Below are 72,089 nucleotides of genomic sequence, written 5' to 3'. Positions count from 1 at the left end.
TCGTTTTTACGGATTATCTTATGATTAAATAGATTAGAAACTGGCTTTTATGACGATATTATCAAAAGAAACGCAAGATCTTGTTGAAGGATAATTATCTTTGCCAAACCTCACCACAATGGGACGAAAACAAAGTCGGAAAAATAAAGAATACAGAATCAAACGAGGAAATAGTTCTGATTTTAGATTTGTCCGTCAAATGTATTTTTGTTACTGAATTCACTTAAGTTTAACATTTAGATAACAATATAATATATAAATGTGTCAGGATTTTTCATGACATCAAAGGCTTGGTATTTTAATGAGTGTTAAAATTCAACCTGCTTTCCGTGATAGAAACCGAATACTGACGGACAAATTGACAGCTCTGGATTCAAGATACATGCCGATGAAAACTAGGGGTTAGTTTTAAGGTCACTATCATGGTATCATTGGAAAATCATATATCCCTGCGAGGTGAAATAACGACGCTTTTCATTATGCTAATTTGCGTTCCTTGTAGTGTCATTGTTTCTTCCCTAGCTCTCGCTAGGTCTTTCTTTCTTTCTTTCTAATTTATGGTTTATTATCCCGAATACAATAGGGAATACAAGGATGGGGCCTGGCCTAATCCCTGACCATAGTACATGTAGCATCTCCATTCTCTGACTCTCTCTATTTCGTACGCTCATCTTCTTCACTCTGTCCATTTTTTTCTCCTATTCATTTTCTTTCTTTCTACTCAATTTATCTTACATTGATTTCAACTTCAATTACAAAAATACGCTTGTAACTTATTCCCCAATTGTCGATATCTTTTATTGCTTTCAATTGCATTGATTGTAAACCTTAGTTCTTGTTTTATCACACTTCAAAATATGTTGTGTGAAGTCAGCAGCTTCATATTCATCATCAAATTTTATCTTATTTTTTTCTTTCCATATGTGCCATTTTGTATGTAGTAAAGACAAACAAGTTGATAATTGCATTATATTATTGGTTTAAATTACAGCTTCCTATCATTACAACTTTCTCAGTTATTTGGTAAATTTGATTTGAATTTGATATTTCCTGTAAGGCTTTGTTTATCAATGAGTCAACTCTCTCCCAAATTTATGTTATTTTATTACATCTGAAGAATAAATGAATTTGATTTACCTGAACTAAATGACAAAGTGTAGATAAACCGTTTGACAGGTCTCATTTTAAATAATTTTGCCTCCGTAGAAATAATATTATGTAAGCATTTCCATTGGAAGTCGTTACATTTCCTGTTTGCTATAGATTATTTTTAAAAGGTCCAAATGTTAACCTCTCGCTAGGTCTTAATGCCATTTGTCATCGATAAAATACAGGACGCTTGTTCTTCCGGAACACATGGTCTCATTCTCCTTGTACTTTCAGACGGGTCACCGTGTAATCTTGCTTTTGTTTTTATTATGCTCTAGCGTCATCGATTTGGGTTTAATTGTTTCGTTTTTATTAATTCAGTATTCTCTTAATTTGTTATTCATTTTAAAAAGCCCATTCTTACATCCAACTTCGATGAAGACATTTAAATTCCATCTTCATTTAATGTGAACGGTACATTAATCGAAAAATAAACTGATGAGTCCTAGATGTGCAATTCATTTTTAGCATGATGTATATATAGGCAAATTTAACGACTGGAATATGAAAAAGAAATCTTATCTAACTAGAGGCAAAACAATCTTATAGATTCCGAAACAAAATGACACTTTGAAATTATTTTGATTATACATTTTCTTAGGATTATCCAAATTACTTGACAGTTCTTCGTTTTATTTTTACATTACAAATTAAATATCGATAAAATGGGGAAAAAATGAAAATAAAAATGTTATTTGTTATTCTTAATATCCTGAAAAAACGGAACGAACTTCTTCATTTTTAACAAACGAAATATAAAAACACATGCAAGTCGTAAAGAGCGTTTGTGATTTTCAAAGAATTATGGTATAGCTCACGGATATACAAGTATGTGAAAATCGAAGTTGTCGTTTTATTTCATATATCTATATCCTAAATACGCGCACATTTTCTAAGTAACTAGCCATCTATTCATAAATTGAACTAGCATGATACAGCTATTGAGACAAGTAATCAAAAGGTATTTAAATCCGGAACAATGCTTACCTATAAATAAACATGAAAACAGTACAGCAGTGTTCCATATTTTGACCCAAGACATGTGTAAACAAACGTGGATATTTCTATAGCGAGAACTAAGCTTATGTCGAGAATATGTATTGAATAAATACCCGGAAGTTAACAATCAATTAGCAGAAGAAACGGTACAAATACGTTACAGGTAGCACAAATAAAAATGTCTAGTATAATATAATACATTGGATTTGATTTTAGCTGAAACAAGTACAGAAGGAGGTAACAATTCATCAAAAGTGAGATGCAAAAACAAACAAAAAAATCCTCAAAAAGCGATTCAAAGGTTATATTCAGTTAAATATTTTTGAATCAATCACAATATAAATTTGGAAGAAATCTAATCAAAATATCTAGGCGAAACAACAAAAGTATTTCACATTGAAACACAGGTGAAAACAAGATACTGCAAAAGTGAGGATATGTTCCCACGTTAGAGATGTTACATTTCGGAATTTTTGTCATAAGATTGTTTTTGGGATTTAGGTAGTTAGAAGAAACACGAAGAAACATACCGCTCTAGATCAATATCATTATCAACGAAATCGATTTAATAAAAGAAATATCTATTACATTTTGTTGAAATGTTTGAAATAGTTATGATTGCAGACATTTATATATCAATAAAATGATGAAAAAGTTCATACATTCTGATTCGCCTATGTTATTTTTACTTTTTCATTTGCCTACAAATGTATTTGCACATATGTTTCCCGCCATCCTATTACATAATTGATAACACTTTGTATATAACCACGCGAAAGAGTATTATTAACAAATTGACTATTTTGACCCTCTTTTACGACTAGTTTACATATGTGTAACCCACTTACCTTGCCGGCCGATACAGTGACATTTTGAAGAACCGCGGCGATACACATGCGATCTAGGGAATGTTTATATATGTGATAGTGATCCGGCTCTGAGCACTCCAGTATACTATTGTTCACGATTTGATTCGACGATAGAACAAGGCGCACACCCTGTACACTGTTACACAAAAGAAAAGTTCCATGCTTCCTACAGTCCATAACGAGTGTATAGGCCCGACCCAGTGCAAAACAAATAATACTACTATAAGTATACGACATTAGTACATTGATACACCAGACAATTTACTTAGACGTCATTAACCCTATGGGCTGATACAGGGCGATAAGCTCCTGAAATCACGCGGGAGTTTATATCAGGTGATTGTTGGTACATGTACTAAATGAAATACAGGTGTATTGTGTTCTTGTTGAGTGGTTCGACTTACCATCACAGCTAATGTGGTGTTCTCGTTTTTGGATACGGCTACACCATTGCTTGGTTTTTAACATTTTGCAGGCGGTATTAGATATATCATAGAGAAATAACATTTCGAAGTTAGGTCAAAATTATGCCAGTCAATGTACAAAAGGATCTGCTTGTACGAGTGGAGTAGAGGATATGTTGGATAAACAATCGGGATGGAGAATTTTCGTTGTATTTTCTGAGTTAGTTTATTACAGGTTATGATAGATTATTTTCATAGATTATATAATCAATTTTAACATAATTAATGTATTATTATTTACTTTCCAGTTACTTGATCTATGCCAAATTAATATCGTATCATATTTCAATTGTTTTGAACTATATCACAATATATTAAAATAATTATCAAAGTTGAATCCAGATGACAATTGTTATATTTGTTCGAATGAGCAGAAAAAGCATATATATATTAAATTTATCATAGTAACATATGCACAAACGTTAGCATTGACACATACGGTGGTTTGAATCCAGATTTTATACTTTTCCGTTAAGCATAACATTTACTGAAATATGTTATAAGGTTTAGTTTTGTTTCATGTCCTATTAACAGCTAAGGTCATTTAAGGACGTGCCTCCATGTGTGTAGTCTATGCGTGCTTTTGTGTGGGTGTGTGTGTGTGTGTGTGTGTGTGTGTGTATGTGTGTGTGTGTGTGTGCAGGAGACAGGATATGTTGTTATATATGCGTGCTTCCTTTCCAGTCAATACAATTAGCATATATATTAATCAATACAATATTGAGGAATTCGCAGGAGCTGCCTTATCAGGCGCTAACTACTGGTCCTATGACACCTGGCTAATATCTCCCTATGTGTGTATGCCTGTGTGTGTGCTGGAGATGTATTGTGTTCAACAAGTTCAACGTTTAAATATAGTTAGCTTGCTTCCATAAAATACTCACATTAAGTAACTAAATGACATAACATGAAAATGAACATGACTGTGATGACTTTTAGTTGATGTTAACGGCAACTACAGTGTACCTCATTGTTGCCAGTGATTACTCGTATGTGTACGCCCATATCTGTAACGACAATACGTATCATTGAACATCATCACTGTGAGTGTATTACCTCAACTAGGATGTCCGGTTTGTAAGCAGTAGTGTCTACACCTTTATAAACTGTATCATGCATACACGTGAAATAAGTGTGTACAATCTATTAATAAACGGGTGATGATAATTGTCATGATTCACAATTTCCGATGTTGTCTAAAAAGTCATCTCTGAAACCACCTATCCCCAAATATGGGTAGCATGAATATATTATAACCACTCAAAATTATCATTAACAGGTGAATTGGAGAAACGCTAACCGTTTTTGACAAAAAAGATCTTATATGAATGGTGTTTTGTGCTATATAGTTTTTATTTTTATATTCATGTAGTATGATAAATTACAACAAACAAGGTGACATAAACACGAATGCGATTCAAAATAAAATGAATGCCAGGTGTGATCAGTCAGCATGTTTTGACAGCTGTCCTCCAAATATGTATATAACATTTCCAAAAATAACGTGTTTTAGAGTCACGTGGTGATTAGTGGAATCTGATATAGGAACACGTGACGAATCTCATCATGACAAGACACTTTTTCATGGGTGGAGATTCAGAGTGATGTAAATGCACGTGGTTAACTGTTGTCCTTCGAGATTAATCAGACGGTATACATCATATCACAATTCCTACATCTGATTCATTTTCGTGTTATGACGGTTTGTTTGCATAACTAAGTCATAATAGACTTAATGTGTGAAAATGTTTCATACGATTAACACATAACTGCTTTTTACAGGTTTGCAAACAAAGATGATCTGTAATAAAAAGGTTTACAAACTACATTGATTATTAGTTTATACTGTATAAAACCACTATGATATTTTTGCGGCTGTAACTGAAACCAACATATTTTTTTCCCGTAACTGTCATTATAAAGCGCTTGTTTTTCATAACATACGTGAACACGAGTGTTAGATTCTATTTATTATATAATTCGAGAAACACTCTTTTTCTTGACACGTCTCCTCTATATAAATTGTACCGATGGCTGACGAAAGAACGCATTACATGCTTTTCGTTTGGAGCCCGCTGCGCCACAAAACATAATTTCAGAAACCTCTTCCCGAGAACCTTTTTAATGAACAAACAATCATTTAGGTTTTCTGCATCAACTAATGTTTAAATAATTATCATAACAACATTATTAATCATTTTGTTATACGAAAACCATTCAACGAATTGGCGTTTACGAAAATAGCAGTGACGTCACATGTTTGGTACAACGGCGTATGCACTGTCAAGTTAAAGGTCATCACCATACAAATCGAAGTCTGCAATTTTTAAAAGTTTACAGGGACTGGAGTGGTTGTCACTCTCTATAACACAAACGCATTTCTTTGGAGAGGGTTGTTGATGAATGTGAACCTCGATGTTATACTGTGGAATCCGCCATTAAACTGGAACGCTGATGAAGTTGACCGGTTACACGTGTTCGCCATTTATTGTGTGTATGTCGGAGAAGTTCAAGTGGAATTTGAACATGCAGGTGTTGAATTTGTGTGAAGCTAATACTCTTGTTTATATAAAATTGAATGTATTTTTACTCGTTTGTTAATTTTATTCTCCCAGTGCCCCTGCCTCTGCTGTCAATGCAAACAGTAATTCGGTCAGGCATTTTGTCTACAAACGTAGAAGTTGTAGTGCGTAGGAATATGACCTGTTTCTCACGGTGACAAGACTCATTTGCATTGTTATTGTACGTGTGCTATATCGTTTTTATTGAACGGCAATATTGCATGAAAATAGCCTGCAGTATATAATGAGTAATAATATGGCTAATTAAGACCCATCGGTGTATTCATGAGGCGGCCTTTTTAGTATCTAGTAATAGATATATTTTTGTCGCTTTTGTTTCCCAATGGAGAAGGCATGACAGCATATCCCCAATTCAAATTTCTAATATTGTTCATCTTCTGATTTTGACAGGGTTCTCCCCAGGTCATTTAGCCGATACGGCTCCGTATCAGCTTCAGTTTAAAATCCTCCGTGCCGTATCACCTTAGACTATGAACCGTATCACCTTGTTATTTGTACTGAAAGGGGCCTTTTTACACAAGAAATTTACACTGATTAAATCACAAGGCTTACCATACTGTATGATTACTTTCGTTAACGAAAAGAGGTTAAGAAAACAACATGTTCTTTTCGTGATCAAGAAAACACTTTACAGAGAAAGAAAACAATAATATGTGTATACACACCGTGATTCGAACCTACAAACGATGAAGCTAAGGGCGATGTTAACGACAGTACGTTATAAAGCTGTTCTTGGGCGAATCGTCGAGTTCTATGAGTTTTGATGTGTTAATGATGTTTCTTCTTTTGTTTTTATGCTAATAAATCTCATTTTCAGTATTTAAAAAAAAAAATCTGATGTTGTTATCTAATCAACTCTAAACAGATCTGTTTCGTTAATTCGCTGATTTATAGTAACCCGACCCAAGTGTTGTTTTATTTTGATAATACGACATCTTACCGTATAGAATTAACGGCATTCATATTTAAAAACTAGCGGAATAATACCGTCATTATAAGGTAGCGTTGACATATTTAGGACGTGACCATGACTGGGAACACGAACAAGTCGTATGCTCCTCTCGTGGCCACCGCGCCTGGGAACTAGGTCACCTTACAAAAATGATATTCTCCTATGAATCGAGTTTCACAATATATTTGTCGAATGTCTATAGTTCCAACAGATTACTAAACCAATGATATATATCCAATTCAAAAATAATTTATTTACCATGTCATCAAAGATTGAAAGAATGAATGAAGCTCCCCGGAGATATTTACTATGCACGTGACGATAGGAATTCAAAGCTATTCACATTGCTATGTGAAGCGGACTGACAAGTGTCATATTTACTAATACAAATAAGATCTATGTCAAATGACACCATATGCGTTCATAGTACTTTGAACGCTACTTCAATGTTATTGGTTTATGCAGTAAGTATGTAGCATCAGGACATACATGCTGTGGTCTCTCAGAGTCAAAAAATGCTTTACAATTTTGATGAAGTGTACGTCTGATAAGAGATGAAAGGTCGAGTTTTATGTTTGCAGTTTACAATACAGAAAAGTATGTTCGGAAGCTCCCGTGTTACAAAGGATCTAAGTGAAATTCAACCTTCTGTAACTTACTAAAAACTTGTTCACCCCTTGTTGACATAAACCAAGACCTCATCTCAAAAGTTGTCGAATGAACCAAACATGAATGTGATTTGATAACACCCTGGCACTGGGACGAACCATGCACGCATACGTTTGGCGCATGTAAAGTGTTTTGGAATAACACCCTGGCACTGGAACGAACCGTGCACGCATACGTTTGGCGCATGTGATATTTTTTGGAATGTCACCCTGTCTTCTTTATCTTTGTAAAACGAGCAAGTAACATTGAAAATGTTCACATCTTTCTCAACCAATCAGATTACGATATTTTAACAGAAGGTATAATAATAGTATATAGTCATAATAATTGTTGATAGTAACTTCTGATGATTGACCAATCAAGTTACTCGAATGAAGATTTTTAGATTGATTTTATTTTGTTTAACGTCCTGTTACCAGCTAAGGTCATTTTATGACGTGCCTCCATGAGTGTAATGTTTGTGTGCTTGTGTGTATGTGTGTATGTGTGTATGTGTATATGTGTGTATGTGTATATGTGTGTATGTGTGTATGTGTGTATGTGTATATGTGTGTATGTGTATATGTGTGTATGTGTATATGGGTGTATGTGTATATGTGTATATGTGTGTATGTGTATATGGGTGTATGTGTATATGTGTATATGTGTGTATGTGTGTATGTGTATATGTGTGTATGTGTATATGCGTATATTTGTATATGTGTGTATGTGTATATGTGTGTATGTGTATATGTGTGTATGGGTGTGTGTATATGTGTATATGTGTGTATGTGTGTATGTGTGTATGTGTATATGTGTGTATGTGTGAATGTGTGCTGGAGGATGTAAGAATGTCCACAAATTAATCAGATCAGCAAGGCGTAAACATACCTAGTTGTGTTATCATACAATAAGTATCGTATCACATTTAATCACGAACGGTTTTGTTGAACGGTATATAATACGAGGGGTTTAATGGTTAATACGTTCTGTGAGCTAAATGTAGCCATGCTACATGTACATACATCGATTTACGGTAGGTGAATCACTTCCATAGGGTTACGCATCCAATGACAATTTCTACGTGAAACGTGACACTCATGTGAGCTCCTGTTCCGTATATGGATTATTCTATGTATGGTTAAGAGTTAGGTCATGAACAGTTGGCGTTATGTGAAGAATAGAAATCACGTGTCCGGTTATCGAAAGTTCATTTACGATTTGTTTCTGATTTATTAAAAACTATTTTGCGGGAAGTTTTACCATGATGAAAATTAAACGCAACAACTTTGTCGGGCATAACATAAACAGAATGCGGTGATAAAATTGCTAGTAATTAAATATTTAATAACGACACATTTGTTTATTTCGGTTAAGCTATGTCAATTTTTTTTTATCTGTAAGTTATAGCGAAAAAACAGCGGACAATTATGTTTTGATACTATTTAAACGATAAAAAGGCGACCTTTCATTCTTTTGAAGCCTTATCTCTGTACCATTTTTTTTCTTTTTTCTTAAATGTGAAAATTGTCAACGTAAGTGTCGCGCGTTCACTTTTAAAATACATAAAGGCTTGGGAAAGACAATTTAGAAGCTGCAGGAATTTTAATGATATCTTATATTCAATATGTTGAAAAGTAAGGCATGAAGTACAACGAAAATATAATGTAACACCTAACCTTGATTGGTTTTGGTATATTTCGTTTCGTTTAACGTCCTATTAATATTTATTAAGTTACCATGTCTGTATTTTCTATACAAAAGTTTGTCCGAGAATTAGACCATTGATAATATTTCAGTGCTGAGCTCCTTCGACCACATTAGTTTTTGACACTGACCAAAGTTAACCCTTATACGAAACTGAGGCATAGTCCACCGATTTAATCCGCTTATTTTGGATTAAATGGACTTGAACCATTTTTTGCTAATCACCACCGCGCATAAAACAAATCGTTCCACTTTTTGTTTATCTTTGTTCAGGGCCTGGTTTACGTTCCACGCTATTGCCGTTGTCGTTAAGCATCATATCAAGATGTGTTGCATGCTCCATTTCTTGAACGATCCTGTCGTAGACATGATATACATCCGCATACAAAAAATACATTTTAGACTTAACGGTTAGGAAGCAAGTATCCAATTTTTTTATTATTATTATTAAGTTCCACATACGTTCAACCTTCGATGTTTCGAACTTTATAGGATTATCGGAAAATTCGAAAAATTGGGATTTGGACTCATGAATCTATAAACGTGGCCTTAAATAAAATTAGAGAAATATGTTTCATATATTTATAATATGCTACTACTTGCACTCAATTGGTCTGTATACTAAGCACAAACACACATGCAGGCATTCATAATACACATGAATGAACGTCCTTAAAAGACCTTAGTTGTTGATAGTGTTTTACAGCCAATTTGTTTGCTGTTGATTTTTGTCTAAATCCTTCGTATTTCCATCTATTTAGTTTCAGTTTCATGTATACATTTTTGTGAATATCTATTTTTACAAGTGCTGTTCGGCCCTAAATGACCCGCATTGTCGATGGGCCGTTCAGCGTTACAAAACAAACAAACAAATTGACCCCGGTATATTTTAATTATCTCCTACAGGAAATTGTTTTACCTCCTTTTATTAGTTGTAATTTTCAATGTTTCCCTACTGATGCAGTTAAAAAACACCCAGGAAATTCGACTCAAAACCTGAATAATTAGTGGAACATCAGTAGAGTAATATAAGGAAAAGAATTCCGGGATGGAATCGACAAATCAAGTATAGAAGTTGGTATTTTGATCATTGGTTTGGTTTGATCAGCATGTGTAATTTAAGGATGTGCCTTCACGTTTGTCATGTGTAATGTAGGTACGCATGACTGTGTACATGTGTGCTGGAGGCGGTATCTTGGTGTATTTGCCATCTTGCAACAGTTTGTATATAATACCAACAACGTTCGAACTATATATAGTGACGAGGTTTATGGAGTGTATAGACAACTTGATGTAAATTGACGAGGCACATCGTTGCGGTTTAATAATAGCTTAGTACCATATCAGTAAAAAATAAAAAGCAATTATACACAGACACAATACTTCTCTCCAATGGTAAAGCGAGATATTGTGTCAAAGATACCGCGTCATATATTGTATAATATTTCCAGTGAATTTTCTCGGTCACTATATACAATGTGTGATGTCATTAAATAGGGGTATTGAGCGATTTAAAATGAAATTTATGTTTACCTTCCCAATAAACATTTTGCGGTTTATTACGATATTTCATTAACGATTAATTTTATTGTAGGCAAAATTAAAACAGTCAATGCCAATGCACATTTTTGTATATAAACGTCCGAGAGGAGCACCACTGCAGTTGGAGGATCGGAGGCGACCTGCTGGCAGATTCTGTTTGTGGAACAAGGTTTTAATATCTGGTACATCATAATACTTGGCGCGAATCTGTCTAAATACGGCATATTTGTTCAACATATGAAGCACAGTAATATGTTTGTCATACGAATGACAGAAGGGATGATCCCATCGCCGAAGCATGTACGCATGAGTATAATTTGTTTGGCCAGTGCGAAGTCATGAGAGGACGACCTCCTGTCTACGGTCCTCTCGGATAGAGATTTTGGAATTCTCAGTGGTAATTGTTGGGACCCCCACCCAATAACCTTATATACTGTTGATTAGTTTGGGTTTATTAGATTTAACATCCTATTAACAGCTAAGGACATTTGAGGACGTTCCCCCATGTGTATCATGGACGAGTGTATGTGTGATGGAGTCAGGGTATGTTGGAGTTATTGTCTCCTTGTGAAAGCGCAGATCTGATGCCGACTTTATAGTGCTAACGTATTGAAACACCAAGCCGAAGGCACCAAGCATAGCATACCGCCCGGTCACTTTATACTGACAACGAGTGAACCAGGTTTTACCCCATGTAGGCATGGTCATAGATCGACTAATAGGTAGATAAGTTGGATAAACATGGTTTATTATTACTAAGAAAACAGAAAATGCTGCTCATATTTTCTACATTTCTTAAAGGTGTCCAATTCAAAATCATTAAAGAGGAATTCATCACTAGTACCTTTTCGGAGACCAGTAACTACTCTAGCAGCATCAAGTTGGATAGATTCAAGGATATAAGATTCAGTCCGGTTGCAATTACTCCATAAGAGCAATTAAGGACATGTCTCCATGTGTATAGTGTAAGCGTGCTTTTGAGTCGCTATGTTGGTGTATTTGCCTCCATGCGATAGCGGGAATCTAATGAAAATTAGTGCTAGCTCACTGAAATACTAAGCCAATGGCACCACGCACAATATCTCCGACCGGCAAAGATGATTATCGACTACAAATGTCCATTTAAGACTTTGTCAATGACCGGACGGGTATATAAATCTAATGTTTGTAGTAAACAAAGCGCATACAGTCACAATATTTACCGTCGCTACACTCGACTAAATAGTAGTACATTTCAGATATACATGTACTATAATTTCAATTTGACAGGTTAAAATAATACATTATCTGCTTCAAACGAATGGCATCCAGATAAGATCAATACACTTATATAAAATATACCTGAACACACATTCCATCGACGAAGTAGTGAAGTTATAAAAGAAACACATGATGTGATTGTCTTGGTCTATATAGTTAATCGGTTTTCATAGATAGAAATAGTGTAAACAAAAACTCAATAAAATAAAGAAAGCTGCTTAGTAGTCAAAATGGAAATTTTCTGCAGGATCTGAAATATTTTAAATGAAGACTGACATAGACACACTGTGCTGTCATTGTGTGATATAACAAACAATGCCAACACGCTCACAAACAATTTCAGATGCACATGGCAGCATGACTTTCAAAATGACCTAGCTTATAACCAGCGTCTGATTTCTCAGTTGGACGCTACCAAAAGAGTTTTAATAGTTTAACGAACAGTTCTTAACTGTAATTCGAGTCCAATTTCCGGCCACTGGTTCGGCCAGATACTCCTCAACATGAAAGATGTAACTAAATCAGTTTATCGACTTGCTAATCAGTACTAACTACAAGGTGACGAAGTATGTTAGAAGCGATACGCGTCTCACGATCCTCTATTGCTGTTTACGGTACGTTCCCATAACATTCAAGAGCCTTTAACATAAACTCTCGTCCTACACCCCAAAACGGATATGCGACAAATGAAACAAAACAGTGACGAAAAACCTTTTTACCTTCAGAACTTTTTTTAACCAATACAATTATTTAATAGTTAACTATGCAAGTATCTATTGGTCACAAATACAGGAACTCTTTATTTGAATATTTATTTTCTTGAAACATCAAGCTAAAATATATTCGATTTTCAAAATGCAAACTTCTCTGTAAACTTATTTGGGAAAGTGGTTCGGCTTGCCTTAAAGATCAAGAGTGCTGGATGTGTCACCCAAATTTATGCTGAGCTAGGGATTTTTCAACGTTTCGTTGATAAAATTGCCTTGGCCGATATCTGAATCTTGTAAATGTTGAAAAAAAGAAACAGAATAAAGACCGCCGTTTAAATTGTCATAATATCTGCTATTTACCCACGGCGGTTATTGTAAGAGGCGACTATGTGGAAACCTGCAGAACTGGGGATTTGCATTTATGCCCTCTTTTTGGAGACACAAAAGCGACCAATTAAATATGCAGCACTCATTGCATTATTTGGGAACTTTACATTTCTCTCTACTTCTAACTACCTTTTATTTCCTAGCACCTTGCTTCGGCAAAATCTCACTTTTGGCTTAAATGTTGAATGTTCACCCAAGTGATGAAGTCTATTATTGGTTTCGTCCCATGGCCGGAACATATTAAAGTCCTTGTTATTCCCTGCTTAACGTTGAGGGTAATGACAACAACTGGTTCACCCGTTGTCAGTATAATGTGATTGGGCCGAATGGTGTGTTTGATGCCTTCGGCATAGCCTTTGAGTGAGATAGCACGATACAGTTGGCATAAGATCCGCGTTTTCACAATTACGTAAATACCCTGCCTCCATTACACGCTTACACAACACACATGGAGACGCGTCTTTAAATGACCTCAGTTGTTAATAGGACGTTAAACAAAATAAAACCAAACCAAACCAAAAGAAGAGAATAATCAAGTATCAACAAAAACCACAACTCGAGCTCAACGTCGACAAAATTAAGGCAAAATATAGACGAGGGAAAAATAACATGGAGACACTGGAAAGGTACAAAGATAGATAGACCAGGTGTTCCGGAAGGGTAAGCATTTGTTTGCTTCATCGACGACATCTATCATATAAATCTAGGCCATAATCATATCTATGAAAAGAAGAGATTCTAGTTTAAACAATATTTTATTCAATATAATCAACAATATTACAAATACAACTGTAAATATGGGATGGGAAAACAAGCTTGGAGCTTATATTAATTCCTTTCCCAAACAAATCAAAAGGCAAATGAATCTTTGGTACTGGAGTACACCTTATTTCAATATGGAATAAGTTTAACAGATAACATATATACATGTACATGTCGTGATTAGAATTGAAAATAAACATGATTTATGACGCCATAAATTGCTAGTCTGTAAGTACAGGTCACCTTATTGTACAGAGTACCGTTAAATGATACAGCACACTAAGTTTCCATATTTAAAACAATTGGTACAACAATATTAGCTAAAACGTTTACTAAGTTTAATATAATTTTGGACTGTCAAAAAAATTCCTCATTTTTCTGTTTGGAGTAAATATCATTACCCCATAGAAGTGATTTTTCAGTAAGAATAATATCTAACTGATGTAGTGTATTTTGTTTCAAGTTTCAAGTTTACAAATATCTTCTCAAAACATATGCGAACAGGTAACAATACATTGTTTCCAGATGTAAGAACTTATGGTTCAACATTATTCAGGGATATTAGACAATTGACGAGCCCGAACTCATGGTTACTTTACGATATGTTATATCCTGGACTCAAAAGCATGGCACTCCACCGGAAACATTATCTTGACAACGGGACAAGTTAATCGTTAGTTATTATTTACTTCAAGGATTGTATTAGGTTACGGTCAGGGGAGAAACTCCAAAAATTTTGTTTGGGCAAACGCTCAAACAAGCCTGGGCAAAAGCTCAACATCACGGCCAAAAGAGAGCTATTGCCAAGTAAGATGTTAAAGGGGAAAATGGGTGCAGCAGATATATTTTGATCGCTTTTTTTTGTCTCCAGAAAGACGGCACAAAAGCCGCAAATTCCCAATTCTGCAGAGGGTTGTCGCATTAGTCGTCACTTAAGAATCAAGCAGAGGATAACATTAGTTATAATTTTGTCTTAATCCACGACGTTTAGAGAATATTTAGACTTAAAAACATACTTAATCGTAGCGAGAAGGCGGATGTTATGTAAACAAATTCTATAAAAATCAAATAGGTCGATATTGTATAAATTATAAATGGATCTCTGTAAAGGTAATACGGAAACTGGTACATCATAAATTGCAACACTTCTGTTTTTCATAATGTGTCACTTGAAGTTGAAAATGCATGTATACTTATGAGTTTTTTCTGATATTATTCAATTATTTCAGCATGTCGCTTTTTTATTCCCGACCAGGTGATACTGCTGCCCTCCCTGGTCGATGGGTAATGCCAACAATATTAATACATTTAACAGATCATTTCTTATTCATCGACTTGATTACAATAATGTTAAAGTATTGTTGTATGCAAGTAGTTGTGGAAAAACATGTTTGTTTTCTGCACGTGTAAAACCGGTACACGTATACCGTTGTTCTCGGGTATTGTCATTTGTGTTTCATCCGGAATGCATGTTAAAATTGGGGATGTGAACAATTATATTCATGTTTATATAAAAAATGAAAAATTGAATATACATTTCATCGGCATAGTTTAGTTATACTAGGATTGGTATGGTTTTATTTTGTTTAACGTCCTATTAACAGCTAAGGTAATTTAAGGACATGTGTGTAGTGTATGCGTGCTTGCGTGTGTGTATGCAGTAGACACGGTAGTTATACTAGGAAATCGTGATGTTCTTGTCACGGTCTAGATAGTTAACCGGCTTAAATATTTCATTTTTCAATGAAGCAAAAATAGATGAGGTGAGTCATTGTGGTTCGACGTTTATCTGGAGGTTCTGAATCGTTCTAAATAATGAGACAATTTCTGGTCACTGTCCTGATGTTAATCAGATACCTGTTAACAGAAACGAGTCTATATACATGTTGTAACACAGCATTCAGAACATTCTAAAATATTTTAAAATATAACCGAGGTCGTTTGATTCGGCAAGACACTCTACAACATTAAATATATAATTCTAATTAATTCATTTATAATTTCAAAGAACGTGATTAACACTATTTGCTCATGTATAAACCAATGCTGTATTTTTTTGTTTATTAATATTTAGGGGTATCACACATTTTCCTTTGATTTCAGTTGAATCAGTTCACAAATTTCGTTGATAAAATTGCGAACACTGATATCCGAATTTTGTAGACATTGAAACTAAAGAAACATAAAAAAGCTGCAATCAAAATTGTCGAAGACGGCACAATATCTGCTATATCTACGAAATAAGAGTGTGGGCGTTTAGTATTGTTTACCGTCCTATGAACAGCTATGGTCATTTAAGGACGGCTTCCCCTGTGTACAAGATGCATGCGCGCAGTGTATGCGTGTGTGTTTTGGGAGGCTGCGATATGTTCGGGTTTGTCTCCTTGTGATTGCGCGGAACTGATGCCGACTTTATAGTGCTACCTCACTGAAGCATACTGCCCAAGACACCCAGCTGGACACCCCACCCGGTCACATTATAAATTCAAACTGCATAATACATTAATGCTGAAATGCGGTTTGACTTACCTTAATGGCAACGGAAACGCAACCCAGTTAATCCTTCAATTGTGTATGACAGATGTTTACTGATATTTTCCATAACAGGCAATTGTGAAAACTGAAAAAAAATCCATGCATTAGTTTGTTTCCGTGTAGCTTTATATTGTGAATGTTGTGAGAAAAGACGTCAAATTATACAAGACTTCAAAGTGTATGGTTTGTCTATGCAAATCATGTACCTCTGCGATTATAATTGTATTGAAACAAAGAAACGCAGAGCCGTGTCGGATGAACATCGGTTAGGACCTGACCTATTACAATTGTCAGTAATGATAAAAACCTAACAGGAAGAGTACTTGCTGACTCAGTGGTTTTTTTAGAGTGTGTTGTCAAGTGTTTCTTGAACGTTTTGTTTTTGTCGTCGCTGTTGTTCCGAGCTCCAGATCATTCCATAACGTTTTCGTCGACCCGAAATGTCATACCGTGTACGGCCAACCCATTCCTCCATATTTACAGCACCTGCGACAAGTCAGAGAGTTGTTGATGTACAGGTTACCATTGAAACGAATATTGGTGGTCATGCACTTATGTAGTTATTGAACATGCTTATAAGCTTTGTCGTGTGAGGTCACTTGTTTTGTTTTCCATTCAGACAATTTGGTTTAAAAATAGATTATGTAGAAAATATCTGTATGGTTTTATTAAAATAAAAAATACATGAACAAGCATTTGTTGCATGCCATGAACATGCTTAATAACTGTACAAGTATTTAGTTCGAAAATAGAGTATTTGGTCACTATCTGTATGATTTTAATGAAACATACATTTTATCGACGTAGTGTACCTATGAAACGTAAAACGTCGTTATGTTAACCTGGTTATATTAGCCTCTCGTCATCGATACAATTAGTCGTGATGTTTTTGACGGTCTAGATAGTGTCCCAGATTATGTATCTGAGCAATGACTACGTTTTAAGCATCCAGTAACCGTTTTCAACTTTGCGAAATCTCTGTAAATAGTTAATGATGGAAAGAGAACAATTGTCATACCAATTCCTATTCATACATATTACTTGGTAACAAACTTGCACATTGTATATGTTAAATTAGAAATATTTCTTCTGATGTGAATATGGTTGACATTGAACATATTGACTGAAACTCTATTCGTCAATGACATGCTGGGTAATAGCAGGCCAATACCAAAAGTAAGTTTTAGATACGTTTTACTGTCTAAAGAATCAAAACATTTCATCATTTCCTGCTTTCAGGCTGAGCCATTTTTGATAAAAAAAAAAATGATTGGAAACATGTCTTCTCAGTACATTTAACTAAGTCAAAAGTGAAACAATGTAAGCAATTAGTTATTTTACTTGTAATTAAGTCATTTTATCAGTACCACATCTGTTTGTGAACGTAAATTAGACGGAAAGGTAGGGATCAGAGTACGTCTGGAGTGTATCGACACATATATGTATCTCGATTTGTCGACGTAGGAGAAAGGTGCTCAATTACAAAAAAAACCACACATACTGAATCATATATGATTGATCACACATATTTTTTCGATTTTCGTTAAAACCTAACATCGGTTATGACATTTTACTGATTCCTACTACAACTAAAACCATATTAGCAAATCTGTTCGGTTAGGAGATGTTGTGATTTGCGACTTAAAATACAGAGTATACAAGCATAAAAATGAGCTTTTGAAAAATATTATAATATTTCAATTCTCTATCGGGATACGACACAGTATGCCTGTGCTTTACGATAAACTGATATACCAAACTATTTTGACGATCATACAAACTTAGCCTGTACTGAATATGATTTTGCTTGTTAAAGTGAGTATGCACTCCTGTACCCATTTTTCCTCGTTCGTCAATTAGCCCACCATAAGGTTTTTTGGTATGTAAAAAATAAAGTAAGTTTTAACAGCTCCAAAAACAAGATACGTTTATAAGGACTAAGGACACGACTTTGTGTTCGTAATAATCAGTTAATTGGAAAATTCGTATGGGTGCCTTGGAGTTTGGTTGTGACTGCCCTGGTTCTTGGGAACGTGATATTATTTAGATTGATCTAGAATTCCATGTCGGTAAAGTCATCGATGAAGTAGAAGACGTTCGCTACCCTCTAGGAATAACTGATATCTTACTTTCTTTTACTTTTTCAAATGCTTCCCGGTATTTTTTCTTTTTATCGTTTTTCCTCTAGCTTTTAGAATTTTAGCAAATATCATCACAATGAAAAAAGAAAATTCTTAATATGTTTGCCCACAAATAAAAAAAAAAAAAAGAAAACTGAATCAAAAAAATAATTATATTTTTTTAAAAATATTTTGCTTGTTTTGTTTTGTTATTCGAGGTCAATCTGTTGAGAACGAATCAGAAATTCACGTAGAATTGTGCTGTTTTTATTTGCTCTTTTTTTTGTCTGCTATTGAGGAACTAACTAACACAAACTCAGGAATTTATCACAGTTGATCTAATTTTGTATATTCTCCATGTTTACATGTTGGCATAATAAAGCATGCATTAATGCTGTCTTCTGATGTGTTTTGTCGTATATTATTTTCTTACATATACTAGTAATTAGTCTTTCATTAATCAATTCCTAGCTTTCTAAATTTTAATGTGTGAAGTTAACAGGCATCTCGAAATATTCATATATAATCAGATGTGTGAATCACTTTAATAGAAGGAATACTTCAATGCTACTTTACGTGGTAGCAGCTGTACCTGATCACATGACTTGCGGCGAAGATAACAAGATAACGCAGATAAACAAACTCAAACTCCCAAACTAGCCAGTGTAACTTGAGTAATTGGGATTCGTATTCCGTTTCACAACTGGCTTCCGAATGAAGTAGTCTAGTGACCCCTTCGTACTCTGACTGCCCGCACTCCCCCTCGGAACGTCTGTCAGCACATGCTTGCGACAGACTACACATCGTACATCCCCTCCTGTGATGACATCTTTACCTAAGGTAAGACTTGCATGTTGTGTACGACACATCCTGCAGCTTTAAGTGAAGATAACGTAACACGTGTATGGATAACTCGCGTATTTTTTTGGCATGAAATACATTATTACTTTCCCGGAAGAGTGTTAATTATGCTGCTCTAGTTAACAAGCAGGCCTCTTCATAAGATCACGTGATGCAGAAGTGTATTGTTCATTATTATACATGTTAATGAATTACTTGAAAAACAGATTAATGTCATCTTTGAAACATTTTATGTATGTATGTGCTGCTCTAATAATCAACCACGCCTCCATTCTGAAACGAATCACGTGATATCGTATTGTTTTACTATACAAATGTTGATTAATTTCATTGTTTACCAGTGTGTTTGTGTGTGAATGCGTCGCTGTGTGATAACGAATTGGCCTATGTTACGGAGTAATTGCGATGTCTTGGTGAGATATGTACGTAAGCCTCATGCTCTGTGATGTTATATAGTGGATGTATATATTTACGGACAATGCGTTTCTTTTGTTGTTCAGTATATATCAGCCGATAAAGTGATTTGAATTTTCATATCTTTCTGTACCGTTGTACACTTTTGCCCGGTACAAAAAGATATGAAAGCTTCTCTCCTTTTAGTAACGCGTTACACTTTTTTCATTTCTTTTTGTACCACCTACGGTACAAATAGATATGAAAAAAGTGTACCATGAAATCACGCGTTACCCTTTTTTCATATCTTTCTGTATCGTGGTACACTTTTGCCCGGTACAAAAAGATATGAAAGCTTCTATCCTTTTAGTACCACGTTACACTTGTTTCATTTCTTTTTGTACCACCTACGGTACAAATAGATATGAAAGAAGTGTACCACCAGAGCATCGGAATGTTGTTATCGGACACTATGACCAAAACTGACCCCGAATAGTGAAGCCCTAATTACAACGTCGAAACAAGTCGTGAAGTTCATTAATCACTGCTGATGAAAAACAGAGTTAGTTGCAATTGTGTGAGTATTGTGGCCTTGACAGGGTCTCCAAAAGGGAAAAAGAATATCTGTATATTTTTGTCATTTCCCTTGTTTTGATAGATGTCCAGATTATAAAAGAATCGTACAACTAGCTCATCGTATTTCCCCCGGAAAATATAGAAGTGTAGACTATGTATCCTTCGAAGTAATTAAATTGATTGTCCCCTTTTGTCCCCTTGTCCCATACGGACCCCGTCGGCGTTTTCATCTGATTTGGAGTTTCTTTCATTCGAATAGTTGAAGCGGATAGAATACATTCGAAATGAAAGTATTAGAAAAATAATCCATAATGACTTCCTTTTTAACGTTAAACTTTTTATAAAATTCGGTAAAGGATGATATATATGTGTTCATTATTTTGATATTTAAATATTTTAAATTTTATACAGTCGTTAGTAAAGGATTAATTTTCTAATAAGTTTAGGTTATCGGGTGATAACTACAATGGAACTCGTGTAAATTGAATAATCGGCGAAGCCGTTTATGATCGGTAATGATTTAAGATAAAATCAAAATTATAAAATTACTTCCTGTGTTTGTGAATTTTGTTGACACTATGCCTAGTTACTGTTGCCGTGGAGTCTACAAAAACACAGGAGAGTTCCAAAATTGCGAGCCGTTGGTGCCATATTATAACGTTCCTGAATTAAACGAGACATCTTTGGGTATTAAATGTAACTGATGTGATAAACTTGTTATGGAATGACAAGTTTCGCTGATTATTCAATTTACCCGAGTTCCATTGTAGTTATCACAAGATAACCTAGACTAAACAGAAAACTTTTTCTTTAATATTAAACAAAACGCAATCTTTTAACCGGAATATATCCTGCGGGAGGATTACAAGCATTCCATTCAAGCCCGATGTGTGATACGGTTACGCTATGCGCCACGCTTCGAAGGCCTGCGTGACATGCTACGACCAAACTAGGACCTATACGAACAAAATCGGCTGCATATCTTCAACATAAACATCACATTGGTTTGTATGTTCGCTCTTAAACATGATCATGATCATGTAATCATGACTCATTAGCGATAATTCTAATTCAAAGTTGCTCTATGCGGCTATTTTAAGAACACTTGCAAAGTTGCGTAATTTGATGCACTCGTATCATATTTCACTCGCACTCGTAAACTGTTATAATAAAATCATATCGTTGTCATTCCATAACAAGTTTATCTCAACAGTTATATTTAATACCCAAAGATGTTTAATTCCGGAACGCTATAATATGCCACCAACGGCTCGCAGTTTGGGAACTCTCCTGTGTTTTATAGACTCCACGGCAACAGTAACCAGGCATAGTGTCTACAAAAATCACAAACACACGAAGTAATTTTATAATTTTGATTTTAACTTCAATCATTACAAAACCCAGTTTGTGTGCTGTTATCTTACTATCCGTATTTAGGCAGGCATATGATATGTAGTTCATGTAAATTTATCGAACCCGTCCTGTGATTACCATTATCTACCAGCCTTATCGAGTGCAGTTGAAATTTTACAGCAAATTTGATATATATCGAACGTACGATGGCCGACAAGAGTCTGACAAAAATATATGAATTTTCATATCTTTTTGTACCATGGTACAGTATAACATGGTACACAAAGATATTAAAATTCAAATATTTGTGTACCATGTAAAAGTGTACCATGGTACTCAAAGATATGAAAGCAGAAATAAAATAAACCCGTTGCTTTTGGATCTTTCTGTACCAAAATAACGGCCGAAAACAGCCATGGTACAGAAACATGTGAAACCATCAGACGTAAAGGTTACCACGTATGACAAATTACACCCTGATAAGGCGGTCATCACATACAATGAAATGTTATCGCGCGGAATGTCTGTTATTTTGATTACACCAAATGAGCTACCAACTATTACTCACTCATTTAAATTGAAATCAACTTTTCATCATAACATAACTATATATCAAACTAATGAATATATATCGTAAAGAACATTTAGATATCAAACAATAAATAAAACGTATGTACGTATTTAAATATCAAAATAATGAACAAATGTTATTTAACATAATTGAATTGTATATCAAATTAATGACAATTATATATTGTATAACGTATTTGAATATCGTATAATGATTATATGTCGTGCACTAATTGTAAAAAGCAACCCTTGGCTTACAACTTGAAATATTAAACTGACCTACTCAATTTTAAAGCTCCAATTACATTAAAACGACAATAAACTGAATAAGTTAATAAATTATTCTCAATAGTGTGGCTTCGTGTGAAACAAAAAAGGCAGACCGCAGAGAGGAAGATGTCCTCTCGCGACTACGCATAAGTCGTACCTACATAGCAAAGGCTTTTATTTCACGGAATTAAGAACAGCTTTAATTGTTATGCAATTGATGAGCCATTTACAGTTAAATTTTATGACTGACTGCTCCGATTTTAAACAAATTCGCGAAAAAGATAATGTAACAAGAATGATTTTTTGGTACTTTTTCTGTGTCATTACCATCTGATTATTTACATTCAATTAATTAATACGGTTTCATCTTTTAGAACCTTATAGTTTGCTATTGATGGTTTCCATCTTTTTGAACATTTAAAACTCTTTCAGTTTAGTATATTCCTTTTGCGAACATCCATTTTTCGATCTGTATGGCCCAAAATGACTTACAATGTCGAGCGGAAATCAATCAAATCCGGAATACATCGTATAGAATATTGAAATATGAAAAAATATAACACATTCGAACCTAGTATTAAAAATGACCTGATATCGAATAATACATCTTCCATAATATTTTAGGTGGAATTGGTTGTAGAAATGTCATACAGGAACACCATTTATTATTGGTGTAACGGAACTAGACTTGGGCGATCGTCGGCGACCAGGTAACTCAATTGGTATAGCATCCGTCTTGAATTCGGAGGGTCCAGGGTTCTTATTCTTGTCTGGTCGTGCATTTCTTTCTCCTGTTCCACGGTTATAATGGCACAGAAACTTAACATTAGATTTCTCCTCTTAATTCCCGACCCGCAGGTTTGTTTTTCGTAGTTTTGAGTGACCGGCATATTTCAATTGGTCTTTCTGTCTAGACATGTTTGGCACCAAGGGTAACCGGTACCGCCTTGTGTTGATCCGCATTAAATGTGAGCGCATGGTGTTTTTTTTTAGAAAACGAAAAATTCGGAAAGCATCCCGGAACGGAATCTGTCCCGTAATTTTGGCCAAATCGTAAGCATATCAGCTCATTATTATTGTGATCTCGTATTTGCGAAGACCATCTTTTTTCAGTTTTGCTGACGGTAAATTTGTTTGCACTTTGGTCAAAAATAAATGCTTACCCTAGGTTTTTGTGCCTACCCAAACCTTCATTGGTACAATTTAAAAGAAGCACTGTTGAAGTCACGATTACTTTAATTTATAAACCTTATATAAATGAAAAATATACTTTTTTTGTACCTACCTTCTCTTACATGTTACAGGACAGATTTGTTTGATGGCCTTACCCAGACCACCTGTAAGACCATGTTATCACTGTATGAATAATATTGTTAGATATATATGCAGCTGAACTATACAAATATCCATACCCTTCAAAGATTTTTTTTCTAACTGATCTCTGTTGAGGTAACCATTTTTCCAAAACAGCGTTATCCCGCTGATCATATTAGGAAATGAAGGAATATTCAAAGTGACCAATAGTACAGTGTTTATGTGGCCGTAGTGAAAACAAAATAAAGAAATAACGTGAGGCAATTCATATTGAAGCCTACAATTCGTCTTGAATAAATAATATGAATATTCATATTAAAAGGTGAGTAATGTCACTCACACATCTGACCTGTACGGATCACAAGTTACTATAATGTGAAGAAATACGTTCTGTCGTTGACTGATTATGCTATTTATCACATTAATTTAATTTTGTAGAACGCTTCTCGGTCTCTGTGGCCATGTTGCAGGCTACGACAGGGCAGACTTGTATAAGTACTGCAGTATATGCAGCGGGTTTGTTGGCCAGACTCTAGTGACACATAAAGATGCGCTACCCAATTCAGTATGTATAAAGGTTATTGGTAGAAACAAAATGATATTATTTAGCGAAGTTCAAAATTTAGATTAGCTATGCGGAACAAACATCATTATATGTAATACATAAATATATAAGATTTCATTTGTTTTGATTTATTTGCTCATTCAACTGAATACTTGCTTATAAAAATGGTATGGTTATAATCATAATTATTTATGTTAGTTCCTCTTTATGTGAAGTGATATGACGCTTGTCGTACTGTATGCTATACACTACTGAATACGACCGTAGTATGATGGAACGTTTGCAAGTCTTGTTAAGTGTTGGGGCATTTCTCTCACATCATTTGTTATACACGCACTGCTTGACCTTCTTTTGTTTACAGGCTGTCCTGCTGGTTACGACCTCGACAACGACAATTTGGCTGGACCAGGAATACTTCTGTAGTTACGGATGGGACGAAACCAAAACCATTGGCAGCTATTCCTGGCCCATCGGGACTCTCCGCCCTGCCATACATCGGCCTCATGTTTGAATTGAAACCATTTAGTAAGTAATACCACTTCCAGTTTCATACAGGTAGATATGTTAAGAGTACAAATTCAGAAAAACCAGTTGATGCCATTTAGGCAATGCAGTTTAAAAAAGGACTTCGAAAGACATTAACGTCATGTCAGGCAAACGAATACGACATAAAACCCACTTAAAAAGCACAAGAGTAGTCCGCAAGATTTGGGTCGTGATATTGACATCACATGCGACAGATTTTCCTATTGGCTAACGATATGCTTTATCCTTAGCTATTGATTAGCCCGACCTACATCGAATAAATCAGTCATAAATAATTTGGAGATGAACAATATTAGCAGTTGGAATTGGGGATATGCTTTTATGCCTTCCCCATTGGGAAACAAAAGCAACAACTTCTACCTACGTTTTATTTCCCATTGCCTTGCGTGGCAGCATCTCACGTTGGCTTCGATATTGAACGTACGCCCTGTCGAGGAAAGCAATGGGTTCTGTCTCAAGTAATATATTTAAACATAAACTTGATTTATTTTACAACAATTATGAAACAAGTGATTTCAACTTATATTAACCACTGTTGTTGACCCGGATGTTAGTGCGCGGGGGATCTTAGTGTGGGAGGAAACCGGAGTACCCGGAGAAAGCCCACGGGGTCGGGCAGATGACCCCGTACCTTTTCACGTCCGAACAGGGAATCGAACCCTGGCCACCTTGATGAAAGGCAAGTGCGCTATCCACTGCACACCCGACCACCCTGGGCTCTTAAAAAGAATATAATTTTAGAGTTCTTAAAAATGGTAGTCGTTATTCAATAATTTACGTTCAGCTTTTAAGGTAATGGCAACAACTGGTTCACCTGTTGTCCGTATAATGTGACCGGGCGGAATGGTATTGAAGTGAGACTGCATTAACGAAGTAAGCATCCGATTCGCATTATCAGAAGGAGGCAAATACACCAACATACCCTGTCTCCGGCTCGCATACACAACACACATGGGAACACGTCTCTTTACTTTAAATGACATTAGGCGTTAAATACTGCACACCATTGTGCACTCAATCCAGTTCTACTCAGGTTTAGTACGACAGAGATATCCATTTTGTGTTGTATGGATTATAATTTGATAACCAGCGATCTTTAAGTCTCCTCATTAAAAGAAAAAATATTCATCAAACATGTATTTGCAGCAAATTACGATGTGAAGAAATTGTCGGAACTTTTCGAAAAGTACCGCGAGCAATACGGCCCCCTAGTGAAAATCCGCGCAGGCAAGGATTGGCTGGTGTGTGTATATGACCCTGACGACATCGCTGCTGTGTTCCGAACAGAGTCCAGGCATCCATACCGGGGAGTAACTCCATTGGCGAAAACCTACGACCGGCGAAAGGGCGTCAGACCGGGACTTGTTACTCTGTAAGTCATAGGAATATATATGCCTAGCTTGATTTATTTTCTCCGAACTTTCAATATTTTCATAAAAAGTTCTGTAAGGAAAATAATTGTTAAATATCAATAAAGTAAATTATTATAAAAAAGGTTTTCTATCTACTTTATGTTTTAATAATTTAATCTTGCTTGTAACAGGCAGTTTCATTGGCTTAAAACGTTATGTTATCAGCCCATAACGTAAAAAAATGATGTCGCTTTTTGTAACGTCGCTTTTGATTGGCTGATACAGCAGCACAATAATTTCTAAAAGAAAAGAGTCCATCAATAAAAGTTGATTTCCACAGGGATTGTGTAAAGTAGATTAAATTATAAGGATTAACTTGAATATTTTTCATGTTATGGAGCTATAACACAAAATAACTGAGTGTACTCTTATCATAAACCGCTTCGCGGTTTATTTAGAGTACACTCCGTCTTTTTGTGTTCCATAACATGAAAAATTTATTCAAGTTAATCCTTAAATAACCATAAAAAATGTGAGAGATATAAAGATTCCATTCAGCATCTTCACTGAAAGGTTGAGCTAGATATGTATGTGTTTTATTTTCTGTAATTGGTTCCTCATGAAAGATACTTTATTACTTGTTGATGTTTTATAAAATTTCCCTGAATAAATCACAGACTCAGTTTTAGAAGGATTACTTTTTAGATCCCATTTCCTTGCCCATCACTAAATATTGCTCATATCATTTAAAGGATTCTGTGCCAAATCGATAGTGTGTACCAGGAAACGTTCGCCGCAGTTTAACTTTCGCCCTCCGATCTGAGGGCGAATTTAACAGGACGGCGAATGTTTAAAAGAAATTACGTATACGACGGCACATGTTCTGTCACTATTTCATCTACACTGAGGCTTAACTCAGGTACCGTATGTGATGCAATTGGGGTCCAGTGTGTGTAATGCAACTATATGTTTTTCATTTCCGCGTATTGTGTTTTGGTTGACGGGAGACCCTCATGTATTGGTGAATTATCTGGCCGCATTGTCTTCGCCATTTCAACGCCCTTTTTTAGCCCAAACTTCCGAACTATAATTATTATAGTTCCCTCGTTTTCTTTTTTCACCGCCGCACCCACACAGTGTTCATACTTATATGTATACTTTTGTGTTACATTGTCATATGTGCCGAGTAGTGATGCTATTTTTAGTAACGGGGAATTTCCACTGTTTGTGGTGTAGGGCGAATTTAACACTGGGCGAATAAAGACTCTCGAAAGTTTCTCGGAATACAGTATGAATTTTAGTGATATATAGTGATGTGTCATCTGCGTATAATTTAATTCTACTGGAAATGCAATGTACAATACCATTGATTTAAATTAAAAGCATTAATGGTCCGATGATCGAAACTTGAGACATTCTTGCTTGTACAAGGCAAAATGTTGATGATTTCTGTTAAAACTCTCCGTTTCCTTGAAGTTAATTCAACCAGTTTAGAAGATTGTTAAGCACCCTACTTGACAATACCTCACTCTTGGCTGAAGTGTTAATGTTGAATGTTCGCCAAAATAAATGGAGATAAATGGTTCTGTCCAGAGGCGGGAATACCTTAAACCTCAAAAATGGTTGCTTGACGTTAAAATTTTAGGGTGATTTCAGTAACTGGTACTCGTTATCAGTATAATTAGACCGGGGGTTGTGGGAGGGACAATGCTGATGGCCTCGCCGTGGTATTTCAATGAGGTAGCCCTTAGAATCAGACCTGCGCAATTGCAAGGAGGCAAATACTCCAATATACCTTGCCTCCAGCATACATATATACATGCACTCTTACGTTATTCACGTTGAGGCACGTCCTTGCATGCCATTAGCTGTTTATAGAACGTTAAACTCTATAAAACCGAACCATATTGAAATATGTGGGAAAATTAAGGGGGTAATTACTAACCCTTTGGTGGTACACTTCCCATGGTTTCGTAGATACTTTTATCATTTATTAAAGGAAGGGCGATGAGTGGTATGCCCTGCGAAGCCCAACACAAAAGGCGATGATGAGACCAAAGGCCATGACTAAATACGCCTACCGCATCAGCCAAATTGCTGATGAATTTGTTGCAAAGTTTGAACGCAGGGACCGATTGGATAACCTGCCTGATCAGCTAATGGAGTACACTGCCGAGGGTAAGCTGACATATGCATTTGAAAGTTAATGTTCCTCTCAAATAAAGTGGAGAAGTTAATTATTTGTAATTGATCACGTTTATGTCTTTAGACACTACCTCATTTTCCTTGTTTAAAAAAATGTTCATGAATGTGCATTGGTGTGATTTTTTTTCTTATTGTGTTACACTGATTGAACTTTGCGTACACAATGCCATGCTTGTCTTGACCATGTACACTATTTTTAAGGCGTTCCCAGGTTCTATTCGTGAAGTTACCGACGTTCCCCGATTCTCTTTGTGACTTGCAGGCATGCCCTCAACATATTCACGACGTTTATGTCGTTTCTTGGCCCGTTATTCGACGTTGATGTTGCGTCTTCATTGTGTACATGTTATTTACACGGCGGTCTGTGTAACGACGTTATGTTCATGCCTTAATTATGTTCGAGATGTTGTGTCCATGTCCTTATCCTGTTCATGGTATTGTATGCGTAACTTGGTCATGTTCCCAACGTTGTATGCATGCCCTTATTAGGCACATGATTTGGTGTTCAACCCATGTTCCTGTGTATGACGTGTTATGCATACACTGACCGTATACTCCCCTTTATAGGTGTGGGTATGCTTTGTTTCAACACCCGACTTGGCTGTATCACGGAAACTAACAACTCTTCGGAATTGATGGAACAGACTAAAACATACCTTGAGTTGTTTGGGGAATCAACGTATCGGCTTCCTCTGTACACTGTATTCCGGACTCCAATGTACCGACGATTTGAGCGTGCTGCAGACTTTCTATCTCAGTTTGTTTAATTTTATTAATGTTAAGACTTTAATACAAGACATACAAGTATAAATAATATACATTTAACTTAAGCAATAATGTCAATGAGTCTAATAAAAATGGACTGCATCTTTGAAAATGAATAGAAATAGGTATAAAACCTAATGTGTTGTGTTTATGAATAGTAAATGTGTATGTCTGATTGAGGTGGTTTGTTGGTAGAATTGCCCCCTGATGAGATCCCAGGTTAGATGCTGAGTTAGAGTGTTACCTTGCAGAAATATCGTCAAATCATGCTGACTACGGGTAAACGATTGTCTATAAAGCACTATAAGGTCGCCATCTGATCCGCGCTATCAAAAGGAGGCAAATACACTAACGTTCCCTGCCTCCGGCACACATACACGCATGCATGCTTACGCATCACACATGGAGACACGTCCTTAAATGATTTATCTAATCAACACTAAATCCAAAATTGAGGCATTGCCAAGCAAAGCGTTAGTAATCAAAAGGTTGTAAAGATATGTAGAGAGAAAATAGAATCATTCCAAATGTTGCAATGGGTGCAGCAGAATTTCTTTTGGTCGTTGTTGTGTCCTCTGGTAAAGGGCACAAATGCAAATCCCAAAGGAGGCAAATACGCCCCCATACCGCTTATAGCACACGTACACGCATACATTACACACATGCATGGAAGCACGTCCTGAAATTTCCTTAACAGGACGTTCAACAAAATAACACAAACTAAACCCTTATCAGAATTACAAAAATTATGTTTTGGTGCTTTTAACTGTTTTTTCTTTGTTAACGTCCAGCATTTGCTTGTATTTTACAGGGTATGTGAAAACTACATCGATGACGCCCTGACCAAAGTTAACAATACTACGAACTTCCATGATGCAACAGTACAGAACCCTGAAATCCAGTCATGGAACACTAAGCAATCGTTCGACGCCGACGTACAGAACACCCAACACCCAACTAACGTCAACACTACTGACATGGAGGACAGTCTATTGTTCGACTTGTTGTCTACTCCCGGTATGACCCCCGACATGACCAGGCGGATACTAGTAGACGTGTTTGTTGCTGGTATCGATTCCGTATGTTTCACTTTTATATATCATTTTACTAGATGTTGCGTCACTTCAGCACTTTAATTCGGTTTTAAATATAGTTGTCGTTAGATTTTACCAGAACTTAATTACGGTGGCTATAAAGTAAGATTTATTCATTATTGCCTTTTCCCTCTATAACTAATTCTGACGATATCGATTGCTAATAACTTAGGTTGGTTCAAGAGTAATACGGTAACAATAACAAAATATACTTTTAATTTGCAATGCATTTGGGATAATACTCATCACGCCTTTTCCTTTTGTTACTTCCACGTAGACTGCCAATGCGATGACGTTTCTATTTTACTTCCTGGCCAAACATCAAGACAAACAACGTAAGCTTTATCAGGAGTTACTTGACGTGATTCCTAAGGACGGAAAGATAACCGAGGACGTTATTAAGAAACTTTCATACCTCAAAGCGTGCGTCAAGGAGTCGCTAAGGTGTGGAATTTACTTATATGTGTAAAATGTTCTTCAGCCAGTTTCCTCGATATTTACGTGCAACATGATCAACAGGCACGGCTTACTACTAAGCTGTACGATAAGCGGGACCATCTTTATTTTCCTATTGCGAAATTTCCTGTTCATAATAGATGAACACAACACACATAGTTGATTACACCTTTATAATTTAGTAATAGATACGAAACTGGAGAATTTCAAATTAATTAGTAAAGCGTGCATGTTGTAAACAATAACGCTACTCAAAAGAGTCAACCGTGGCCTGCAAGGTAATGACAAACATCGGAGAATAAAAACTCCACCAGCAGAGTCGACTGCCTTGTATCTTGAAAGATGATCGTAATACACAGAGGTTTTATTGCACCTTTAAAATTTAGTAAAAGATACAGTATGTCAAACTGAGTTACACTGCATCATACACCTGATCGTCTTTATGGGACCCTTCAGTGATGTAAGGGACCAAAAGGTAGGTGATGACTACTGTTGATAAAAAATGGGTGTTGTATGCAAATACCCTTGAAGCTGACAATGCAGGTCAAAAAGCTTTCAACTGACACTATTTTTTCTTTTTTTCCGGTTTGGAGAACTAGCAATCTCTTACGGTTGTCGTATCTCAGGAAACGCCGACATTTTAGAATGTCCTTGCTTGGTAACGAATAGGGGTCTCCGTAAAAAACCCGCATTACCTGCCAAACCGGCAATCATTCTACCACTGACCGTTTTGCAATTCAATACATCGCGCACCCTGATCAGCAACCGTTATCAGAAATCAAACTCACTCACCGGAATACGTTTGTGTTATGATGATGGTTTTGTGGGACACTTTATTATTCCCATGCATTTTGTTATATATTCCTTTCCTCAAATATTCCTTTCATCTTTTGGAATTAAATTGTAAAGAATTCTTTGTACCACATGACGCGATTTGATACGCTAATATATAATTACATCGCTCTCGAGATGGTATAAATTGTATGTCATTTTCTGTATGTACCAAAAATAAGTTTCCCTCTAGAAACTGACTTTCTATTTCAAAACCTTTCAGTAAAAGGTGTACAAAGTCAGCACTGTTTTCTGGAAAGAACATTTTATTATAACATGAAAAACAGCGTATTCATCTAAATACATCGCATTCATTTGAACTGAGAAGGCTTGATTTACAGGTAAAAATATCAATTCTATTTATTTCGACAGACTGGTATTTCCAATCTGCGCAGGAACAGCGCGAATACTTGATCTGGACATCGTTCTTAAGGGCTACAAGGTGCCTAAAGGGGTAGGTTACCTCTCTCTTGATCTTTTCCCTTTAATTTCTGGTGTTATTGCAATGCAATGAATCGGAAGGGTAAGTATGGAGTAATTTTCAGGATATATTTTATTTTCGCAGAAAACGTGAACAGTTTCCGCGAAAAAAAGACTGTAACAGTGACATTTTCTTTGTCTTTAGTCAGTTTCGTAACAGCCCAAGAACGGTAAAGTCATATCTTAAGAATGCACATTTAAACACTAAACTGAATGTTAAAAGGCAAAAACATGCTTACAAAATTACACAGCAAAATCGTGAGGTATCATAATAACATGTTATTCTATTATTATGATTTTATGGTGTAGATAATTTCACGTAGATATTCGAAAATCTTTTAATATTTGTTTCTTACTTGTCTAAAATGGTGAAGCTCAATATCTTGTCGAAGCAGTTACATATATATCTTATTTGTATGAGAAGTCGTGAGAGGACGACCTACTCTCAACGGGTCCCTGCAGGTAGGGCGTAAGAATTGTACCTGCTGCCCCCATTGCATGATCGTATGAGGCGACTAAATTTGGGATCTTATCCTTTCTCTTCTTTCTAAACAATACCAAACCAAACCAAACCAAGCCAAACCACTCAACGATTTTCACTGATTGGGATTTTTGAACCCAGAATGGGGTGTTTTTCAAGAAGCGTATTGATATAACCAGCCATCTTCATTGCAGGTAACGTTTGATGAAACTGGTAACACCAGGTTTTAAATCGGAGTAAGGTATTCTTTGGTTGCGGATGGAGTGCTGCTTCTGTAACTTTGTTGACCAGTTTGTTTTCACAAATTCTGACATGACTAAGGACCCAATTGTGAAACGGATTGATATGAAGTATAAGCTGTTGTATGTAACTATTAAAATGCCTTTTCGATTTTCTGATGACTTTCCTTTAAGACGAGGATTAGTATCATCTGTCAATTATCATCCAGAAAAGGTCGCATGGGATTGCAGAGTGACAAAAATAGCCAATTCACAACGAAACTGACTTTTACCTGCAGTAGGACAGCAGTTGTCTATTGCCTACCAATAATATTACAAACATGAGGACATTAATTAACTTACCTTTCCTTAGTAGTTATATGGTTCTCTGCTTATAACGGATTATATAATGTTTATTTATATCAGGTATAACAACTGTATCAGAATGTATCGTTGATAATAAATTGACGACCTACAGAGTATAACAGACTAAAACACTATACTAATCATAGTGAAACACTTATGACGAAATAGTTGCTATCGTTAGGTAAATAAGTTTTCTATTTGATTTAGTTTCAAAAAATTGCCTTTGTATTGAAACTCCAAATGATGTATACAACGAGCAAAATAACACCAAAACGCCAATGACATAACATTGAATAAATAAAATGAGAAGTACCATTTGATATATTCGAGAAAGCACCTTGTTACAAATTGGTATAACCATGAATTATACTTCGTTTCAGACCACACTAGTCCTCTGTAACGGGATTATCTGTCGGGAAGAGCGCTACTTTCCACAACAGGATCAGTTCCTCCCGGAGCGATGGATTCGTGGGGATATCAGGACGGATGTGAACCCATTTGCCCATCTACCGTTTGGATTCGGGCCCCGTAAATGTATCGGCCAGAGAGTTGCTGAGCTGGAAATCTACATCTGTACTGCCAAGGCGAGTTGATATTTGTTGTTAGCGAACAAAAAGTTAAGATTTGAATAGCTGCGTGAATTTTGTATATGTTGTTACTTGTTTTGCCTATGATGCTATTGAGGCTACATAGGCTAAATTTTCTGTGTCGCTCTCGGTTCTGATAGATAATTGATAACATCGTTATAGGCAAATGAAGTAATAAATTCGTCATTTTTACAAAAACATAAGGAAGTTGCACCTATGTTGATGTAAAAAGACACACAAAGGACAAAGGGCGTTTAGGGTCATTTCCGGACTCATCGGGGATTTAGAATTAGTTATACTCGTAACCTTGAATGAATGAATAATTCAAATTCATTCAACAACTGGTTTAGGAGATATGGCATTACAAAGAGAGACAGAAACCCTTAATTAAGCCCTTAATTAACCAATATGATGTTTATAATAGAAATTTGTAAATACATTTAAGATGAATATTTTACTTTTTATGAAGCCACAAATGACCGATAACACCAAAAACTCCATTAGAACCCATATATATCCCTGCCTTCGCGAACGCTCTAAACAGCACCATTGCTCAAACGAACAAGAAAACGTAGTTAGAAAGATATAAAATAAGAAGATCCCAAATCTTGTTATACGTGCAGTACTTTTACGTTAGTTACTTTTGTATCCCTTTTTAGAAGGCACAAAATAAAAATATCGATTATTCGAAGGGTTCCCAATATTAGTGGCCCTATTTTAATCATGCATCGGGTTACAGCAGGTATCTTTTCCGATATTGCTATTGGTGCATCCTTAATTATAATGTGGACTTAATACATATATGGATTTATGAACCAGACATTTTAGTTAACAACTGTTTTTTTGTGGTGGTCAGACAATATTGTTGATGATTAACTTTACTTTACAGATGTTTATGACATATCGATTCAAACTGCCTCCGGGAGTAGACGAAATACCTTACAAGTATTGTACGTTTGCCACGCCTCGAGAGAAGACCACATTCATGCTAGAGAGACGGGTTACCACTTGGCATTCATGAACGCCATACTTTGGCTATACCCATGGCAAAAACTCATATGGTGGTCTTTAATGTAAAATAGAATCATTACACGCTTAGTCATTGACTCTGCGCACCTGCTGTTGACAAAGATTGATCAGTATATACCATGCTCCGTTGTTGAGTTGTTAATCTCATTGTCAAAGTCGGAGAAGGGAGTCAGCGTCAATATCACTGTACAATATATGACATTTTCAAAAACCTGTTAGAAGTGCCTCTTTATAAAATTAACTTTGATTCTGTACTTATCCACGTCGTCTATTTGATACAGATTCTAGACAAGTATTGTTCCATATAGTTTATTTGTCAGAGATTTTCAAATATCTATGTGAAACTGGTAGGAAACATTTGCTATAATGAATAAAAATACCTGTTCATTAAAGTGTCCGTTATTATTGTTATCAAGCCTGATGCGACTTTACTTTTCTGGGCCGTAAAGCAATTAACTCCTCGCCTATGTTTGGAATATTCGAGTTTTTTTCGTCAAGCTCGATGTATATTATATTGTTGCTATTTGGAGAAGCATCCATCTGGTATTTTTTGTGAAGAATATATATGTTTGCTCTATATCTTTAGATGCAAAAATATACATGAATGTTTGTTTTCTGGTATTGGCTCGACTAATACATAAAATAATGGTTGTGGGTTTATTTTGACATAGGGTGTACTTCGATATATACAAAATGCAATCCTTTTTAATACATTTGTTGGTGTAGATGTACGTAGCGTGATACTCAAAAGAGCAATTACTCCGATTGGTTTTGGTTTGTGAAATAGATATATTCTAGTATACGCATGAGTGCGTTAGTATGTTCCGTTGTGAGTTGACTTTAATTCCTCATTTATTAGTATCTACGGAGAAATTGACTTTTCAGTAAAAAAAATGGTGGTAATCTGAAATCGTGTATATAAATGCGTTAAAGTTCTGATCGAGTTGCATTTCTTTTGTAATCTAGTTGTTCTGACTACGCGTGTTTCGGCGGAGTTCTTTTGTAATCTAGTTGTTCTGACTCCGCGTGTTTCGGCGGAGTTCTTTTGTAATCTAGTTGTTCTGACTACGCGTGTTTCGGCGGAGTTCTTTTGTAATCTAGTTGTTCTGACTCCGCGTGTTTCGGCGGAGTTCTTTTGTAATCTAGTTGTTCTGACCACGCGTGTTTCGGCGGAGTTCTTTTGTAATCTAGTTGTTCTGACTACGCGGCTGCATCACGGACTTTAATCAAAATGCGAAGTGTGTTTGTGTTATTGTTTGGCAAAACAAAAGAAAATTATATGTTTTATACAATGTATATTCGGACTTGCTTCAGGCCTAAATCATATCAACAATATTAACACTAATTCAGACAACCACCTGCCAAAACCTTAAGATCATTTTGTAGTTGTTTATTAATATTAATTACATTGAGCTTTTTGTTCCTTGTTATTAAACTATGAAATTGATTACGTGTTTGTATGTAATTGAATTTCCATGTGTAATATTAAAGAATTCTCGTTATGGTGGTAAACGATATGATGATTTGTTTACCCTCGGAAGTCATATTCCTCTAAGGTTTTTCCCACAGGAAATAAGGCTTAGTCGGATAAACAAACTACCATATCGCCCTACCCTAATGACTGGATAGTTTGTGTTATATAGATCTCTTCACAAATTACATGTACGTAAACATCGTTTTTTTTGTAAGTATGTAAAACATAAAAATATTTATTGGAATAAAATTATTAGAACAAATATACACAAAAAGTGTTATCTAATAATATTGAATATAATGTTATCAATGCTGTTTGAGGGCCAGGACATACCAAAGTCCTTATAAATGGTAGTTGTTAATCCCTGCTTAATGTTCAGAATTAAGGGAATGTATGGCAACAACAGTATGATGTGACCGAGAGGAATGCTGTGCTGGGTGCCTTCGGCCTGGTATTTCATTGAGATAGCACTATAAAGTCAGCATCAGATCCGCGCTATCACAAGGAGGCAAGCACACCAACATACCATGTCTCCTTCCGGCATACACACACGCACGCACGCATAAAACACGCATGGAGGCAAGTCCTTAAATGACATTAGCTGTTCATAGGACGTTAAACAAAATTAAACCAAACCAAACCTTATTGTTCTGCATGTGATCAGCCATTAACAGTCAAACCTTTTATGATTGAATGCGCTGATTTCAAACAAAAAGTGATCGATTATGTTATGTATCGTGTATGAAAAGTTTAATTGATACTGTATCAATTAAACTTTTCATACACGATACATAACATAATCGATCACTTTTTGTTTGAAATCAGCGCATTCAATCATAAAAGGTTTGACTGTTAATGGCTGATCACATGCAGAACAATAAGGTTTGGTTTGGTTTAATTCTGTTCTAATATGATTTATAACCAATTCGTTCCCAGTCGATAATTTGTTAAACCTTTTAAACTCTTTTATTTCTAGTTTGATGTAATCATTTTTGTGATTGCCTATTTTAACGTGTTGTTTGGCCCTAAATGACTCGCATTGTCGATGGGCCTTGAAACAATGCAAAAACAAAACGAAACAAAATCGCTGACTTGATTTCAACGTCATCTTCACCTAAATTAGTAAGCAGATTTCTACCCAATTGAGTTGGTAGACTTTTTTATTTTTTATTTTATCTCAATAGGATCATACTTTATACAAATACCTGAATGAACTTCCCGGGGCCAGAGGGGCGGGTTAGAGGGAGTCCGTTTGACCAATTTGACTTGAACGACATGTCCTTCAAACAATTCAAACAACTGATTAATTACAGCTTTACTTCTTCCACTTGGGTGGTCGGGTGGTGCAGTGGATAGCGCACTTGCCTTTCACCAAGGCGGCCGGGGATTCGATTCCCTGATCGGACGTGAAAAGGTTGGGGGTCACCTTGCCCGACCACGTGGGTTTTCTCCGGGCACTCCGGTTTCCTCCCACACTAAGACCCCCCCCCCCCCCCCCCCCCCCATGCGCTAACATTAAAAGTTGAAATCACTTGTTTCATAATTGTTGTAAAATAAATAAAGTTGATATTGATACTTCTCAAACAGCAGGGTGAGCGATGCAAGGCCCTAGAGCCTTTTCTATCTTTCTTGTTTCGAAAGTTTGAGATATTTCAGAGGTGTATCAACCTTACGTGTATATGTAGCTTACACATACCGTACTCGTGAAGTGGCTAAACCTCTCTATTAAGGTCCTTTACTACTTTAACTTTTCTTTGGACAAGAATGAACATTTAAGTTGATAATGACATTTCTCGTCGATCTGTAGTTTGTTTTTACAAAAAGTACATACAGTGTACTCTGTTTTATATTCTCAACAATCAATTTGTAATAAATTGTTTTAAATCTTCAAAATACATTTCTTTCGGTTACATAAAAAAAAAACACCCAGAAAGATTCTTAAGCATATTTCTTTAGTCATTAACAGGCAGATTTTGAAGAGTTGTACATATTTCTTTGTCGGCATTAAAAGGGATTGATCATTGGGAAGTGTTTTATAGAAAGCTTCACCTTAGGGTTTAAAATCTACATAAATTGATCATTTTAGCAATAACTCAATCCTTAACATAGAAAAAACCTCCATCAATATAAACGTGAAAAATCACCTACACGACTCGATTTTTTTTACTCCCTTTAGGATTTATCATTGTTGACCAAGCATTTTACAGTAACGATCAATGAAAAAGAACAAAATTTTCCGTAAACGATGTCATATGGAATACTTTTACCAACCCACGTAAGATTTTAGCAAAATTCTAAATGTACAACTTCTTCAACAGTTCAGACGTTTGTTTTAACATTTTAGATTCATATCTAAAGCCATTACTAAATGATGAAATGTTAAAACGTTTATGTTTAACGCTGAAAAAGTTACCAGGCGACCGTTGAAAACTGACAGTAACCACAGGTAAATGGGAGGGGGGGGGGATATTTAACATAAAATGTCAAAATCTGATTAATATCACAATGCTCCATTTTCCCCCTGATTATGGAGTTGTTTTGGAAGTATGGGTAGACGGTACATAGGGTATTGGTTGGGAGGGAGTATTTTTTCTTCATATAGTTCTGGGTATGGGTTGACATTCTAGAACATTATCATAAAATCAAATGTGCCCTAGATATTAATTCTTCAATGTGATACCCTCAAGCTTCAGCAAGTCTGTTAGTTTTTACGTATATCACATGATAAGAAATTAGATTCGAATGCGTATCCTCACGGATATACAAAAACAATAGCGCTTGCTTTGGTGTTCTGATATACCATATTGGAAACAAATCACGGTTTGGTTTTAGTCTTATGTTCAATGTATGCCTCCTCGCGATAGCAAGGATCTGATTCAGACTTTATAATTTATGTTCCCTTTGATAAATTGTGTGATGCATTAAATTAATAAGTGCCTGCTGTTGATGACAATATACAGTCGCCCTAATGATGTCTCTGTAAGAAATATCACCCTCACCGGAGATGGTTGGGCTATGATGTGCTGAAGTTGGGAAGGAGATACACAGCTATTAGCACTGTACAAGTAACTATTTTAGCTAAACTAAGATGCATTTGGTTTTTTTCATATACATTACACTTGTTTCGACGAAGAAGCGTGTTTGTATTTAAGAAGGCTTTTACGTTGAAAGACTTCGTTTAGGGGTAGGACTGTTAAAAAGAAAGACCAATAGCAGTTTTTAGGGTGTTTTTATTCCGAGTGTAATAGTCGATTACTGTTGAATTCAGTCTGTAATTTTTAAGATTTATGCACATGAAGTTTTGTTGTATTGACATGACGCATTTTAAATAAATATATACATGTAGCCCATAATCAGTGTGATATGGTCATTTAAGTTATCTCTTTGCGTGTTGTTACTTTCTTAAAACCTGACGGTCTTTTTTTTCAAACCAGCGCCACATGATTTCTTTATATGGTAAAGGCAAGGATCGTTTAAAAAAAAAAGCATTCTCATGTTTAACTTTGCTTTGTAAAGTAATATAGAAGCAGCAAAAAATACAGAAGGTGATTATAGTTGGACATTCGTTCTACAGCTCATTAGTATTGGCCAACACAAAGTCTTGCCTTTCACCAAGGCGGCCGGGGTTCGATTCCTAGATCGGATGGGAAAAGGTTGGGGTCACCTGCCCGATCACGTATTTTAACACAAAGTCTGAATTTTACATTATTTTTTTTTTATTTATAAAATTTTCGTCCACTACTGATAAGCTCAGAATTTCTTTAATAGTGAAAAATATCCATACAAATCAATATCTTTCATATAGCGATACATTGCCTTTAAACAGCGCGATATCAACTCCAATTATATAAATTGACAGATAGGGTATTTAAGTTTATGTCGGTTAAGAGCATTTTACCTTTGAAACACGGACTGTTCGTGTAAAAAAAAGACCCCATATAATCTCTTCTATACTAGCTTAAAAGCCACGATAAATCCTTGACCCCTTCCGTGAACAGCATTGTTCGTGAATTGTGTGTTTTATATGGAAGGGTATATAATATAAATAATTATTGCTATTTGACGGTCTCTTTCACTTGTCGAATCCACAATTTTCATGTGAATAACCCTATACGTTAACGACTGTTTCGAGCATTATTGTTTGTTTATGTATAGGCAATGATTTGTAATTTCACACTACCCATTGTTGGTATACGCTATTTTAAACCCAGAAGAAAGGATGGTTAACTGCGTTTTAACCTTGTGAAATTCCAGACACGTGTTCTTTTGAACACGCGCTGCCCATCATGACTAATGTTCCGGGGCACATATAGAGCGTACAAATGGAAGACCAACTCCAATGACCTACCGCGTGTTGATGGGCCGGTAAGCATTGACAATAATAATAATAGTATCTAGGTTACTTGTATAATGTTGAAATTGCGGTCATTTTTTGGAGCGTTCTACATATTCACCAGGATGTTTCAGATAAACTTACAGTCGTAAAGACTAACATTGAATTTAACTAACTACGATCTTAAGATTACATGGCGAGTTATTCTGGAATAGCATGTGTATTCCGTGCAAAAAGGAGATAATGACTGATTAGCATCTTATATTTATCATCTAATTTTAAAACATGTTTATTATCTGTATGTATTGTTTTACATACTAGAGAGAGAAAGAGAGTTTGTTATGAATATTCCTAAACCATTGCGTGAATTATATGAAAAATAAAATTCTGGGGCAATGAAATATATTATTAAATTAAAATACACACGTATATAATTATATATACAGTGTATAGCATAGATATGTATTATATACATGTCGATAAACAAGGACTTCATTTGTTGAGAATGAAAGTCACTGGTGGGTCAGTTTTCTCAGGAAGGAACAGCATTGCAAACAGTGGTATAGGTAAAGCTGGCTTAGAGGTATGTAAAACTAACATGTAGTTGAAGGATTATTGCTATGTATTATGAAACTCAGAGGAAGCCGATGTCTTTCAAATGTATGCAGATATATTACATGAACAGCATATTTAAATAAAACATAGCATCATATAAAAGAGGTAAGAAATTGTATGATATTGAAATCTAATAGCAATAGATTATTGTTGTAAATGTTCTGACACTAGTGAAATCGTTATTTAAAATGAAAATCTAAAGGCATATGGGTATTTCTCATTTCACACATAATTCAAATTGTAATGGAATTTTAATAGTGTATATATTTGCCTACCTTGCTACTTATTTATGCAAAACAAGGGTTGTTTATTAATCGTCTCCTAGAAATTATAATGTGATGTACTAAAAGCTTATACTTTTACTAAATAGGTCTACTCACTAAACTGCGTCGTTTTTAAGATCGTATGTCGTCAATATACCTAGATTTATCAGTGGCAAAATGGTCACCGCCTAGAGTTAGCATAATCAAGAGCCGAATTACTGAAGCATGCTATATTTATACGCGGAATTCGCAGTCGAAAGTCGCACGCAGAGTTATGTCTTCATTCTTATTACAAACGAAAATCTTATCGAAAGTGCGTGATACATTGCAAATGTAAATAACGACAATGGAGTATTCCTAACTTCGAATATTAATATATTGCCATTAGAGCATTCTTTATTTCACACGTAAATCAAAAGGCTTAAATCGAATGTTGATGGGATGTTAAACAGAAGTCTTAAGGCAATCTTTTATTGCTTGTTGCAAACGTCAACATAATGACAATAGAGAGATATTATCTTTGATAACACCGTATAGTGAATACTGCTCTGGAGAGAAACTCACAGCAATCAATGTTACAACATTGTTTTCCGAGGACATTATGAAACAGCATGTGATAAGACAAAAGAAGCTGGCCCTGTTAAGATATAAATTTTCTGTTATTTTGACATAAAATGATATCACAATTCCATCACACAATGGAGTATTGACGTTCCCTATTTAAATTAAATTGCTTGCTTGCTTCAGTAGTTTTATTCTCATTTGACATTTTTGATTATCCTTTTTTCCTGTATTGACACCGACTTTGCTAGCCAGGAAGTATATATACTTTATTACTTTGACCGAATATGCTTGTCACCTGATGCACAGTACTGAAAATATATATATGATTATGTTTTCGTTCAATTACCTGCAAAATCAAATATTGCTCACCAAACAAACAGGGACACCGGATTATTGGAAAACTTTTGAACAAATCTGAGTTTTCTCATTCTAACAATTGATACCCGACAAATGCGCTTCTGACTTTTGCTATATGAACTATGTGTTCGTAGGAAGGCATTCGACAGTAGAACACTTGGGTGTTCTCAGTACTACAGGAAATATATTCGGGTTTATTGACATTATAACATGTCCATGATATTATTTACCATCAATTCAGATATTTCAATATCATTTTGCTACATGAAAACAAATATGAATATTACTTCGAACAAATTATAAGATGCTAAGTATCCTTCATATTTATATATACATATGCAAGGATGTCAAAAATATATTTTGGTAATTAACCCCCCCCCCCCCCTGTCACGTGAAGGGGCGGAGGGCTGTGATGGGTGCCTTCATCATCAGATCCCCGCTATCACAAGAACGCAATCACACCAACTTACGCTGCTTCCAGCACACAACCATATGTGGTTAAACAAAATAAAACCAAACTAAAAATCACACCATTTTAAAAGATGATTTAAGCTTAAAATAGACAGTTCTTTTAAATTGAGGGTTGTTTTGTTTGTTTGTTTTGGATTTAACGTTCACCCAACAGCAACTTTCACATGAAGATGTTTGCCCTTGGAGACACACTGCAAAAAGAGGGAAGGGAAGAAAAAAGGAGTGGATCATTGTGTAACAATGTTTGCACTGATGCATTCTGGTTTCTTCGATGTCCCTTAAACAGACGAGACAGAAGATCCTAGTAGTCGCCAACGACGACATAACATGCCGTGGGACACAGCAATTAAAGGATCGACTGTACCTCCAAATAACAATCTGCTTTGTGCGGTTTGTCTGTCTGAGTGGTATTTGTGTTGAACTTCTTGACATTTCATTTTCGGGTTTTTTGACATAACAAATGTAGTCGGTTATTTTCACAAATCTGACTGACATTGTATTTATGGCACTGTAGTTTACCAAGTGACAAACAGCTGTCAAAAGAGAAGCAGCATAGGTGTTGTTGTTGAAGCGAGATAACCAAATGTGTATGTCATTATATGCATACGAAAATGACATTTTGTCGATAGATTGTCTACCGCTTACACATCATATGAATAATGCAATTCGGTATACATGTAATTATTCGGACCAGTGCAACAATTCATGGTAGAGAAAAATATCAAAACTCCGTCAAAACTGTCTGGAGTCAACCTGCTATTCAATGTATTATATTAGATGTCTCTAATCGCCATAGGTGTATATTTAATTAGCTCTATACACCATAAGGTTATAGCCTGGCGACATGATTTATTACCGCTGGTTTACATGACCTACTTACCGTGACCCTGATTGTTAGTACAGCCGCAGCACATACACGCTTTATTTTTGTGAAACATCCATATTGTTTCCGGTATCCTGAATATCAAGAAGATTTTACGACGTGAACGAAAATGTATGCTTTACCACTAATGATATATACTACGTGCTCATAGTTATTTTCTATAATTCGTGAACATGTTAAATACATCAGGATATGTTGGTAAATTCTGACCACAATACAACATTGATTATCAGGGTGCTCAGTACTTATCTGAACTTATCTGAACGTCCTGACATTTGGAGACAGATATCCACTGTATTTCTTTAATTTGTGTTGACTGTCAAAACTAAAAAAATACTGTAACGTGAGGGTCTCTTTTATTTGATTTTATTTTTTAATTGCTTTTTATTTAAATGTTGTTGAGAGTCATGAAATCTTTTTGTGATGTCGTGGCGACCTACTTCATTTAAATTGGAAAATTCCATTAACGGTGAAAAACATCATGACTCCCAGCTAAAAAAAAAGGTAAAGTGATTCGCTTATGTATCGGTGTTTGTACCCTGTCATATCATATTTGGACCTTTCCTAAAATGGGGTATGATTTGGAATCAGATGTGTAGGTTTTTATGTATAGGCTTAATCTGGCTGTTGTATTTGACATGTTTATGTCCCAGTTGTGTTATGATCGCAATAGTTGTGAATTCTCGTTAAGGCGAGAACGTGAGTTACGGCAACCGTGCTAAAGTTGAGGCGTTCGCAAAACGATTTCTCACACGGGTGAAATCTTGTTTTGAGTAGGAATATTACCCGTTGTCATGAGTACGACCACTGAGTTTAATTTTGGGTGATGTTGGTTTACCTAGGCTTATTCATAAAGAAACTACTGCTGAGACATATGTAGGCTTAACTAATATCTATGCTGGTTAATGGACGGCAATGAAGGTTGGTTGATGGAATATTTTGATGGTATTCTTGAAGATGATAAAATAAAGACAACATCTTCCTTTAAATGGATGCTTATTAGTCCAAAATTGTAATAATGCCTTTTATCTGATTGTACAGGATGACTGCCATAGGCTGGCTTATGATTAGTCAACATGTTGATTTTATACCGATTTTGTTCAGATTTGGTATGCAGATGAAATGTGTCAATACGATGATTTTCTGATGCATTATTTGCGACTAGAGGGTTAGTTTAGTTTGTACCCTTCCATAGCAACTGCTTTAGTAATTTCAGGTTGCGTAAAAAGTTCGTGTCTTATGTTTCTCGAGTTATCTTGGCCATTGAAATCTACTAATTATTGTTGAACTATGTCTTTTGTTAGATGTGGCTTGCATATTATTTTTACATACTGTATATCTCGAGCAAGTTGTGGTTTGAAAACGTTATGATTCAAATATCTAAAGTGGAATTCAAACAAAATCAATTCTTCTGATTCGAAAAATAAAATAAAATGCCATTAAAAGAAGTGGTAGCCGACGTGTTAATTCTCTCACAGTTTAAGTTAACCAGATTGCGTATGAATAGGTTTAAGAAGGTGCGCGCACGGGCATTGTATGTGTGTGTGTGTGTGTGTGTGTGTGTGTGTGTTCGCATGTGTGCTGCACGCGTATGCGTTTCGGGGTTGTAGGAGAAAGTAAGTGGGACAGGCGTGTTTTTTAAAACAAAAATACGACGTAATCGGCTAACAATATATTTTGTTTCGTTGTCTAATTGAATAAGTGAAGATTTTTGAAGCATTCTGCTGCGTATTTCAAAAGTCGATGAATAGACATTTTGAAAGCTAAATCAGTAAGTAAATTTAAGGCATATTGTACATTGAACTATTCGTCATTTGATATTATGTACGCTCATCTATTACATGTGAACTTAGACAAGTTTAAAGTAGCTCGCTAATTTCCAAGGGTAAAAGATGACATCAGAAAAACATGGTATTAAAATAAGCATTATATGTAAGCTGCACGTGAATGAAATATAGTTTTTTTATTTTGCGGATATGTTGTTTTCTAACAGTATCGTTATAAAATAAAGGTGTAATTTTAAGTCACCATAAAATACACGCGCGAAAATTAATAGAAACATTATATTTAAGAGCCAATGTTTGCCGTCGTCTCCATTTTGGTTTTCTCTTTTTTCGTTTATTACTATTGACATTAGCATGAAATCATCATTTAACAGAACATAGAGGCAATATCATGTTTATGCCCCACTCGGTAAAACGCCTCAATTACAAGCTCAAACTATGGTGTTGCAAACTAAACAATTATGAATGACTCAAAGTGCTACAATTCCAATATGATTTTTGATTCCAAGTTTTATAGCACTTTTATTATCTTGGGTATAGAGAAAAAAACAATGTTTCCGACAGATTGCGACACGGTAACTTAAGTTAATACAATGCAAATGAGTAGACTTTACTGTCCCGTTGAAACTGAGAAAAAGACAAAGTACAATCAGCTACCGCACTCGCCTTAACTATGTCGGTCGGGGTTCAATTCCCCGATAGGACATAATGGTATGGGGTCATCTACCCGACTACGTGTGTTTTGTCCGGATCCTCAAATTTCCTCTCATGGTAAGATATCCTGTGTACTTTCATCCGAGTCAACAAGAGTGATTTAAAAAAAAAGAAAAAAGTAGTTTCGTTGTTTTAAAATAAAATTTATTCGAAAAAATCAAACACCACATGAAATATATCAAACGATATCCCAATAGAGTTGGGGTGAGAAATCGTATCGGGTGAGAAAACGTGTCACCCATGCCCATATGTTTTGCACGGTTTTGCACCCATAACAATGTGTGTCTGGTATAATATCAATTGTTTATCTAATATTATTTATATCTTGTATAATTGTATAAAACATTTATGTATCTATATGTGTTGTTTGTAGTTGTCCTGTCAACGAAATGTAACCCATAGCTTGGCAAATTTCTAAAGATACAAAAACGCTAGGAAGCTTCTAAGATACTCTGCTCTATTTCTTTTTTATGTCTATCTTGGTTTTTTTTATAATTTACTATATTAATGTATCAATATATAAACGAACTTTAAAGAGTTTTTTTTTAATTGACCCTTTTTGATTTAATGATATCATTTGTGAGTACAACCCTCTCAACGTAACTCGTTATACTGCATAATCACCATACTCATGGTACTTGGAGGCACGTTAGTCTAGTAATAGGACGCCAGGCTCGTGTTCGAAGGGTTGTGGGTTCGAGTCACGGCACGTCACTGTGTTGTATCTCTGAGCAAGATACTTTACTCTGCTTGTTCAAGTCTTCTCATCTGTAATTGAGAACGTGGTTGGGCAGTGCTAGAATTGTTGAATGCTAGCTGTGAGCGCCGAAATGGCAGCACCGGCTGTATGTTCCCCATGGAGTTGAGAAAGATATTAGCTGGTTGCAAAGGCCCTATATCTAAGGATAATAATTTGTTAACCGTTTTGAGACGACCTACGAACTAGGTTGTGATTTATTATTATTATCAATTATACTCAATCATCTGTCATTGGAAATTTATATACACGAAGTGTAAAAGAACTCGTTGAACTCGTTACTCTCTATTTTTGGTAAAAGTTCTCTCAACATATAATTCGGCTGATGAATATGACAGTGGAAAATGCACTAGACTCTTAAACGTTACGAGTTAAATATGTTTTGGGGCATTTCAAAACTAAAGCCCATAGTAAAACGGAAGGCTGCCACTGCATAATACATTTTTGTGAATCTGAGTTTTTAATTTTGATTTTAACCAACCATATTTACATAAAAGTTAAAGCAACACAAAGGAAATAACAGTGACTAATTTCCACCCTTAGCAATGTACTCCTATTTCATGTTTTACTTGTTTAAATGAGTTGTTTTTCAATTGCTGAATTATCGAATGATTACTATTCTGCAGGGTGTGCATATAGTTACAAGTTACATTGTGCAAGTTATCTTATGTGAATTTACACATCTGTAAGAAATGATTTAAACATACATTTTATAACGATGTCAATGATATATATCTATCTATAATATGTTCAAACTGGTACCCTTTATTGTACCGCAATGTGATTGTGATTAATCTACAAGGCACTGCAATAAGGTTATATTGAGATTCAGTTTATAACTTTAACGTCTGTTATGCTATGTTGCTACAAAGCAGTTTAATAGCTCTACAGTAGGCAATAGTGTACTCTGAGAGAGGCGAATCATTAAACCCTTAATTGTCCCGTGACAAAGTACCCACCGTTCCGTGTTACTAAGGTGTCGATTACCCGGAATTTAGTGTCTTTAAAAATGATGTCCGGGTACGTGAGTTGTGGTGTACCACAGACTGGGCGCCTTCTGTTGGACCACAACATTTACTTACTCACGGGTTGCTCCGGCTTCCTTCTTCTTGTTCCGCTTACCTCAGTCTTTTTGATCAAATTTTTAATCTGACGTTGGGAATCATTCCACATGAATCCGCATTCCTGTAGTCAGTCTATCTAGAGAAATGACATCGGTTCAGTCCGTTAGGAGTATCATATATATATACCCCTGTTTGATCAAGAGAACATTTAAAGCATTTGTAGAAACGTAGCGTCTTCAATTCAACGATGTTTGATTAGTTCTCTGCAAAGGTTATAAATATATTTACTGTACCCGAAATATTTGCCCGTTTGTTTTAACATACAGTCAATCGACTGGTTTCCGATATACTCCAAGTATTTCTTCGTTGCATCGCCACTACTGAGTATGTTTCCGGATCTACTGCCCGATACCGGGTTCTAGATCATATCTGTTTAGTCTGTATCATCGGTTTCCGGTTGGAGACCAGTAAAGCCATGTGCCAGCAAAAGTGTGTTTGTGGTTTCTGTCTCTTACTGGCGTGGTGGCAGCTCTATATATGAACTCACATCTTCCAACAAACGTATGAAGAAACGAATCGTCCACGCACAATAAGGTACAAACTGAAACCGCATCGTAGTGTCATTTCTACTGTGGAACGCACTTGGAAAAAATGGCTAACACGCACAGGGCCCCGAAACAATGGTGCCTTACAAAAAATGAAACAGTCAATTCTTTTGAAAATTGGAGACAAAATCTCATGTATACCCTTTCTTTAGATCAAAACTTTGTCCCGTTTCTAGTTGATGGCGTACAATGACAGAAGAAAACTAGAACAACACAGCACAGGGGTTTTGTGGATGATGGCGAACATGTACCCGAAGGAAGGCGGCGGACACGTGATCAAAAAGTGGGAATGTTGGAATTAATGTTAGGACAGATTGCTAACTATGCCCCCATAATTTCTAGAAATACTATTGTGAAAAATTCCACGTCAGTTGAATTTCTTTGGCAGCAGATTTGTCTTCATTATGGGTTTCAGTCAACAGGGGCCCATCTAATCGACTTTTGCTCCATTAAATTAGAACCTACGGAGAGACCAGAGGACTTATACCAAAGGCTGATGGCGTTCACAGAGGACAACCTGTTACACAGAGAATCAGGCATCACCAATCATGGTGAGCGAATTGATGAAGAACTTTCACCGTCTCTGGAAAATTTTGTTGTATTAACATGGTTAAGGCGCATTCACAGTGACCTTACTAAACTCGTGAAGCAGCGTTACGGCACAGAATTACGATCACGCACGCTCGCGTCAATAAAGCCGGAAGTATCGCAAGCTCTCGACTCGCTACGAGAAGAACTTCAAACAACTGAGGATGCTAAAGCTATGCGAGCCGCTGCATCGTTTCGTCCCAAACAGTCGAAACCATTTAGAAAGAGCTGGAAGTCATGTCCGTTATGTAAAGCTGAAGGAAGGGCAAGTGACCATTTTTTAAGTAAATGCAGCTTCCTCCCCGCACAGGACCAGAAGTTCTTTGCTAGAACACGACAGATTGCAGGAATGTGTGACGAGGAGGTGGAGCCATATCCGGACAGTGAGGAGCCTCAACCCTCCGTCATTGCCAGGGTCAAAATACTACAGTCACCATATCTGGATGTGTTCCATGGCCATAATACTGTGCGCCTTATCATTGATAGCGGTGCAACAGGAGACATGATACGTGCATCTTGCGCTACTGCCTTAGGTTTGCGTGTGACAACTACAACCCAGTCTGCACACCAGACAGATGGGTCTTCTCCGCTAAAAGTGTTGGGCGAAACGCAGTCAACATTCTCTCGTGATGGGCATGAGCTTTATTTTGAGGGATTGGTCGTCGAGAATCTAGACTCTGATGTTCTAGCAGGTATTCCATTTATGGAAGCGAACGATGTCCTCATCCGTCCTGCCAAAAGACAGGTTATTCTGGGAGGTAACTCGTTATACTCCTACAGTTCTCCGCCCTCCCCAATGGACAGACATGCTGTACGACAAGTGTTACGCGCCCCGTCTTGCTCAACTGTCTGGCCAGGAGAGTACATGGAAGTAGAACTCCCTGAGGAGTTTGGTACAAAGGTGGCGGTGGAACCACATGCGCCAATCAACAATACTAAATCCAACTGGCCTCAACCTTCCATCATATCTAGTATCTCTGGCAAGATCCGCATCCCTAATCTCACAGGAGAACCTCAACTGGTGAAGAAGAATGAACACTTCTGCATTGCCCGTAGTACATTCCTTCCCGACAACTCAGCCTCGGGCGACGCTCCTGTGTCACCCAAAATATCCAAATGTCCAAGAACAGCTCATCACTCTGATCTTGTCAACCTTGATCCTGACANAACCATATGTGGTTAAACAAAATAAAACCAAACTAAAAATCACACCATTTTAAAAGATGATTTAAGCTTAAAATCGACAGTTCTTTTAAATTGAGTGTTGTTTTGTTTGTTTGTTTTGGATTTAACGTTCACCCAACAGCAACTTTCACATGAAGATGTTTGCCCTTGGAGACACAATGCAAAAAGAGAGAAGGGAAGAAAAAAGGAGTGGATCATTGTGTAACAATGTTTGCACTGATGCATTCTGGTTTCTTCGATGTCCCTTAAACAGACGAGACAGAAGATCCTAGTAGTCGCCAACGACTGTGGGACACAGCAATTAAAGGATCGACTGTACCTCCAAATAACAATCTACTTTGTGCGGTTTGTCTGAGTGGTGTTTGTGTTGAACTTCTTGACATTTCATTTTCGGGTTTTTTGACATAACAAATGTAGTCGGTTATTTTCACAAATCTGACTGACATTGTGTTTATGGCACTGTGGTTTACCAAGTGACAAACTGTCAAAAGAGAAGCAGCATAGGTGTTGTTGTTGAAGCGAGATAACCAAATGTGTATGTCATTATATGCATACGAAAATGACATTTTGTCGATAGATTGTCTACCGCTTACACATCATATAAATAATGCAATTCGGTATACATGTAATTATTCGGACCACTGCAACAATTCATGGTAGAGAAAAATATCAAAACTCCGTCGAAACTGTCTGGAGTCAACCTGCTATTCAATGTATTATATTAGATGTCTCTAATCGCGATAGGTGTATATTTAATTAGCTCTATACACCATAAGGTTATAGCCTGGCGACATGATTTATTACCGCTGGTTTACATGACCTACTTACCGTGACCCTGATTGTTAGTACAGCCGCAGCACATACACGCTTTATTTTTGTGAAACATCCATATTGTTTCCGGTATCCTGAATATCAAGAAGATTTTACGACGTGAACGAAAATGTATGCTTTACCACTAATGATATATACTACGTGCTCATAGTTATTTTCTATAATTCGTGAACATGTTAAATACATCAGGATATGTTGGTAAATTCTGACCACAATACAACATAGATTATCAGGGTGCTCAGTACTTATCTGAACTTATCTGAACGTCCTGACATTTGGAGACAGATATCCACTGTATTTCTTCAATTTGTGTTGACTGTCAAAACTAAAAAAAATACTGTAACGTGAGGGTCTCTTTTAATTGATTTCATTTTTAATTGCTTTTTATTTAATTGTTGTTGAGGGTCATGAAATCTTTTTTGTGATGTCGTGGCGACCTACTTCATTTAAATTGGAAAATTATTATGTAACAGTTTGTAAATACCATTTTCTCGAAATTAACAAAAAATCCATGAACGGTGAAAAACATCACGACTCCCAGATAAAAAAGAAGGTAAAGTGATTCGCTTATGTATCGGTGTTTGTACCCTGTCATATCATATTTGGACCTTTCCTAAAATGGGGTATGATTTGGAATCGATGTGTAGGTTTTTATGTATAGGCTTAATCTGGCTGTTGTATTTGACATGTTTATGTCCCAGTTGTGTTATGATCGCAATAATTGTGAATTCTCGTTAAGGCGAGAACGTGAGTTACGGCAATCGTGCTAAAGTTGATGCGTTCGCAAAACGATTTCTCACACGGGTGAGAAATCATGTTTTGAGTAGGAATATTACCCGTTGTCATGAGTACGACCACTGAGTTTGATTTTGGGTGATTTTGGTTTACTTAGGCTTATTCATAAAGAAACTACTGCTGAGACATATGTAGGCTTAACTAATATCTATTCTGGTTAATGGACGGCAATGAAGGTTGATTGATGGAATATTTTGATGGTATTCTTGAAGATGATAAAATAAAGACAACATCTTCCGTTAAATGGATGCTTATTAGTCCAAAATTGTAATAATGCCTTTTATCTGATTGTACAGGATGACTGCCATAGGCTGGTTTATGATTAGTCAACATGTTGATTTTATACCGATTTTGTTCAGATTTGGTATGCAGATGAAATGTGTCAATACGATGATTTTCTGATGCATTATTTGCGACTAGAGGGTTAGTTTAGTTTGTGCCCTTCCATAGCAACTGCTTTAGTAATTTCAGGTTGCGTAAAAAGTTCGTGTCTTATGTTTCTCGAGTTATCTTGGTCATTGAAATCTACTAATTATTGTTGAACTATGTCTTTTGTTAGATGTGGCTTGCATATTATTTTTACATACTGTATATCTCGAGCAAAATGTGGTTTGAAAACGTTATGATTCAAATATATGAAGTGGAATTCAAACAAAATCAATTCTTCTGATTCGAAAAATAAAATAAATGCCATTAAAAGAAGTGGTAGCCGACGTGTTAATTCTCTCACAGTTTAAGTTAACCAGATTGCGTAGGAATATGTTTAAGAAGGTGCGCGCACGGGCATTGTATGTGTGTGTGTGTGTGTGTGTTCGCATGTGTGCTGCACGCGTATGCGTTTCGGGGGTGTAGGAGAAAGTAAGTGGGACAGGCGTGTTTTTTAAAACAAAAATACGACGTAATCGGCTAACAATATATTTTGTTTCGTTGTCTAATTGAATAAGTGAAGATTTTTGAAGCATTCTGCTGCGTATTTCAAAAGTCGATGAATAGACATTTTGAAATGTGTTGACGCTATGGTGAAAGCCTCCGCTCATTTCACCGTCAAAGTCACAAAGGCAGTTACAGCCATGGCAAACGCAGTTCTTCCCCTTTACTCGTCCGAATAAAAATAGTACTTATTTATTAGTTGTATTTTTCGAAATCAGAGATGAATATTATCATAGTTCCTGTATATTGATATACAATGGAAATCATCATACTGACTCCGTTATCTATAAATCTACAAATGTTTGTGATTTAAGGTGTAACATAACACTCGTCAGACGTCCATATATGATGTGTTCAAATGAACTGTTTTCTAGATTTTTATCGTTTAAGGGGAGATAATCCAAGCGTCGTTACAATACTATTTTCGTCGACTTTCTGTCGATGGCGACTTTCCTTTATTTCGATGAAACCATTCTTTCAAGAATGAACTACATATTATTGGTACTTGGGGAATTCTGAATTTTTTATCAACATGTAGTAATCCATCAAACCTGCGGTACTTTCACATAGAACATCGAATAGAAATGAACAAATAGAGACAGTCTTCGAGTATGTGAACTTAAATGATAATACATATAAACTAAAGTGTTTGTTTACCCTTGCATTTCTTTATGATTATATAACGCGATGACGTCGCGTCGGTCGTTTGAAGTTAACACAGAAGGAAGTTTGATATACTTAGACATTCATGTAAGATAAAAGCATTTTCAAACGTACAATGGAAGAATTTGAAAAGTACTAATAGAAAACATAAAAGCAACATGACCAATAAGGGAGAATAAAATACAAGGAAATACTTCATGATTGCAACAGTTATAAATTTAGATACATTGTACAGAACAAAATCAAATCAAAATAGATATTTTTCTGTAACAGGTCCCGACCTTCACTAGCTAAGGGGCCACAGAAACACACACGGGTGTATCTAGTTCCGACCAGGATATGATAGAATCCATCAGTACATACCTCATCAATGTTTTCAATATTCAAGTGTGCGAACTGGAAAATACTTCATCATCGACACTTAATAAGATCATTCTGTTATTTCCTCGTTGGGAAAAAATATACACCAGGGTATGTTTCTGTGGCCTGTTTGTCTGTAAATACGTACCTATTACAAAATGATTTCATTTATCTAGATGCTTATTTTTCAAAGTTAAAGGCACGTACGCCGGAAATAACACACGTCTATGAGTGTCATTATTAACATTGACTGTGCATTTTACCTTTCACTTTGAGTTCAAAATCAAGCACACGATCTTACCCATGGAACTGTCCAACGAATGAAGACTTCTTCATATTACTACGTAACTTTCTGTTCCTCCCCGTTCTATCAGGAGACCGATATTAGGGAGTTGGGAAAGGTATTGGCTGGTTTCAAAGGCCCTATAACAACGGATGATAATTTGTGAACCGCTTTGAGACAACCTACGAACTAGGTTGTGATAAAGCGGTATATGAGAACCTCGAATTATTAGATCAATGGATCACCTTCGTGTATTGTCAGAATGTGTGCTGTAGTCCTTCCAAATAATCTATGCACGAGTAATCTACATTAAGTTCATTATCATGGTGTTCAAAATAATCGTTAGAACTATTATTTTAATTTTATTCTTAACGGCCCATCAACACAAAAGAGGTCATTAGGACCAATAAAAGTAGACAAAACATGTTAAAGGAAAACCATCAAACGAACGAAAAGGTAAAAGACAAACGTCAATTTGAATACATTGTAAAAGTTGCTATGATTTAGTTTTATCTTTCTGAAGAAACCGAAACATTTTGATAGTACAGAATTGTAGAGATACCGACTTTTTCGAAAAATGTTTTGAGATCTGTTATATTATCATAAATAATTTTCTCTTGTTGGCTGTAGGTCAATGCTATTTAATAACAAGTGTTTCACTGTAAATGGTTCGTTACATGCTATGCTTTGAGGCTGGTCTTCGTTTTCCAATAAATAAGAATGGGTTATGTAGGAATGACCAATTCGGAGACGGGTAATATAAGGACAACCTCGTATTGGCGGTTTCCTCTATAGCTTGGATACCATTCACCGATTTTTGGTTTGACACAGTGTTATTTATTGTCTACGCATTGATTCCAAATATTTTGCCACTTTGATTTTACAAAATTTGTCATTAACGGTTTAAAATCTTTAAAATGAAGTTTAATATCAACAAGTGGTAGCAATAAAACCGCTTTGGCGGCGCGATCTGCCTTTTCATTACCTGGTATTCCCACATGTCCGGGAACCAAGCATAATGTAATGTGACATTTTGAGGTAATACTATGTGATAGTGTTATCAATTTCCTAATTGAGATATTCTTTAAAGTTTTGTTGCGAATGCTCTGTAGAACAGAAAAAGAATCAGAATAGAATATTGACTTCGGTACACCAGTTGATTGAATGTGTTCAAGGGCCAGATAGATAGCGTGGGATTTTGCAGAAAATATTGATGCATCATTTGGTAACCGGTATCCAAAAGCGGCATCTGTTGCAACTATGGCTTCGGTGACTTTATGATCGCCTTTCGAACCATCAGGATAAAATGGTTTAAAGTCTTTATATTTCAACTGCAATTTCGAAAAAGATAAAACGAAAGGCATAAGTTTCAGTGTCAGATTTTACTGTTTCATGTGGTGTAAAGTCAACCTCGGGCGAAGTCTAAAGCCATTGAGGAACATCAGTTGTTCCAAATGATTGAATTGCATAAACATTTATTATGGCGATTTAATGTGAATACTAAAGGTCGGAATACACTTTGGAATAAAGATTCATAATTTTGATTGAATACGAGGTGAATAGGATTGATTTGAAGGATTTGATTTTAATTGAATTGTATACTGCAATGACAGTTTCTTTCGACGATTTTCAATTTAAGGTGATAGTTCGTTTGCTTCCACGTAGAGACTAGCAACTGGCGTGGTTTTGAATGCAAGTGGAAGTCTAAGACCCTTGTGATGTACGGTATCCAACAATTTATGGTACGACTCTCTTGCGGATCCGTAAACAATGGATCTATAAGTGCTCTATAGATTCTTAGCAATTCTTTCTTTTCAGCACCCCAGTCAGTATGGGAGATTACCTTTAAAAGGTTAAGTGCCTTAATGCATTTAGCCTTAAGGTACTTGATATGAGGAGGGAACGATATTTTTTTATCAAATATAACGCCTATGAATTTAGTCTGTTCTACTACAGGAATAGGTTGGCCGTTAAGGGTGAGTTTTGGATCGTCATTGGTTTTACGTAATCGTTAGAACAAAGATATTATTTCCTACTACATGATTTTTATTTAGATATATCAAAGGGTGTTACTTTATACAAACACAACGTCTGTGAAACCTACAACATTAAGTTACCTGATACCATCACCTACATTCTGGATTGCGGTTAGCATACAGATAATTGTTCTGATATCAGCGTCTAGTATCTGACTTATCCATACGTAGATTTAAGATTTGCTTATAACAACAAGTCTCTTCTAAAATGTGTGTCGGATTCAGATACGGTTCATATGCGTAAAATCACTCCCGGATCTCCAACTGTGAAAAGTTTACCCTTGGGTTCAGCGAAAGTCTGGTACACGTGTGGGACGACCGGATATCCGGTAGGGAGGCTAATTCTGAAGTTCTGGATCAGCTGTCAAGCACATAAAACAATCATGCATTAAAATTCATTTTCAACTACAACGATGTACAGTGATATATGGATACTATCAACACTAGAAAGTTCTTCATGCTAGTTGTCAGTCCCTTGCCGCGATCTTTATCTAGAACATGACAAAGATTTTGGTTTTAGTTTATTTGTGTTTTACGTCCTATTAACAGCTATGGTCGTTTAAGGACGTGCCATGTTTGGTTTTTGGTGGTGGAGGAAAGCCGGAGTTCCCGAAAAACCCAACCGAGCTACGGCCAGTACCTGGCGACTGCCCCACGTACGTCTCGAACCCGCGACCCAGTGGTGGAGGGCTTGTGGTACCAGAATGGCAGACGCCTTAACCAATTGGCTACCGCAGCCCCACATGACAAAGAATACCTTGATAAAAGAAAAGTTAAAGATACGAAATTCGAAATCTTCACATTTATCACACGGCTTATTTGTAGGGATATGACAAAGAATACCTACAAATAAGCCGTGTGATAAATTTGAAGATTTCGTATTAAAGCTTTCTTTTATAGAGAGTAACATCTTAGCTTTGCCTACATGTACCAACGATGATTGCATGTCACTGTTAATTTGGTATGCATGTGGTTGCTCCAAATTTCTTGTGGATTATAATGGTCGAATTGTATCAAGTTGATTAATGTGCCCTATAGATGCAGTGTCACTACCGTAGCGCTTACTTAGTTGAGTACGTGACTTAAATTCGATTTGGCGTCGATGAAAAAGAAACAAATACAAAACATGGCGGTTGTCAGTTAAGTCGAAGATGCTTACCCTATCGGAGCATTTGGGCTTATTCACCTTCTACATTTTAAGGATATCTACGTAAATCTGTACTTTGTTCATATTTTCTATATTTTTTCATCGAGTACGAGTTACGGTTTTGTTTATACAATTTTGCCTCTGACTGAACAAAACATATAACCGTTTCACCACTATTTGACATGTTAGTAAAAGGTGAAATTAAATAAAAAATAATACTTGTGTAGTTATTCATTTAAAGAGGTTCCAAATGACGTATATATTTAAAATCTGGGCGGATGTACGGACGGACGTCAGGTATGTGTCCTGCTATTTAAATCTGGTTACGCGAATGTGTATTAGAAACAGTAACATTAAGGTGTGACGTATAAAACTGAATGAGTAAAAATGTAGCAGCAACATTTGAAATACGAATTCCTTATAAGCCTCTTGCCAAATGAAGTAAATGTATCCCCGTCTAGGAACAAGCTTATAAGGTTTGGTCGTTTCCATTGAAGTTCAGAAACCATTACCGCTTTCCCTTTTTTTAACAATAATCACCTTTGCGACACCAATTTGCATTTCCCTCTCTGCAAAACGCTTTCCAACACAGTTTCTGTTCCCATGACCAAATGGTAAATTGGCGAAAGCTTTGACAACCTGAGATGTTGTTGTGTTCGAGCGAAGCCACCGCTCTGGCATGAACTGTTCTGGGTCTTCAAAGTACCGATTGTCCTTTACCATTAAGGAATTGCCTACCAGGACATATGTCTGTGGACACAATCACACTTTATCTTTAATAAACCACAATGATGTATATAAAGAAAATGACAAAATGAAAATGAGAAAATGTTATTATCTCGGGTGATATTTTTGCTTACCCTAAAATTCATATAATGTTTAGTATGGCAAAGTTTGTAGCTAACACAGACGGCAAAGAATTATTTATTACTAACTTCAAGAACACCAAGTGAAGAACATTTTCTGGTATTGTTAAAGGTTCCACAACCATTGACACAGGCCTGATTAAATATTAAACAAAAAAGATATAAAGCTTCTCATTTTCCTAGGGACATGGTATCCTCCTATGACCATATCTGATGACAAGGTCCTCAGTACTCCCCCAGAGGATGGATAGTGAAGTCTACAATATGTCTCAAATATATTACATTTTTTTTTTACAATTAATGGCTTATGTATTAAGCAGTTTTGTGTTTTGTAAAATATCTGTGTTTTATGTTGATGTCGTCGGCGTTGAATACGAACGATCTTCGTTAAAGAAATAGTTCTAACTTGCTGGAATTATAGAATATCTTTTTCGAAATTTCGACTTTGTAATTAAAAGTTTCGAGATATCACCTACGATACACAATATGCTGAGAAAACAACTTTGAATGCCCTAATACTGATAGTTCCCTCTATTTCGAGTTTCATTTATAAGTCGAAATTTCAAGTTACTAAATCAAGAACGAGTTTATGTTTTTGGACGTAGCCCTAATACCATTACGTAAGCATGTGCTTTAGAGAACAATATCTGTAGAATTATTCTAATTTTAATTAGGGCTTTACTTTATACTGTTCAATTTATTTTATTGTATACCGTGGAAAACAGTATGATGTCTGTTTTATAATCTACGTAACAGGAGAGGCAATCGAAGAATCTCCTATGTAAAAGTCACTGTTGCATCATAAATACCTCATAGACTCTTTGATGCAGGCATTCAGATAGGACAGTGACGACAGAACTCTGTTGGTGAGGGGCTGCCCCGAGGAGAGACCGGCGGCTTGGAGCTCTTCATACAACTTTTCCTGTTTGTCTGGGTGGATGGAAGGATTCTGTAGAACTAGACTCATAGTCTTCGCTGCCTGTAAATAAAAAAATATTGAAAATGTGGCAAATATTAAATGTAAGCAAATTACAAGTTATTTTCCTCGTACGTCCAATTTTTGCAAAAATAGTGGTACAGAAAAGCTGTAGCATACATTTCCGCGGCAAATTATTCTGAAAATTAACAAAATATCGTGAATTTTCACTTAGAAATTAAATGTACCTTCAACCTTCTTTACCATCAATATACGGTAATCGCTGTAAGCAGCTGTCACAAATTGAACACATATGCAATACGGATTCAAATATACAAAATATTTTGATAACTTTAATTAAAGTAACATAAAGTTAGGTTTTAGATAAACACTCATATGTGTATATTTCCTTGTGTACTTATAAATGATTACACACGAAGTTATCCATGTTTGTAAAACCGCGAATATTGGGAACCGTGTTTAATATTTGTGTGTGTTTGTTTAACGTCCTATTAATAGCTAAGGTCATTTAAGGACGTGCCTCCATGCGTGTAGTTTATGCGTGATTGCGTGTGTATATGCAGGAGACAGGGTATGTTGGTGTACTTGCCTCCTTGTGATAGAGCGGATCTGATGCCGACTTTATAGTGCTATCTCACTGAAATACCATGCCGAAGGCACCCAGCACAGTATTTCGTCCGGTCACATTATATAGACAACAAGTGAACCAGTTGTTGCAATTCTCCTTAATGCCGTAATGCTGAACGTTTAGTAGGGAATAACAGCTATCATTTTTAAGGACTTTGATATGTCCCGGCCTAGAGAAAAGCCGGAGTTGCCGGAGAAAAACCACCGACCAGCGGCGAGTACCTGTCGAAAGCTCCACATATGCATAGAACCCGCGACCCAGTGGTGTACAGAACCACGTCTATGTGAATAATTGCCATACCAGACTGTTTAACGGTTGCAGTGGTACTACATAAGTCTTTGTCTGTGACTGAGGTCATAAGAAAACTTCCACGCTGTGAAAGTATACTGAAACTATATAGCTAAAATAATGTCAAGAAAGATACACTAAGACTCACAGCATCTACGCCTCCTATAAACATGTCGGTAACCGTTGTCGTGACGGTTCCTTCGTCAAGGCGTTTGTCCTGAAGTAGAGTGAATACCATGTTGGAGTCCTTCGCCATGTGGGTCTCCAGCAATCCCGCCTCCTCTAGGTGATGATACTCATCAATAAGCTCGGTGACGTGTTCCTTACATAGACTACGACAAAATAGAAAGTACATGAACTTAACACAAATACGCGTAAAACGTAATTGGTCTCACTAACATTTCTTTATTATAAATTGGTGTTTTGAAACTGTCAGAATTATGGAATTTCCACTGTTAAAGTAAATGAGTTACCGAAATGAACAAATTGCTTATTAATCTTCTATATATTACAATAACAGGGTAAAAGATAACTGATTTTTTGTGTACGTATCTGTTAACTTTGCATTTGACAGCATCTTCAGAACAGAGCAGATTTCAACCCAATGTCTGTGCTAGCATTTACATAACATGTGGAACACCATTAAAACCAATACTGCCTGCTACTTCGATGGTTAATCGATGTCAACATAAACAGCATCAAGGCAACGTGGCTTCTCAGGTAAGATGCCCGCACTGCACAGGTTGAAAAAGACGATAACGGGTAAACATATATTCCGTCTTTGCGTATTGCAGAGTTATCTTCTCTTGAGCGCAGGGATTGATTGTTACGTCATTGGTTTGTGTGAGAAAATTACGTCGTTTTCTCGAAAAATGATGACGTTACTCTCACAAACAAATGACGTCACAATCAATACCTGGTCTCAAGAGAAGATAACTCTGCAATACGCAAAGACGGAATATGTGTGAGTAAATTAATGTTTCGGTACATCGTCTAACTATTGAAGTTGTTTATGTACTGAAAGTTTAAACTGATGTGCAAAACGACCACAGTATATGTACAGAATTCAAAGATAATATGTTAAACAAGGGAATAAGTAGAACATTTAAAATGAATGTTTATCGATGAGAGTAAAGTAAGAAATCAAACATGATCTTTTTTTTTCAATGACAATTCATCATGTATATTAGTCAAAATAACCATTGTATTTACTTTCTTAAACCAAGAAAAGTTCGTTCAAATTTCCTGTAAAATGGTGTCTTCAGCTTTAGGTATTTGGATGGCCGCATTAAGGCCTTGAGGTCCTTGTTAATAGCTTCCACGAATATGTCAAGCCCATAAATGATAGTGTCAAACGTATGACCCCCGTCAAGGCACTCAAGACGCTTGTTGAAACAGAGCATGCCGATACCTGTCCCAAAAGATAGAAGTAAAGAATGATCAATGTGTAAAGGAAATGTGATACTCACAGACAAGAAGAGTAAAGAAGATATTTACCTTGCAGTACGAGTATATAATATAACACACTTACAATACCACTATGGCAGCGAAACTCGTCATGATGTCTCCTTCCAAATTCAGGAAAACATGTTAGCCGACAACGCCACAACAGTGAGACAAACATTAGCGTTCCATATAAGGTATCAAGGACAGTTATAATTGATTTCAGACGATTCATGATTATAAAATGGCATGTTATTATTTGTTTTGATTGTGATGTATGTACAGCAGCGTCCAATTGGGTCGCATTTAGCTGATATCCACCGACATTGTCTACCGTCAGCGTTAAAGGCAAACTATACATCAACATGTCTCGGGTGGAAGAACATGTTATCAATGTATATATAGAGCAGGATTTCAAAGGTAACAATATCAGACTGTCATAATGATATATATGAAGCGTACTTTCAGTAGTGAAACGGTATAATGACTGTAGTACGTCGTCCATGAACAAAGATTGTCGGAGCTTGTGCACATAGTCGTCTGCTACGATACAAAGTTTTGGTAGGTATGGCTCGAGACTGGTCGGCCGGTTTGTCAATTTCTGTGTAGGCTTCCGAACACGAGCCCAGTTTTCGCCGTTCCTAAAATAGAGAAAACTGTTAATTAAGGATTGAAAATCTTCATTCCAGAATGTATACTATACAATGGTATGCAACAATATTTCATTTAAACATATTCCTCTTGGAGAAATTGTAAAGACCGGTGTTGCATACCATCATGTCTTTTTTAAATTACGCATTCAAATCTTTATGTTCACGTTGAAAACAAAGACATTTTCTTTTAATATGTCTTAATAGTTTCTCTTTGTTAATGCTACATTGTACTTGAAACAATGGTTTGAAAACGGTAATCACAATAACAGAAGAGGGAAAAGCACGGTCAGACAGGGATACGAAACCGGGCTTCTCCGAACTGTAGAGGTCGATCTACACATTGAGCTACATGTACCTTGTCGCCGCCGATCGACAAAGTTAAGTTTCGCTACACCAAGTCTAGAAGTCAAAACATTTGGTGAAGCCAGAGTCATTGATTAAAATTTCATACTTACAGTAAAAAGAGGCCTTGCTGTTCTCCCGTTCTTTCGTAAAATGTCTTAAACATTTGAAGACTGAACCTCTCTGGGAATTTTGGACTATCGGCCAGTGCCTGTTGACAGAGATTGGGCGAGAAAATGCACACACAGTAGTCACCACCCATACGGAACTTCGAGATGTCTCCGTACCTCTCCCGGAACGTCCGCAACAGGCTTTCTATATCCCGTGTACCGACGTCAGCTTATACAAACAAAAGATATGAAATAACAAATGAATAACCTTGCTTTTGTCTTTTATATGGTAAAAGTATGGCTGATAGTCCTAGGATTATTCATTAAGAGGCATCCGAGAAATGGATGGAGAACCGTGAGATTTCATTATTTTCTCATCAAGAATAAGATACTATAACGTTGTAGCATAATTTACGTGAACGGCAAACCTCATGCGCGTATCCTAAGGGGTCTACATTTTAAACAACGATAAAACGTCTTAAATGATGTAACTTCTAAGCGACTAGTTAAATCCAATATCACTTCAGGTCGGGGAATTGTAAATACTTGTTCCCAAACGGCATGTGGTAAGTTATCATGTTTAATTAACCAGAGTTTGTTGATTTTTACCAAGTGTATTCTATTTTTTGAAGGAAAAGAAAAAACAAATTAGAGTGAGATAACCATGATAATTAACTATCACGGGTTTGGGGACCTTTTTCTCCGATACCATTCAGAAAATATATCTAGAAACAATATGATTCTCTTCGGAATGTATTCTTGCCACCGATCGGGGAACTAGTTGGCATGCACTATGACGTCACAATAGAAGATGACGTCGCAAGTCTTTGTTATTTGACGTCATAATCAGAAGATTGACCGATGAAATCACGTCCGGGGTGTTGTGAACAAGTGGTTTTTAAAACAGTTTACCAACTCATAAGAGGTTTATCCAATGATTTTGGAGTTGGAAACCTTATGTGGTTGTGGGAGAAAAGAATAAGCGAGGAAGGTTATGAATTTTGTCCCCTTTCCAAAACAAACCAAAGTCCTAATTACGACTTGACGTTTAGCTTGAAAAGATAGCGAAAACAGTTGGTTCATTTGCTGTCAGGAGATTGTGAATAATAATAATGATAATAATAATTCGAGGTTCTTATATACCTCTTTATCCCAACCATTTTCGTAGGTCGTCTCGAATAGGGCCTTTGCAACCAGCCAATACCTTTCTCAACTCCCTGGGGAGCATACAGCCGGAGCTGCCATTTCGGCGCTAACAGCTAGCATTCAACAATTCTAGCACTGCCCAACCACGTACTCATTTACAGCTGATTAGACTGGAACAAGTAGAGTAAAGTATCTTGCTCATAGATACAACACAGTGCCGGGCCGTGACTCGAACCTGCAACCCTTCGGTCACGAGCCCGGAGTCCTACCACCAGACTTCGATGTCTTCTTTGAATAGTTGGAATACTGTGCATGGTCCCATCGGCATGGTATTTCAGAAAGGAAGCACTGTAGGTCTGCATCAAATCTGAGCTGTCACATGAAGGCAAATTAAACAAGAGGCCCAAGAGGGCCTGTATCGCTCACCTGAATATTAAAGCAGTCATAGCAAAATATTCTCATTAAATATTATATTGCACTAAAAATATTTCCCTCGCAAACTTTGTTGGTTCCATCTGTTGAAACTACCAGCAAGATATTATTGTAAGATTCTATGCTTTTTGATTCTTCTTCAGAAGTTGCTTGACATATTTTTCCCTGTGATCTTGTAAGTAGGTCAATGTCATTTTCCTTCGCAAATTGGTTAGCTCTATTCCAAAAAGCTACCAGCCAAATCTTATGAATCCATTCCTTTTAGTTCTCAAGAACAAATCCATTAAAATGTTGTTGACTTCTGTGACCTCTAAATTAGGTTGAGGTCATTTTCATTTGCAAACTTTGGTGAGATCTATCCCGGGAAGTCACCAGCCAATTATTATAATTGTATGCCTTTTAATTCTTCAGAAGAAGCTGTTTGAACTGTTTGACATATTTGACCCCTGTGACCTTGAAAGTAGGTCAAGGTCATTTTCATTCGCAAACTTTGTTTGGCTCTTTCCCAGAAAGCCACCTGCCAAATATTAAGATTTTATAACTACAAGTTCTTCAGAAGAAGTCGTTTGAAGTGTCTGATATATTTGACTCCTGTGACCTTAAAAGAAGGTCAAGGTCATTTTCATTCTCAAACTTTGTCGGGCTCTATCCAAGGAAGCCATCAATCAAAAATAAAGATTCTATACCTTTCAGTTCTTCAGAAGAGGTCATTTGAAGCTTTTGACATATATGACCCCTGCGACATTGAAAGTAGGTCAAACTAGTTTTCATTCTCAAACTGTGTTGGGCTCTATCCCAGGAAGCCACCAGCCAAATATAAAGATTATATACCTTTCAGTTCTTCAGAAGAAGTCATTTGAAGCTTTTGACATATATGACCCCTGCGACATTGAAAGTAGGTCAAACTAGTTTTCATTCTCAAACTGTGTTGGGCTCTATCCCAGGAAGCCACCAGCCAAATATAAAGATTATATACCTTTCAGTTATTCAGAAGAAGTCGTTTGAATTGTTTGACACATTTGACACCTGTGACCTTGAAAGAAGGTCAAGGTAATTTTAATTCTCAAACTTTATTGGGCTCCATCCAAGGAAGCCATCAGCCTAATATGAAGATTCTATACCTTTTAATTCTTCAGAAGAAGTCGTTTGAAATTTTTGACATATTTGACCCCTGTGACCTTGAAATTAGGTCAAGGTCATTTTCATTCGCAAACTTTGTTTGGCTCTTTCCCAGAAAGCCACCTGCCAAATATTAAGATTTTATAACTACAAGTTCTTCAGAAGAAGTCGTTTGGAGTGTCTGATATATTTGACTCCTGTGGCCTTAAAAGAAGGTCAAGGTCATTTTCATTCTCAAACTTTGTCGGGCTCTATCCAAGGAAGCCATCAATCAAAAATAAAGATTTTATACCTTTCAGTTCTTCAGAAGAAGTCGTTTGAAGTGTCTGAGATATTTGACTCCTGTGACCTTAAAAGAAGGTCAAGGTCGTTTTCATTCTCAAACTTTGTTGGGCCCTGTCCAAGGAAGCCATCAATCAAAAATAAAGATTTTATACCTTTCAGTTCTTCAGAAGAAGTCGTTTGAAGTGTCTGAGATATTTGACTCCTGTGACCTTAAAAGAAGGTCAAGGTCATTTTCATTCTCAAACTTTGTCGGGCTCTATCCAAGGAAGCCATCAATCAAAAATAAAGATTCTATACCTTTCAGTTCTTCAGAAGAGGTCATTTGAAGCTTTTGACATATATGACCCCTGTGACATTGAAAGTAGGTCAAACTAGTTTTCATTCTCAAACTGTGTTGGGCTCTATCCCAGTAAGCCACCAGCCAAATATAAAGATTATATACCTTTCAGTTCTTCAGAAGAAGTCGTTTGAAGTGTTTGACACATTTGACCCCTGTGACCTTGAAAGTAGGTCAAGGTCATTTTCATTCTCAAACTTTGTTGGGCTCTATCCCAGGAAGCCATCAGCCAAATATGAAGATTCTATACCTTTTAGTTCTTTAGAAGAAGTCGTTTGAAGTTTTTGACATATTTGACCCCTGTGACCTTGAAAACAGGTCAAGGTCAATTTCGTTCTCAAAGTTTGTCGGGCTCCTACCAACGAAGCTTTCAGCCAAATATCATGACTCTAGGCCTGTCCGTTCTTCAGAAGAAGTTGTTTAAAGGAGAAGTTGACGGACGAGGACGGACGGACGGACGGACGAACGGACGGACGGACGGACGGACGGACGGACAGACGGACGACGGACGGACGACGGACGCCGCGCCACGGCATAAGCTCACTTGGCACTGTCATTCAGGTGAGCTAAAAAGTATACCAAATCCAGCACACGCGTTTGAAGTACATACATGGTCGCATGTCCTTAAATGACTTTCATTGTAGAAGTTAATTGGACGTTTAGTCCAACCAAGCAATCCAAAAAATCTGAGGTAAAGAATTTTCTCTACTTACTTTAAAGAGAAGTTTATTCATATCACACGTGACGTTCTTTTATACGTGCATACATTACAGTTTGCTACTTTTGAGTGGGAGGTAGGTGTCTGGATTTTTTTCTGAAGACTATATATCAGATTTGTTTGGTCTGGTTTAGTATTGTTTAACGTCCTATCAACAGCTATGGTCATTTAAGGACGGCCTCCCCTGTGTGCAAGATGCATGCGTGTAGTGTATGCGTGTATGTTTTGGGAGACTGCGATATGTTCGTGTTTGTCTCCCTGTGATAGCGCGGAACTGATGCCGACTTTATAGTGCTACCTCACTGAAACATATGTTGAAGACACTAAGCAGGACACCCCACCCGGTCACATTATACTGATAACAGGCGAACCAGTCGTCCCACTCCTAAATTGCTGAGCGTTAAGCAGGAGTAAAAATTACCATTTTTAAAGACTCTGGTATATTTCGGCCACGGGACAGAACCCAAAGCCTTCCTCACAGGGGCGAACGCTCAACTAAAGGCCAAAAGTGAGGCATTGTCTAGGGAGACATTACGAAGAAAAAAAAATGTGTAGAAAGAAGAGAAAAGATAAGATCCCAAATTAAGTCGCCTCTTACGATCTTGCAATGGGGGCAGCAGCATGTACAATTCTTCCGCCCTACCTGCTGGGACTATATATATAAGAATACATAAACAAATGATTGTCATCTATAGGTTCCAGAGCAATCAACAGTTTTACTCACAAAATGGCTTGAACTGTAACATTGTGCCAATGTATGGCACATTGTAGATACCACTGGGACCGGGAATGTCGTGGAATGGTTTGGCGTCCCCCGCTGTACTATCAAAGACAGCGGCCGTATGGACAAGGGAAGTTCTGGGGACAGCATTATGTAGCACTTGTAACAACCGACTCGACCTGTGTACATGTATAGAATATGTTACAAATGATGTGTACTTGTTGAGATATGCGAACTAAGAAACAGCAACGAGCGAACCATCTAGAGCGTCCGTTTATAGGTTTCATATGGATATGTGCTTAGCGAAAAAAATTCTACCCATAGCTATTCATTACACATGCATAACCTCTCACCGGGTGAGAAATTGTGTCGGTCAGGGAATTCATTGCGTAACACATTGACATACTCATGTTACTACATGTACTGAAGGTTGACCTCAAATTATTAATTCATTTCAGTTACGATACAGGTAGGTACACATCTAGGTTAAACACACCAGTTTGGTAGATATATCCGCCACGATAAACATGTTATATGATCACATTACTATACGTAGACAAGAAAACACAAATCAAAAGGTGTAGTACAATTTGCACCACGTGACCATCATAAATAGAACGTTAAGACACAATACGACACCTATATATATATATATATATATATATATATATATATATGTATACTGTTACTGCTTTAAGCAAAGATGAATAATGCACCACAAGTCAGTTCAGTGCCCTGTCACTTAAGTTATAGGCGCTTTGACGACCGGCATTTTGTACAAATAAATGTGTCTATTTTACAGGTACATGTAGGTTTAAGGAAACATTTCAGGAAAAGAGTACACATTTACAACAATGCAAAACATAGCTCCTCAGTGTGTGCTTATATATAAGAGTCTTACAACAACATAGTTAACATGTTGTTAACTGTTGATTCTGACCACGTGATTTCATAATGCATAATGGATATTAAACATTGCATAAAAGTTGTGATTGATACTGACTATAACCGGTTTTCAAAAAGTATGAATGTTCAATAGGCCTTAAACCTGTTTCCAAAGTGTATGTGAGTTAAATATTGTTCATTTGTGACGTGATTAAAACGAACTGTCAAGACATCATACAGTTCCACACATAATTTAGATTGAAGTATTTTAGATTAAACTTACTGCTGTTCAGTGGTACAGAGATGAAGACACTATTACAAATTGGAGGGGTAGATTTCTTATATGGTTATAATTACGTGTAAGTTAAGTGTATATATGTGTCTGCAATTTCCATCTGCTGACATTGTCTTGCGAAAGTCTGTTGTTAAAGCGTTTGACGTTGTCGTGACACAATCGTGCATATGAAGAATGTTTACTTCTCGTTTACTAGGTCATGGTACAGGCAAACGTTTCCACAGGTCTCGTTTCAATAGGTCAATCGATAATGTAGAAAGAAACATATTTGTTTTTAAATAAGTTACTAAATATATCAGTTGTAATGCACATTGAAAGTTAAAATTAATATTGACTGCACAGCAATATATAAATAATAAGTACTCATAAGAAATAATATTTAACACGTATCGACCATATGTACACTAGGAATTGTTAAAACATTACCTTACACCCGTAGCAGCCATGTTGTATAGATAAGGTTGACACTAGACTGCCAAATCCCGGAGCTATCACGGCTATGTATAATAACCGGGTGAATGGGCGCTGTGAAGACAAGAATCATTTGAAACCTGCTATAGTGTACGTTTTACTCACTCTGTGCCCGACAAACATCAAGTATATTCGTCGGGGCCGTTAACCCCTGCTCAGAATACAAGGCAAACGGGTTACCAAAGGTAAATACGACCTCGTTTCTACTTGCATAAACAGTCAGCAGTGCACAGCGTATTCTTGTCGTTTAACATGGAAATCCTCCGTGTGTGTAATGATTGGGTAATTGTGTGTATGTTTGGTGGAGGCAGGGTAATAGCACGGATCTGATACCGACTTTAGAGTACTATCTCACTGAAATACCATACCGAAGGCATGTAAACGGTCACATTATACTAACAACGGGTAAAGGCGGTCCTTCGATAACTCTAAATGATTTTGGTTCTATTGTTCAGTAAACAGAAACAATGAGATATCGATAAGGCAAATTATTTTAACGGTATCAGATCAATGCTATCAGAAGGAGGTAAATACACCAAAATACCGCCTCCATCACACATACATACATGCTCGCAAACATAACATACATGGATGCACATCATTAAATGACATTAAAAATACACTTCATATGTTTTAAACAACTATGAAATAAGTAATTTCAATTTATATTAATCACTCTTGTTAGTTCGGATGTTAGTACCGGGGTATTTGAGTTGGGAGAAACCGTAGAACTAAGAGAAAGCCCGCGTGGTCGGACAAGTGACCCTTTTCGCGTCCGATCGAGGAATCGAACCATGGCTGTCTTTGTTTTTTAGGACGTACTTTAACTTTTAATTAGAACTATCTGCCTCTCTTTTGTAAAGGTATATTTTTTTTACCCATTAAGATTATTTTAGTTTCCTTTGTTGAATGCTTCTCTCCGGAAAACCCTGTGATGGGCTTTGGTTAACGTCTATAAACAACTAAGGTCTGAGCACGTATTCATGAAACCGTTCTCATGCTCAAGCATGGATTCTGTGCTCAAACCAGTTTTATTGTAACTCACTTAAATGATGTCAAATGATCAAAAAGTCAAATGTAAACATTGAAAACAGTTTTTGGATGGAAGTCTCTTCAAGCATTTTTTAAAATCATTGACAGAATTTTCTTTTTCCAATAATTTATAACCGGAACAAGAAATTAGGCTTGAGCACAAGTACACTATAAATAAAAAGGAAAAATACAAAAACAGTAGAAAATAGAAATAGAATGTTCACGTCAGGTTTCCTGAGTAATTCTACCTTTCATGGATGTTCATTTACCAAGTGGCGATGTTCCGCTGTGTTGTGTCTTAAAATGTTACTGTATGACAGTTATATCGCTAAATGACCACAACATTTATTAAAATGGTCACATGTTAGTATACAAATTGGTAATTGACATATATGCATTTAAATAAAAAACATCAATTATTAAATTGATGTGTTTACTGTGGAACTTTCTTGTTTATTGTTTTTGTTGGCCTGGTTGCCCTTGACAACGACTGTGGAATGCGAAACTACCCGGCTGTTCCGAACAATTTACCGCTGACCCAGTCGGTGTGTATAAGAGTTTTAAAACAGCAATTAACAATACTCGCAACAAGGCACAACTAATATTGTTGGTTTGGAATATAAATATAAGGATTGGTTGTCATATTTTTGACGTTTAGTGGCGTGTAAACTATATTCAACATGGTAACGCGCACCATTCAATATATCGCAAGCCCGATGTAGTTTACACGCCAATAAACGTCAAAAATATGACAACCAATTCTTAAATAAATACACTGACATGACGCTGTATGAAATACCTTAAAGTCAACATTACAATTGGTAGAAATGGTGGTAAGTTGAAGGAGGAAGAAAAATGGTTTTATGATGGTAATGTTTTAGAAAATGTTGATAGTTTTAGCTACCTTGGTATTCTAATGAAATTCAATGGTAAATTTAGTATTAAACAAGAGAAATTAGCAGAACAAGGTAGGAAAGCACTATATGCTGTATCCAATGTTTTTAAAAGGAAATATTTCAATATTGAAACCCAACTTAGCGATTTTGATACTTTTGTGTGCAGTGTCCTAAACTATGGAGCTGAAGTGTGGGGCTTTCACAAAGCTCCAGATATTGAGAAAGTGTATTTGAATTTTTGTAAACGAATTTTGGGGGTTAAGAAATGCACACCTAATGTAATGATTTATCAAGAATTAGAGGGGCTACCTTTACAAATTATTAGGAAATTTAGAATAATATAGGTTAGGTTTGGGATATCTATGGCTAACAGAGGGTAATGAAGGTCAAATTCTGAATATTATTAAATGTAGAATGCATGACATTTTTCAACATGAGTGTCTAGATTTAATTAATTCATCTGCTAAGTGTTCTCTTTATAAATGGATCTGTGGTATTTTTTGGCTTAAACAGTATTTAATTAAACCTATTGGATTACAAAATATAAATTGCTAAAATTCGGTTGTCATCGCATACGTTGAATATTGAAACGGGTAGATTTCATGGTTTAGAGAGAAAAGATAGAATTTGTATATATTGTGACACTGGAGATTTTGAAGACAAATACCATTTTATTAGTAGATGTAGTCGTTATACTGATTTAAGAAACCGTTTCATTAAAACATATTATCATAAAAAACCTAGTATGGCAATTTATTTTAGATTTGATGACAATAAGAAATAAT

At 36.3% G+C, this 72,089-nt stretch overlaps 3 protein-coding genes across 12 annotated transcripts in view; 1 reads left to right on the top strand and 2 right to left on the bottom strand.

The window, feature by feature from the left end:
- The window catches only part of LOC110449904 (probable cytochrome P450 CYP44), a 16,092-nt gene extending 12,972 nt beyond the window's left edge, over window positions 1-3,120 (bottom strand). The window contains exon 1 of the mRNA XM_021497059.1: window positions 2,997-3,120. Coding sequence (XP_021352734.1) covers window positions 2,997-3,019 — 23 coding nt within the window. The 5' untranslated portion in view covers window positions 3,020-3,120. The remainder of the gene's footprint in view (window positions 1-2,996) is intronic.
- A 16,337-nt stretch (window positions 3,121-19,457) lies between these two features.
- On the top strand, window positions 19,458-35,070 carry LOC110449903 (probable cytochrome P450 49a1). 10 transcript variants are annotated; one of them, XM_021497052.1, is made up of 12 exons: window positions 19,461-19,526; window positions 23,703-23,762; window positions 24,462-24,588; window positions 24,950-25,113; window positions 26,281-26,506; window positions 28,486-28,664; window positions 29,259-29,448; window positions 30,268-30,535; window positions 30,828-30,994; window positions 32,210-32,291; window positions 33,763-33,966; window positions 34,859-35,070. In XM_021497052.1, exons 3-12 carry the CDS (start codon window positions 24,572-24,574, stop codon window positions 34,988-34,990), a joined length of 1,629 nt encoding a protein of 542 aa, XP_021352727.1. In that variant the 5' UTR covers window positions 19,461-19,526; window positions 23,703-23,762; window positions 24,462-24,571; the 3' UTR covers window positions 34,991-35,070. The 10 variants fall into 10 exon arrangements, with proteins under 10 accessions (XP_021352731.1, XP_021352727.1, XP_021352724.1 ...); XM_021497049.1 differs by lacking the exon at window positions 19,461-19,526 and adding an exon at window positions 19,888-19,969 and having other exon boundaries at window positions 24,494-24,588; XM_021497048.1 differs by lacking the exon at window positions 19,461-19,526 and adding an exon at window positions 19,888-19,969.
- Window positions 35,071-55,139: 20,069 nt separating this feature from the next.
- LOC110449940 (probable cytochrome P450 12d1 proximal, mitochondrial) lies at window positions 55,140-69,351 on the bottom strand. The gene is made up of 10 exons (XM_021497123.1): window positions 69,332-69,351; window positions 67,729-67,904; window positions 62,971-63,196; window positions 62,325-62,503; window positions 61,632-61,830; window positions 60,568-60,751; window positions 59,376-59,545; window positions 58,742-58,823; window positions 58,241-58,450; window positions 55,140-56,914 (listed from the first exon to the last, which is right to left on the bottom strand). The coding sequence occupies exons 1-10, from the start codon at window positions 69,349-69,351 to the stop codon at window positions 56,786-56,788; spliced, it is 1,575 nt and encodes a 524-aa protein (XP_021352798.1). The 3' UTR covers window positions 55,140-56,785.
- Window positions 69,352-72,089: the final 2,738 nt, after the last annotated feature.

The sequence above is a fragment of the Mizuhopecten yessoensis genome, unplaced genomic scaffold (genome assembly GCF_002113885.1).
Source record: "Mizuhopecten yessoensis strain PY_sf001 unplaced genomic scaffold, ASM211388v2 scaffold4839, whole genome shotgun sequence".
NCBI classification, from domain to species: Eukaryota; Metazoa; Mollusca; class Bivalvia; order Pectinida; family Pectinidae; genus Mizuhopecten; species Mizuhopecten yessoensis.
This window is presented reverse-complemented; position numbering and strand designations above follow the sequence as displayed.

What these genes read in the sequence shown, in the direction of transcription:
- LOC110449903 (XM_021497056.1), top strand. An exon ending in GTTTGAATTGAAACCATTTA is followed by an intron (nt 25,114 to 26,280) that starts GTAAGTAATACC and finishes ATGTATTTGCAG; the next exon opens with CAAATTACGATGTGAAGAAA. An exon ending in TCTACATCTGTACTGCCAAG is followed by an intron (nt 33,967 to 34,858) that starts GCGAGTTGATAT and finishes TTTACTTTACAG; the next exon opens with ATGTTTATGACATATCGATT.
- LOC110449940 (XM_021497123.1), bottom strand. Translation starts at nt 69,351, where the DNA reads ATGGCTGCTACGGGTGTAAG. An exon ending in GTTACAGTTCAAGCCATTTT is followed by an intron (nt 63,197 to 67,728) that starts GTGAGTAAAACT and finishes TGTTTGTATAAG; the next exon opens with CTGACGTCGGTACACGGGAT. An exon ending in TGCAAATTGGTGTCGCAAAG is followed by an intron (nt 56,915 to 58,240) that starts GTGATTATTGTT and finishes TGTGCTTGACAG; the next exon opens with CTGATCCAGAACTTCAGAAT.